This window comes from Dipodomys merriami, unplaced genomic scaffold (genome assembly GCF_024711535.1).
Source record: "Dipodomys merriami isolate MVZ:Mamm:240054 unplaced genomic scaffold, mDipMer1.0.p SCAF_8, whole genome shotgun sequence".
Taxonomy (NCBI): Eukaryota; Metazoa; Chordata; class Mammalia; order Rodentia; family Heteromyidae; genus Dipodomys; species Dipodomys merriami.
In genome coordinates this window covers 52,533,556-52,605,644 of record NW_027206401.1, presented here as the reverse complement: position 1 = coordinate 52,605,644, position 72,089 = coordinate 52,533,556, and the positions used below count along the sequence as shown (strand labels likewise).

Genomic DNA, 72,089 nt, shown 5'->3' with positions numbered 1-72,089 from the left:
CTAGCTCTCCTTCCCTGTTTCCATTTCTCAATTTAATTGCCTATGTGATGACTTCACCTGCAGTGAATGGGAGACACTGTGTACATGTTACAGCTGGTTTTTTTAGCACATTCGGTCCTCTTATTCCAGAGTTCACTCTTGCTGTGTCACCTAAATGTATAAATTAAAAGATGGCTATCTCCCTGGGACATGGTCTGCATACAGCATTTGGATATGTTATTTGCAAGTGAATGGAGATGTAAAACTTGGACTGCAGAGGGTGGTAGTGAGCTGGCCAGTTGCAGAGATGCCTTTGGCTCATTCCTGCTGGGGGCTGGGGAAAACCATGAACATCTACATGTTCTTGTAAATGTACAAAGTCTGGCCATTTACCCCAACTCATTTGGGTTCTGTTTAGTTTCTCATGTTGTCGTAAGGTCTCAGAACCACAGCAGTGCTGAGATATGGGTGTTTTTTTTTTTTTTTTTAAAGGGGGCGAGACTATTCTGAGAGTGGCCTTCCATTAAAAATCAAACTGATATGGTTTCTTTACACAGATGAAGACTGTGCTTAGCAGTCTGCAGCAAACAAACTCCCTGTTTTTCCCTCCTGTAATAGCAATTTCCCTCTATGGGAAGAAATTACTTTATCTTGTCAGTCTTGTCATCGCTAACTCGCACATGAAAATTTTTCAGGACAAATATACACAGTATTCATTATATCCACATAGTGTTAAAAAGCTTATGCTTTTTCTCACCAGTAAATCTAGGTGAGAAAGCTGTGAAATTAGCATGCCCACAAATCTCTTGCTATGTTCTATGTGGTAACATGATAAATATTGCAGAAGAAATTACAGCTGTCATTTCTTGGTTGGTCGTAAAGGACGTTAGAGCATGTGCTTTTCTATGGTCACCATTGCTTTGCATTGCCATATGCCTTCCTATATGATATGGGATAAACATGGAAGATAGTTAATGTTCATTCACTCAGCTATCCTCCTGCTGTATGTGAATCTCTAGGAACAGCCTGCAGCTCTAGTGAATCTTTGGTTGGGAAGACTTCATGCTTTTCCCCAATGTTTTGTACTTTCCTAGAGACAAAGGCTCCCATTATATTGTATCCCATTTAACACTGTGAAAGTTGAACGAAACACTAGGTTCCTATTACCCTTCCCTTTCCAACTGCCTGGATGTCTTCATCTGTATGCCTGAGGGACAAGACCTTCTGATTTGTAGTGGAAGCTGCTGCCATAAGTGTGGCATTGGTATTGTTGCCACGTGTGTGGGTTCCTCTTCATCTCTGCTGCTGCTGTGTTCACAGAGATCAGACGCTGATCTCCTTCCACCCAATGCTCTTGTTCAGTAGGTGTTATTTCTGTAGGCTGGACCACCACTGTTCTTCCCTTGAGGGTCCCACATACAATGTGATTCTCAGATCACAGTGTTCTTCTTTTCCATTGCTTCCCTTTGCTGTGATGGAATACTGAAAATAAGGACCAAGTATTCAGTGTTGTATGTAGATCAACCTTCCTGATCCATCTGTGCACTGACAAGGTACTTTCCCCTGACATGAGCTTTACTCTATACATCGTTGGCTCCTGGGCACGGCCTAGGTATGCCATCTGTATGTGTATGGAAACACCAACTCATGCTGACTGGAGCTCTGTAGCACTCTGAGGACATTTGTTCCCAATGGAAATTCCTTACTTGATGATGATCCATAGGGCTAGAACAAGAAAAGTGGTAGCAGTCACATTGCAGGTGACACATACTCGAATACATTCCTGGTTGGTGTATCATTCTGTGCTATTTTGTCATTGAACTCAAGAGGAAACTCAGGAACTATCTCAAGTGTTAACCTTGCAGTTGTTCTTGCATTAAAGGTTAGAGTGGAAAATATTTTCAAAGTGTTCTTTGAGTATAAACACGTAAGATTCTGGAGAGATGTGTCTTTGTGAAGATTGAACTCAGACTTGAAGAAGACGATTTTCACCTTGATGTCTGGAATTGAGTCTGGGTCAAATAATTATTACATTGAATTCATAAGAATGGAATGGTATCTTACAGATTTGGATATACTTTTATAAAGACGTAAATGTTGAGATGACTCCTAGACCCCCTATTGCTGCAGCTTATGATCTGCTTAACTGAGACCATCCAGGGAGCTGTGCTCTGGGTCCGACTGTGGGTATTAGAACTGCTTGTGAAAGCATAGGGAAGATCCTGTCCTGAGTCTCCTGTATGAATACAATTTGCCCATATTTGTGAGGATATCAATACTCTACATCTTATTTTCTCTCTTAATTGATGATCGTCTGCCTTGAGTAAAGGTTCAGGTTTCATGAATACTTTGCATTTTCCATGAGTACGTTTTGTGTCCTGTGGTCTCTTGTTCTGAGGGTACATAGTCATGGTTTGGCACAACTGAGAAATATTTCAAGATCAGAAATGTTGTTCAGAGTGAAAGTCACAGCAGTTGAATGTCGCTGCTTCTTGAGATTTCTTGACCCAGATACAAATATCCCCATACAGGGCTGGGATGGGACCATGTTTGTAATACACAATGCTTTGTAGCCAGGGCCATTAAAATGAGCAGATCCTATGGCCCAAACACCTGAACAAGAGATTTTCTGGTATAAAAGGGTAGCTTGTTCATACCTTCCAAACATTGGCCCCTTTCTGTTTGATCGTTGGAGACTTCCAAAGTAATCACTTAAAATAGTTTTTCTATTTCTGGTTCTGCTGCAGAAAGCTTTACTTCCGTTGGTCCAAGGCTTGGAAAGGTCTCCAGGGTGGTTAGTTTAAAAGTTTTCTCATGGCTAAAGGAAGAAACTCAGTTGGAAACCCTGATGTCAGGTGAGGTAGAGATGGCCCTGAAATCCACGCTTTTCCAGTCATGTTTGAGGGTAAGATGTTTGAAGAGATACTCACCCAGCCCAGCCTCAGTGGCCACCAGCCTATGAAGACTAGTTATGTGGTCACTCATTTTTCTTTTATTGTGAAAATACTGTACACAGGGGTTACAATTACATGGGCAAGATAATGAGTACATTTCTTTTTTTTTTTTTTTTTTTTTTTTTGGTTGGTCGTGGGGCTTGAACTCTGGGCCTGGGCTCTGTCCCTCAGCTCTTCAGCTCAAGGCGAGCTCTCTACCACTTGAGCTACAGCGCCACTTCCGGTTTTCTGGTGGTTTATTGGAGATAGGAGTCTCACGGTCTCTCCTGCCTGCCCGGGCTGGCTTTGAACCGCGATCCTCAGATCTCAGCCTCCTGAGTAGCTAGGATTACAGGCGTGAGCCACCAGCGCCTGGCATGAGTACATTTCTTATCAAGCATTGTAGCCTCCTCCTTTGTTTCCCTTCCCATCTCTTCCCATACTCCCCCCGCCCCCCACCCAGCACCCTACTCCCGGTCACTCATTTTCTTGTTGAGCTTCAACTATTCATATAGGAAGTGGTTCTTCTCCAGGAAGTCACAGAGATGGAGGTCTGTGAGCAGAACCCAAGGCATAAAGATTCAAAATGCTGTTGGTTCAGGTTCTCCTCCAGTGCCAGGGCAGCTTCCAGGAGTTCCATGGTTTTACAACACTCACCTTGAGAAGGCTTCTGCACATCTTAGAAAAGCTGTGGTTCTGCATCTTCAAGAGGCGCTGGGCGCCTTTGCGCTTTTCCTTTGCCAACTCCAGAAGAAGTGACCCATGCTGTCCAGAGCCACATCATCCTGATCAAAATAGTAGCACAGTATGTGTAGGAGGCCCGCAAATGCAATTTGACCACATGATTGACAACAGCCTCCACCTCACTGGAATAACTCTGATGAATTTGTGAGGTCATGGCTACTCATCAATACAGAGCTAACCACAAAATGGTATTGGTTGGTCCTGGAAGCAAGAGGGTGAGAAGAAAAGGGTCAGAGGTTGTGAGTGGAGAAGAGATTCGAAGGAGTTGATGATGGAAAAGAGGAGTCCCCGGGTCTGTTCTGTCCAAGCACTATTGACACTATTGAAACAAGACAGAGATCGTGGGACTGGCATGTACAAAGGCTCAGTTTTTCTATTCTTGTCATCTATATCTTGAAAGCGATTCACATCTTGAACTCTACACACATTAAACTAGTGATGATTCATTTTTCTAAAAATACACATGCGCACACACACACACACACACACACACACACACAGGCCCCATTATCTTGCACAAATCCTTGGAAATGGGGCTGTTACTATTAAATATATAAAGTGCTTCAACTGAAGTTAGAGATAGTGTAAGCAAGATGCATATATGCTCCATGGCAAGAAAAAGTTGCCAAGTTGGTTCAGTAGATACCTGTTTGACATGCTAAAAAAATTGATCTCAAATGTGTAATGGTAGTTAAGGTCGGTTGATCTTACTGTGCAATCTTTCCTTTTATTTAATGAGGCATGTAGTGATTAGATGCAAGTAAAGGACCCCCTCCCCCATTTTCAGGCTCATGACATCTCCTCAGACACAAAGGCTACCATATGAGCAGTCAGATTTAGGCAACTTGTAATCTAGTGGCCAGCGTGAGTCACACACAAGCCATGGTTAAGTAAAACCTTCAGAAATCCTGAGAAAATGCCTCTTTTCAACATACCTATTCTGTCACTTGTTCTGAGAGTAGGTGTGGGCTGCCGTGTGGGTGTTTGAGGAAATTACTTTGGGCAGAGGGAAGGTATTATCTGTCTGACTAGAGCAATCCCACTTCCATCATAAACCAGTTCTTCCAGGACTTTCCATCTAAAGAGAGGGCCAGAGAGCTGCATTTTCTAGAAAGCTGTGGGAACAGTTTCAGAAGCTTAGTCTGTGCATGAGGCAGACTGTCAGCCCTTGCAGCTCTTCTGAGCAATTCATGCTGGGCATTTGTTTCTATGAGACTCTGAGACACACTGTGTGAGAAGCAATGCACTTGTTCCCATTGTTAAGGTGCTGTTGTGCTCGGGGCATGTGGTATTTCCCGTGTATTATCTGGCTTATACTTGATGCCTGCTTGGGGAGCACCAGACCTGTGGTCAGTCTGCTCATCTGGTGAACCAATATCCCCCTATAAACCATAATGCTTACCTTATTTTAGGTAGTGTTTTTCTGCCCAGGATCCTACTTTATCTCTTCAGTACTGACTGAGACAATATTGCCTTATTGCCTTCATCCCATGAGGAATCTACTGTGTAGCATATGAACAATGTTAGAATCTCACTTGAGGCTTGATGGCTGTATGTTCTAAATACCTTCTTCAGTAAGGAATAACTTACAATGCTCCCCCTTTTCCCACTGAATTGTGTAGAGATTGTAAAGGAAGCATTTGTAAGTAGATGAGATGCATGTATTTTTAAAGTTGTGAGGTTGATGTGATGTAAGAGAAACTGATATTCCTGTAATTCATAGAAGCCAACATGTGTCCACTGGATCAGCGGAAGCCTCATCCCTCAACCAGGACACTCTAGCAAAGTGTTTCATGTAGGAATGTTGGAAAGAATGGAAGAGTCAATTTCACCCTTGCCCCTCATTCCTGATTCTGGAAACATGATGAGCCAGTTGGCAAAGGGAACAGGTTGTCAAAGAGCTAGAGTCTCTGTTCTGGGACCTCAATTCAGAAGTCTTAGAGGCTCCGTGTCATAGGAGAGAAAAGAATGTGGAAGCCGTGGTTCAGACGCACACTAGACTGCTGGCTCTGCTGTGCATCAGCCTTCTCTGAGTAAGTATGAGCCTCATTGGACAGCTCTAAGCACACAGACTCAGATGTCCTGGGGATGAGAAACTAACAGTCTTCTGTGTTCAGATAATTCTTAGGAAAAGCGTCACATCCTTTCATTATAGAAGTTTACTTCATGGAAAGTTGGAGCACTTGCAGAAATAATCAGAGTTTGGGATGATTGAGTGTATCCTGTTGGTTTCCCAAATTATTCTTCTTGATCAGAACAGGGCTGGAGTGTCTGCTTCCCTGAGGAATGCAACCACAGTATTTCATATTGTCAGAGCTATCTTGTGATAGGCTCAGGTTGGTGAAGTTGCCTTTTTTTGGGGGGGGGAGGTTCCTTAGTGATTTTACTGATCCTCAAAGTTACTATCCAAGAGAGGTGGGCTTTGAGTAGTTTATTGTTGTCATTACACTTTCAATGATTAGTGTTTACTCATTAGTGTCTTGTGAGAATATTCATTTTGAAAGATTTTTGTTGGATTTTTTTCCCTAAGCCTGGAGATCAATTTAAGTGCCCCTCACAAAGGCAATGAAGAAGGTTGGTTTTATAAATAGCTCCAGGGAACTACAGGAAGGGTACCAAGAGCACAGATTAGCTCTTGCTGATTATTTCAGCATCAGGACAGGTGCTGCCATCAATGGGGATTCTTTTTCTCCATTCCTATGCCCTGCAGAATTGGTGTTTCCTCCTTCCAGAGTAGGCTTTTCCCAGTCAGAAATCCCTATATCATGTCTGGATACCTGTGGCAAGACCTCCATTTCCGATTATCAGGAAGCTTTTAGTTTGTAAATGAAGCCTTTAGGGCTCAAGAGTGAGACCTCAGATCACTTACAAACTGTTTAAGGAGAGCATACATTTCCCTTTTGTCATTTGGTTACCTAAATAGGTTGCCTTCTGGGTGCACAATTGGGCCTTTTCAGCAGAAACCTTATTCCCCAATTGGCACAAGGTGATAGGAAGGTCATCTATGGCCTGCTGACCCTCCTCATGTGTCAGGGCTGCCAGGAACACGTTATCAACATATTGTGATACAGCAGTCCCATGGTATAACTGGCTAAAATTTAAAAGGCCTTGGCTCCAGGCCTCATCAAATAAGGTGAGGAGTTTTTAAAACCATGTGGCAACCTGGTCCAAGTCAGTTGTCCAGATAATCCCCCTTCTGGGTCTGTCCAAGGCAAATATGACTCGGCTTACTTGGCAAATGGTAGGCTGAAGAAAGCATCCTTTAAAGGCAATACACTGTAAATATGTTGTTCTGGAGGTAACACACTGTGAAGAGTATAAGGGTTAGGTACCCTAGGGTAGATGGTCTCCACCTGCTTGTTTACTTCTCTCAAATACTGCACAAGTCTATGTTCATTGGTGCCTGGTTTTTGCACAGGTAGAAGAGGTGCATTTCCAGGCAAGTGGCATGGGACAAGAATTCCACTTTTTCCCCATGTATTTAATGTGAAATGCAATCGCCTTCTTTGCCTCTGCTGTTATAGGATATTGTCTCACTCTGACTGGCTGTACCTGACTGGTTGATTGGACCATAGTGGGCGGCCCAGGTCGGTTAGTCTCTGCCCCAAACCCCACAAACCTTGTTTTGGAAGTAAGTCAGTAAAAGTTGAGGCTCTTTCTCTTTTTCTGGGGGAAACAACATGTAATCATTTCCTAGGGGACAAATTACCAGCAGACTAACTGGGCACCTTCCCCTAATGACAATTTCACATAATAAATTTTGTCTTTTAATATTTTCAATAAGTCTCATCCCAGAAGTGGATAAGTACAGTCTGGAATGATGAGAAAGGTTTGAGTAATGGTTCCTTTTCCTAGATGAGTTATTCTAGCCAGGGATGATGGATAGGATTCAGTCTTTCCAGTGGCCCCGTCAACATTTAGTCTTCGTTTAGTTATTGGTCTTTCTGGATTTTACAATACTGAATAGGCAGCTGCAGTATCCATGGGGAATTTTGTCTTTTTGCCCCCTATTTGCAATGTTACCAAGGGGTCTGGGGGTGGGGATGGTCTCTGAGGACAGAGCCCGGCCTTGTCATTCTACATCCTCTTCCAGTTTAGAGTCTGAGCCTCCTCCTTTCTCCTCTTTGGACATTCCTTTTTTCAATGTCTGTTCTGCTTGCAATAAGCACCTTGGTCTAGTCCTAATGGTTTCCTACAGCCATTTGCAAATGAGTTAAGCTGTTGCTGGGGGTTTCTTGATCTCTGTTCTCATGCTACTAAGCCAGCTTTTTAAAATTTTTCCTTCAGGGTATCTCTATTTTCAAATACCACCTGGGTGACCACTACTACATCAGATAACCTTTCCCTCGAAACCTTCTAACCTTTGAAGCTTTTTTCTAATATCTAAGTCTGACTGGGTAATGAAGGCCATATTTATGGCTCTTCAATTCTCTGGGGCCTCAGTGTCTATAGGTGTATAGGTCCTATGGGCCTCCAAGAGATGTTAAAAGCAAAGGGGGATTCACTAGGGAGCTGTACAATCTTTCTCACCTTAGATAAACTAGTTGGCTTCCTAGCTGCTACCTGTAACTCTGCTAACAGTCTGGAGATAGTTGGTAAGCACCTCCCTTTCTTGATCCAGTCAGGGCAAAGACTCATTCCAGATGGACTTGGTCATCAGTGGGGAGCCATGTGTTCCAAGGACTGCTTTCAAGGCACTGTGCCAGATGCACTCCCTTTCTTCCAAGCACCTGTAGAAGTTGCTGGCAATTGTCTGGAGTGGGCTGGTACGTGAAGAATACTGTCTCCAATAATGAGTTGAGCAACTCGGGTTTTCCAGAAAAGGAGAGATTTTGTTGTTTCCAGTAATATAAGTCAGGAGTTGTAAGGGGGAACATACATTAGAAAGGGGGTCTGCCCAGTCTTCCTCAGGGGTTAGCACTTGTCCAAGGTATAGTAAGAGGGATGTGGTCTAGTATTTGGGCAAACCCTCAAGCTAGTACAAGGAACCGCTTTGGGTATGGAGGAACATAATATCAGAGATGCTGATAGCACAGAATAAGTGGGTGAGTACACCAGTAGGTCTTCTTCTGGGGACCCTATAACACTTGGGGTGAAAATTTTTCAGTTATAGTTAGAACTTTATAGATAGAACTTGAGTTGAACTCCTTTTAGTACATTGTTTTAAACACTCCTGGAAAACAGGAATTAGGGGAGGAGTATACAGAACACAGATAAAACAAAACACATACAGAAAAGTACCCACAGACACTGAACTCACATGACTTCCCAAGGAAGTCCCAGATGACCTTCCAAGGAAGTCCTAGGAAGCCTGCACATGTCTCATCCTGGCCTCAGATTCAGGAGAGTGCTGCATCCAGCCATCTGAGTCTCCCCAAAACCAAATAACTCCGATCCACATTGATCCTTGGGAAATAGACCCTCAAGGGAGGTTCAGGGGACCTCAGGGATGAGAAATGTTTCTCAGAGGCCATCCCAGAGGGCTGAGGCAATCACCTACAAGGGAATTTCCTTGGGGCCTGATGCCATCCACATGTATTATCTCCCTGCTGGCAGTTTATTAATCTGTCAGATTGACTGTATACTGAAATGACTTTTCCTTTAATGATTTTATTCTTACTAATAGCTCTTGTTTATTGATCCTTATGTAAAAATCTGGTCACCTAGGTGCTGGGAAACACTGAGAATCAAGATGGATATGTTCTTCATCGTATATTAAGGGAGGAGGGATTCTAAATTACCTGAAAGATTTTCTCTCCATCTTTCTCAGATCAAAATGAAATTTTTTCATCCGATATCAAGAGAGGAAGGGATCTAAATTACCTGAAAGACATATTTCTTGGTCCCAAATTGATGGTGGTAGTAGGACTGGGGGTGTCTTTAGAGGGGGGTAGAAGTTTGGGAGTTTACTCCTAGACTTCACCCCTTGTGAGCCATGTCCCCAGGGGGAACTCCTGAAATGCTCTTTTATCTGTGTTTGGCTCAGAGGTCTGACCAGTGTGGTAGGAAGAATCCAGGGAAAGATGGAAGACATCTTAACCTGAGTTCTGTCCCAATCATTCCAATCAGTTGGTGTCCTCCAAGAGGCATGGGCGGGCTTCTGGGTCTAGCTGAGGGCTTGTACATGGGGACACAGAACCTGTTGTGCCCATTAGGCATGAACCCTGGCACAGTGGGATGTTGTTAGGATCCTGTGCTAGGAAGTTTAGGCAGGCTTCTGGGGCTGGATGGGCATTGAGATCTCCCTCACTACCTTCTTTACCTGGGTAAGGGTGTCCTACAAGGTAAACCAGATAGATTTTTGGAGTCAGCCAGGGGCCGACCACAGGCACTCTGGTTATGGACATTCCCATTTGGGTGACTGAGATGGCTTTTAAGGCTGTCTGGTTTGGGTGCAACCCTTGATGCTGTGGGCAGTGGCTTCTCAAACAGGTGCCCAAGCAGACTTTTGGGTCCAACTGGATGTAGACCTCCACCCCACCACACATACTGTTGGAGGTTGAGCTGTCCTACTGAGAGGTATGAGGAGAGACTTGGGTAGGTGCTGCCCCTGGTGCTGTGGTTTTCTTTTGTGGATGCACTGATGGGCAAGACTGTATATAGACCCCCCAGTGGGACCAAGCCAGTGTCACACATGGACATGCACATGTGGGCCTTTAGAGGTGCCCTCTCTGTGGTGTTTGTGTCCTCACAAGCGTGAGAGACCAGCAGTGGAGGTTGAGAATTTTAGTGATCTGCCAAGACCTTCCTGGTGGTTAGGGAATCCTCTGAGAACAGTGCCTGGGTTCAAAGCTGGCCTTTCACTAGGTGGCTGAGTTTGGGGCTGGAACTCTGCCCCCAGCTTGGTCTCTCATTCCAGGTAGCACTGATTAGAGGCTTGCTTTTCCCTTGGCGCTGAGGCCTGAGCTCAGTGTGGAGACTGGTTTGGAGCACTGCCTATCTGTTCTGCTCTGGATCTGTTCCTGAGGAGATCAGTTCTGTATTGGAGGTGGTCTTGGCTGGAAGCCTTATTCCCACCCTTTGTCCCAGGCCAGCAGGAGGGTCAATCCTCAGGTGTGGGCCTGGACTGGTGTGGTCCCTGAATAGGAGTCCCAGGCTTTGTCCTTTGTTCTGGGTTCACCCTTGCCCAATCTTGGCCAGATGCTGAATTCTCCCTTGCCTAGTATGGGCCGAGACCGATGCCTTCTCTGAGTGCTGATTGTCAAACTGTGCCCATTGTCCCCTATTCTCCCAAGGGCAAGTTCCTGACAGCCTGCCACCAACACAGTATGTACTTTACCTCCTTCTGAGATCTATGCGGTCTTTGAGATCTGAGCTCAAATTTTGTCTGTTTCGGCTTCCTCCCCAACTTTCCAAATGTTAGGTCTGCCAGGGAGAACAACCAACTTATTCAGCAGAACTCACAGGGTCTTAGGACTGAGGTGACACATGGATACACTCCTGAGTCACAGGTGCTTGAGCTGATTGATGCAGGGACACTGGGACAAATACCTCAGGTCTGCTAGCTTCAGTGGGCAATGTCTCAAAGACAGAGTCATCAAGGCCGTCAGGTTCCTGAGAATCTCGTGTCGTTTTCCAAAAAAGAAAACGTTATGCATATAAAGTTGTAGGAGAATTTTTGGTTGCAGCATTTGGGTGAAGTATGTGTAGAAGTTCTTGAACCAGAAAGTATAACTTTCCATATTGATCTTCAAGAATGAGAGGATATGAAGGTTCTTCATCTGGCCCAGATCGGGAATCATATGTTCCTTTGTTTTTTCATTCCACAAACCATCTACCACCAGGTCCTGGATGGATTGCAGATGAAGTGCAAGAAGAATGGTTTGTATTCTGTAGGTGGGGCTTTCTATAATCTTCAGCTGTGTTTCTGATTGAGCAGACAGAGCTTTGGAATCTCCCTATCTCTAGTCTGCCATCATGGATCCGCTCTCAATTCAGATCATTCTAATCAGAAGCATTCGTTGTGGGAGGAGATTTTCTTTAGCTTGTGAGAAAACCTACCTGAAGCTGTTTCCTCCAGACTATGAGCATCTGGAGGACTCCATAAGTCCTAGATGTGCTAGAAATGGCAAAATGATGTCATCTTGTTTTGTCTCCTCTTTCAATGTCATAAGGAGGATGCAAAGTGCATTTTTCCTGGCAGTTGCCTTTAGCTACCTTTCAGTTGGCTGGGTAAGCAACCAAGAGGCTGGTCAAAGCAAGACTCTCATGAGAATAAAGTTTTCTCTCACTGTACAAGTTATTTAGTACACACTTCATCAAAACCTTAATCACTCATACATTGGCAAGTTAGCACTAGTGATGAGTTTTTGTACTTGTCACGTACATTGAATGTACAGTCGTATATGGTAAACTCCTGTTCACAAAAGTGCCACAGAAAAGCAATTCTATTGGTGTTAATTTTGAGGGGATCATGTCAATTTCCCATGAATTGGCTTATACAAAGTCAGCATCCCTGCTTTGCTAATGGGGGTGTGGTAGTGTCTTAGTTATGAGAAAGAGTGAAGTGATTCTGCCCTTTACAAAGTATACCAAGAATGATGATAAAATTAATGTCCCTTAGATAAAGGAGTGGGCTGGGAGGCGTTGGTGACAGTGTTGAAAGGGTGACATTGATCAAGATGGACTGTAGTCCTAGACTACACTGGTGAATGGCAGCTCCTTTGTAAACTACTTAGAGGTAAGAAAATATTCCAAAACACTGACCACCTAGGAAAGTCTAAACACAAGACTGAGTGTTCAAGATGCTGTTATCTTTCAAGGATTATCCACTGTGGAAGAATGTCCTAGAAGAAAACTGTTGTTCAAAACTTTGACCCATGTTTGAAGGGAGAAGGTGGTCCTCAGAATGGAAAATGCCCCCCGGAAATTACCAGTGTGAGATTTTTCACTGGCTAAGTCTATGTTGGTCAGAGAACTTACTGTAAAGTGCTCATTATGTATGGTCATTAGATAACTTCCACAGAGGTGGAGGGAAGGTGGCTGCCCATCAAACTGAGAAGGGGTGAGACAGGCCATTCTTACATGTCTGAGACCATTTTTTTAGTCTTGCGGCTCTCAAGTTTTAGCTTCAATGTCTCCTTTAATTAGAAAATGGAAGTTGATGTCAAGCTCAGGGAAGAAAGTCAATAGAAGCTTGATAAAGCAAATTTTGTGGAGTAGATGCAATGTTTGGTGTCCCATAGTTGCTTATTGGGAGTTTTATTCAGTATAGCCTCTTTTAACCATAAGTGATGGAAACTGAAAAATATACTGGTATGGTTCCTGTATTCTATACACTTGGGCAGGGAGAGAGATAACTCTTGGATGTTAATCTGGGTCAGACTTGGAACTTCCATGCGTAGGAATTGGAGAGAGGACAGCAAGTCCCTGTAACATGGTATACTGTGCTGCTCGGAACCAAGTCAGAAGCTAAATAATGGAGTAAATAGTTGAAGCTGGAGCAGTGTGGCCAATGAGACATCAAATGTATCTGGCTTATTTGGAAGAACTACTCCATGTTTCTATCAGACAATAAGCCTGCTTGGGTTTAAATCTTCAGGAAGCAGTTGTAGACATAATTAACTGTTCTTATTCTCTCTAGGGCATATGATGAATTGCTTCCTTTCAGAGTCTTAGCGCTGGTCCATCTTATTAAAGTCCACCTAGGAGAAATGGCCCCTTCCCTTGGTTCTCTCCATTGGTACAACCTACAAGTCTCTGCCAAGCACCTGTAATCCAGGCACCTGGCATGCCTAGGGGCAGTGGGAGGTCTCCCAGGTTCTGAGTTCATTTCCTCATCCTCTGTGTCACTTCTGTCTCCTCTGTGTCCATCCCTTCCCCCTCCTTCTCCTGTATGATCTGTCTCCTGACAGAAGCTCTCTTTCTCTGCTCACCTCCATCTTCAGTGGCAGGTGGTTTGATCTCTCTTGAGAAACACTCTGTGCCTTAACTTTGCGGAGTTTCCTTTCTGCATCCCTTACACATCTAAATGAAGCATAAGAAAATTTCTCTTAAGTGTTTCTGCTGAGGTCTTAGGTCTTGGTTGGAGGCACTAGTACAGACCAGAGAAGGTATTTGATTTCAATTCCTTTTCCAATATTTTTTTTCTGTTAATCAAATTCCAGTATTGTGTGAGAGTCCTGACCAGAAGTACCCCTTGTCGGAAGTATGGCTACTGTCACTAAGTGATGAGATTTCTACACAAGTATCAATCATTGGATGACCATTACCTGGGCACTGTCTTAGAATTCTTCAAAGGCTTGCTCCTTTCACCTGAATAGTTGTTGCCAGTACTCCATGTGCTACACCTGTGCTGGAGACTTGTTGGCCAATGTGACCTCTCCTTTCTTGGAGAGTAAGGGAGATCTAGGAGGAAGGATTAATATATTCTTGACACAAGTGAAGGTCCTGAGAGCATCAACATTCTCAGATCTCACCAAGCTGTGCACTGAAGGTGACTTTCATGTCCTGTGGGCTGAATTTTAAGTCAAGGTTACAAGTGAGAATGATAGAGGCTGGCTAGGGTGAAGCATAGCATTGTATACTGCTCTAAGGAAGCTCAAATCACTGTACTTTAGAGGATTTCTCATTTCTTCTTCCTTGTTATCTGTATATTCACAAATCTGCCTTTCTCTGTGACCCATCAATGACCAGACACAATGAACTGGCTTTAGAAATTGTCTTTTAAATTGTCAAATCTCTGGAACTATGGATCCTTTTCTGTACTCTTAGGCAAGTCTGCACTATCACTAGGGACTGTTCTGAGTTAAGGGAGCACATAGACCTATCTTGGGCTCCTGCTTCTACTGGTTTATAGGTCCACAGTACCTTTTGAGTTTCCCTGGCACCACCATTCTTGTATTCCTGGCACTGTGAAATGGAAATAATGCCTGTTGGGTAAGAGGCACTAGCCTGAGCAAGGGAGAGGATGGATGCCATATCTTAGAAGCTGGGTGGACATAGTCCTTCATAGTTCCTTGCCCATAGTGTCCTTGTATGTTGCCTGATGTCTCTCCTGAAGCTACAGTGAAAAAGCATGCAAGGTTGAGTTACAAAATTTCAATACTTGGTAGTGCAGATGTGTGCTGGTGAGTTTGATTCCTATGAGTTTTGGGGTCCTACTTCTTGTGATTCTCCTGCCTCAACCTCCTCCTTGATTGGTGGTGTGGGGCACCAATGACAAGCTTAGCTCATAATCTCAGCATCAAGAAATTTTAGACATTGGCCAATAGTGATCCTTTGGATACTTTTTGCCCATGGAAAAAGCAAAACAGATTCTTGTTAGCATAGTCTTGCAGGTAGTATGACTACAGAGTATTAAAATCTCATTAAGGGCCTCCTCTAAAATGTGAATATCTTGTAGCTCATGTAGTCTCTAATCTTCCTGTGTCTTTAAGAGGATAAGAATGCATTCAAGCAATCTTGACCAATTGAGATGATCTTTCAGAGGAATGAGGAATACTAGTTTGTGAAACTATATTTTAATATTTCTGATAATTTGACTGTGATTGGTATTTTACTACTTTAGTAGTTGGAATCTAGTAAGAGTTAGATGGGCCCACAGACTACTTTGCAAGAGGATGCTTATTGAAAACTTACATTCCCTGTGAAAGAATTTATCTGCTCTGTATTTAAATTTTAACCCCTTCTACTTCATGACATCTAATGCCTATACTTTTAAAAGTTCGATGAACATGATCCAAGATGATTTTGCAATATCTTTAATTATAATAAGTGATATCATGACTTGTTTTCTTCTTTACCAGACTTCACAGAGATAGAAATATTATAAGGCTTCTATGTGACCAACATGAGTGACTTACAGCACCTATATAGGTAGGACCCCAAGTGTAGTGATATTCTATTGCTACTATAACAAAATAATCAAGTTAGGGGCTTAAAACAAGTTTATTTTGGGAGATAGAAGTCAGCAAGTTTATGAACCCTCCAGACACCTCTCTTCAGTCACTTATAGGTTGAGCATGTGGTCATCCACCACAATACATTCACATGTGCTAAGGAAACTAGGTGAGATATGGCATCACCTGGATGTAGCGGAGACCTAGTGAGAGGAGTTTGACTTTTCATACCCCTTCACCAGCCCCACAGTACAGCATGGAGAAATGAGCTCTTGTCATGTGGGAGGTGAATACTTCAGCAGAACCAAGTGCCAGAGGACCACCAGGTAGGTATTGTGGGACCAAACCATTGTCCCTAAGCACTCATAGGCCAATCCCCAGAACCCTATTCCTCAGGCCTGTACACCTGGACTGGTTCTCCAGGCTGGCCCTAGCAAATTCAGACTGGAGACCTACCCAATTGAAGGTCAGCCTCTTGGGGACTGAGCCTGAAAAATAAGCCCACATTAATACTAGATAAGACTCTCACCCAATCCCTAAACTCCAGCCTTGCCTAATGAATTTGGACTCTGGGGTTGCTCCAGTACCAGCCCTGGACCATCTGCAGTTGCCAGAATGATCCCAGGAGCTCAAGACTTTGGGCTCAATTTAGTGTTCTTTCAGCCTCCACAATAGAGAACTCTCATCTAAAGGGGCTCTATTAAGGTTAGCAGCATATATTACATGGGACTCAAAGCCAGCAAAGCCCTGAAGACAAAAACTGCCAGGCAAGAATGCTGTACCTGGTAATGCTATCTTTCAGAAATGATGGAGAGAAAATGACTTAGATGAGAGCTGAGGCAGCAGAAATTATAAGAACATTTCTGTCTGTTTTGATGTGGACTGCTATAATGGATGTTTGGGCTATATCTTCTACCTGTGCATTCAGGCTAGTTCTGATGATCTGTTTGTCTTTATACTGGACTACTCTTGTACTTCTCAATTAGACACCCAAAACTCTGCTCCTCCCCGAGAACCAATGCTGAGCCACACCTCAATTCAAATTCACACATCAACCCTCCTCTGCCTCTTTAGAGTACAGGCTTTGAGGGGAACTTGGGACCTTCTCTTGTCAATCACCACACAAGCCCTGCTCTTCCTCTTTCTCAGATATAATCTGTCTCCTCCATTAGCTTCTCCTCTCTGCACACCTTACATCTGGTACAGCCTGGTGGTTGGATTGCCCCCCAATAAACTCTCTTCTGCCTGAATCATGTGGTGGTTTCCTTTCAACAGAACCCAGCCCTGTCCTGTGTCAAGAATAAAGAATGCCAGCCAGGCACCAGTGGCTCACGGCTGTCATCCTAGCTACTCAGGAGGCCGAGATCTGGAAGATCACAGGTTCAAAGCCAGCTCAAGGCAGGAAAGTCTGAGACTCTGATCTCCAATGAAACCACCAGAAAATGGAAGTGGCGCTATATATGAGACTAGAACTCTGGCCTTGACCTGAAGAGCTCAGGGATGGTGGTCAGACCCAGAGTTCAAGCCCCATGACTGACAAAAAGCAAAAACCTTCCCCCCTACTGGTGGTGGCTATAGGAGGGATGGACATGGGTAAGTCTGGGGATTGAGGCTGGAGCCTCTTGAATGACATAAAAGAGGCCTCAGGAACACCAGGAGCCTTTAACATACAACTGCACAGTAGGGAGACTTCATCCGTTTACCACTAAACATCCCCCAACCCACAATTACAAGACATAGCTCAGTATCTACCCTCAAGGAGTATGTGTATTTAAATATGAAATAATTGCTATTCCAATCCCACCCTGGGTGTTCACCGAAACACCAATGGCTAAATCGAACAAATCATACACCCAATACTCAACTTACGTAGGAACTGATGGGTCCAGACAATCTTCTGGTGGTTACAGGAAAATTTAAAAATAAAATAAAATAAAAAAGAGCCTCCTTTCCTCACATTTCATGTTGAATCTACAGAAATGAAGGTATCCTTATCGTTTTGAAGGTTACCTTTTCTGTCCTAATGTTGAAACACTCAAGGACTCTGTCCTTGTTTTTCTGGGTTTTTTTCCAGTCCTGAGCTTGTACTCAGGGCCTGGGAATCCTCCCTAAGACTCTGGGTTCAAGGCTAGAGCCATGTAAACCACAGCACCACTCCTGGTTTTCGGGTGACTAATGGGAGATCACAGTCTCCTGAGGCTGAGTTCAAACTCTTTCATGCTGAGTAGCAAGGATTAGTGGCAGGAGATGGATTTTATTCTGATTTTTTTTTTGTCGGTCCTGGGGCTTGAACACTGGGCCTGAGCTCTTCAGTTCAAGGCTGGCTCTCTACCACTTTGAAGCATATATGTATGTATATGTGTATGTATACATGCACACATGCATGCACACATGCATGCAAACACATACACACATACACACATACACACTTATATACATGTGTGGACATATACATACATATATACATTTATATTCATATACATACATATATGTACATATATACATTTATATACATATACGTACATATATACATTTATATTCATATACATGTACATATATACATTTATATACAAACACGTACATATATACATTTATATTCATATACATACATATACATATTTACATTCATATACATACATATACATATTTATATTCATATACATACATAGATACATTTATATTCATATACATACATATACATACATAGATACATTTATATACATATACATACGTATACATACATAGATACATTTATATACGTATACATACATATATACTTACATATACACATATACTATTTTTATATATACCTATACGTATATATCCATATATGCATACCCACATACGCAATGCATGCGCATGCACACCCACACATATGCACATGCATGCGCATGCACACCCACACACACGCACATGCATGCGCATGCACACCCCCCCACACATGCATGCGCATGCACACGCCCACACACGCACATGCATGAGCATGCACGCCCACACACACGCACATGCATGAGCATGCACACCCACACACACGCACATGCATGCACATGCACACCCACACACACGCACATGCACGCGCATGCACACCCATTCATACACACATACACACATGCACACACATACATACACATATATATGTCGCCACTTCTGGTTTTCTAGTAGTTCAATTGGAGAAAGGAGTCTCAGATTTTTTCTGCCCAGGCTGGGTTTGAACCAGGATCCTCCAGATCTCAGCCAGGCATGAGCCACCAGTGCCTGGCTTATTCTGAATTTTTTTTTAAGAGGAAAAAAAATATAGCCTTAGTTTATAGACTTAGTTTTCCATCATTCAATCAGAGTGGCTAATTCTGGGCTAGGGGACATTGATTCGAGTCTTTACATTCAGAATCAGATGCTTGGGAATTGGTTTATTGAATCACAACTCATGATAGTGCAAATTTCAGGAGAAAGGGGAGAAGAAAAAACTGAATCAGGATGATGGCTTTGCAGAAAAGAGGGAAAATGGTTGAAAGTTGAGGATGGGTTGCCATCCTAGAGCTGATTCCATTTGAATGAGAAAAATGGATGTGCATGTGTTCCTGAAGACAGTACCACCTGGGGAGGGGGGAGCAGAGGGGAATCAAATGCACCAGAGACACTGAATAGTGTCATAGTGCAGATTGCACATGGAAAACATAAGCAGCCTTGAAGGAGACCATTGCCCAGCCAAGGAAAAAATACCTCTCAGTTGGGAGAGTGGAGGGCAACATGTGTCAGTGTCTACTTACCCAGGGATGACGGCCTTACTCAGGACAATCATCTGTGACAAAGGGCAAGGAAGAAAAGAAAAAACACAGGATCAGGGATGGATGTCAGATATCACCAAGCTTATTCACTAACACTTGAGTAACGTACAATTGTGCATCCCGATGATGCTAAGCAAGAAGCTTCTAGAGTGGTCTCATGGCATGATTTCTCTTTTTCTTTTTCTTTTTTTTTGGTGTGTCAGGGTGGGGGGGATGGAGAGGACTAGAGGGGGAGTAGGCCATAGGAAATCCAGGAACTGGGCCTCAGCACCTTCCAGGACGCGTTGGATAATGGAAGTCAGGATGTTCCTCTTCTTGGCCAACTTAGCCAGCTTCTCCTGCTATTTTGTCAGCCTCTGCCCTTTCCCTGCAGTAGTAATGGGAAGGAGGTCAGGGAAGGGTTTTCATCAAAACGCAGCTTCCATGTGATTTTTTTTTTGTTTCTTTGTATGTTCCTCCCCCACGGTATAACCCCTGTTTATACTGTATTTGAGGTCGGTGTGCTGTATCTTGTATATACGCTGCTCTAGCTTGGAGAGGGGAAGGGAAAAAACAAAATGCTTAAATAGGGATACAGGTTGATCCATTGTAACAATTAGATGTACCAGACACTATGTTGAAAATGAACTTTACAATTTAAGCGGGGATGGGGGGAGGTGGGTAGTATAGTTGTGGAAGTGGGAGGGAAGGGATAGTAGGGGAAAAACAGGAGGAGGTAACAATGCTTGATAGGAAATATACTCAATATCTTGCTCATGTAACTGTAACCCCTCTGTATAGTATTTTTACAATAAAAAACATTTAAAAAATAAACGCAGCCTCCACGGGCTGGGAAGGTGGCTTGGTGGTAGAGCGTGCTTGCCTCACATGCATGAGACCCTGGTTGTATTCCTCAGTATACCACATAAGCAGAAAAAGTCAGAAAAGGCACTGTGGCTCAAGTGGTAGAAACTAGCCTTGAGCTGAAGAGCTGAGAGACAGTACTCAGGCCCAGAGTTCAAGCCCCACGACTGAAAAAAAAATCCAGCCTAGATGATGATGCTTCCCACTAGGCTGTCTCCATTCAATGGCCTCCAATATTCCTCCCCGTCCCCAGCAATGCCAGGAAGAGCAAACTGGTCCCATACATACCCCTAGCAGTGACATTGGCCAGGTGGATGGAAGTCAATTGATTAGACAGCCCTCCACTGTCCAGGTTTTTGTGATGACGACTCTTCGAGCAAGGACCTGGACAGCTAATAATCTGCATTCTCAACACTGCCTCAGTGATCAAACGATAATGGAACAGAGTTGCTTTTCTTTGTTGGTTATGGTTTTTATTTTATTATTTACTTTTATTTTATTTTATTTTTTTACTTATGTTTTGGTTCCAGTCCTAGGGCTTGAACTAGGGGCCTGAGCTTTTGTTAATGTTGTTCAAGGCTAGTCTTCTACCACTTCAGACAGAGCTCCAGTTTTGGCTTTTTTCTTTTTGGTGGCTAATTGGAATTAGAGTCTTATGGTCATCCTGCCCTGGACTGGCTTTGAATCACGATCCTGAGATCTCAACCTCCTGAATCACTAAGGTGACAGGCGTGAGCCCCCGTATCCTATGTCCAGTTGAGATTTCCTGTATTGTCTCCATACTCTAGAGTTTCCTTTTATCCCCCTCTTCATGACCAGCCACATTTCTGTGTTCTTGTCCTGGCCCCCCAAAAGGAGAGGACCAAATGATTTGAACTTTTACTTAACCATGTTAGCCTTGTTGCATCTGAAAATATAAAATAAAAACTGGAAATCACATCTTTATAATCCATCCAGCCAGGGACTCAATTTGATGCCCTCCCTGAGTAATGGACAGTATAAAACTCAAATGCTTGCTCAAACCTCAAGATACCATGGGCATTGACAATGTATTTGAGGGGCTCCCATTGGTGTACACCTGCTGGGAAATTTACATTACGGTTCACTCTGTTGAGAACATGGTAGGCGAGCTCACTCCCTGATCCAAGAAAGGACAGAGTCAGTCAAATTAAATGAGAATTTGCCACGTGGGTCCCTAGCCAACAGCCCAATTATCCCTGCATGAGTGGCCCAGGCTACTACCCAGGGAGCTATTGGAATGGGATGAACTAAACAAGTGTGTGACAGACAGGTCTTTCTCAAGAGATGTTTCTGGTGTTCAGAAAACCATTCTGCCTCCTCCACTCAGCAGCCCAGAGCTAAGGTGATCAGCCATGGGCTGCTCTACCCCATCCCAGTCCAGCCCCCCTTTATCCTGAGGTGGGTAGATATCCACCCCACCCTCGCCCTTGTACCAACCTGCCACCAGGCATCATGCATGTGATCTGCCCTTCCTCATCCACATTCTCATTGTAGAAGATGTCTTTGCTTCACAGGCTCAAAGGTGTTCATACCAGAGTCTACGATGGAAGAGGAAGAAGCCAGGGTCAATCCACTTGAGTTCCCTCACCGCAGTTCATGTCCCCCTGGTCCCATGTGGAATACACTGTTCTCTCCTCTCCTCCTGGATTAAGCTGCAGGTCAGTAACTTTGCACCTAATCCATCCATCTCATGAACTCCCTTGAAGTTCAAATACCTTGTTTTTTTGTGGGGGAGGGAGCCTCACAGACTAATCCTGGAGTTTTCCACACTCCCCAAGACACCATCCTAGGCTGAATCTATCTGAATCTGCGCTCCCACGTGTCACAGCTCAAACTGATAAAAATTCAGTAGGCTCAGGTGTGTTCTTCTATTGGCATTCTGACTTTTACATCAGAATTTCAGTAAATTAGAGCATATTTGCTTTGATCATTGGGCTATCAGACCTCTAACAAACTTTCTTATGAAGTATATTCTAATTATCAAATGACTGTACAGAGGTGTCAACAAAGCAGTTTTATGAACACAGTGCATCTCGATAGATGTCGAACATATTGACAATAAATCACTTTTTTCCAATGAGATGTAACAATGCCTGACCAAGTAGATTAAAGCATTTGTTGGACACACACCCCCAATTTAAATTTATGGTGATATCCTTATGATGATTCATCACCCTCCCTCGCCTGCCCTGCTCTATTGCATGGGAATTGATTTACACCACCACACAAAGAGAAGAAAAACCTATTACAATGAATACATGTGCAGATAACATAGGAGTCAGGAGCTGGGGCTGATCACATCTGTATCGCCTGTTTATTCAATTCTCAGATGAATTTTTTAATGCATCATGATTAAAAAACAAATAAATCAAGATAAAAACCATGGGGTGGGGAATTGTGTCCCACCACCAAAGCTATCCATACCCTCTGCCCCCCACATACCCACAATGTGGAGACACCCATCAAGATTTGATGTATTTGTCTGCTGCTCTCATAAATGGCAACTTCCATGTGTAATCACTCACAGGTCATTTTTCAAAAGTACTGATAAAACATAATAATAAATATAAATAAAATGAATAAAAACATAAAATAATGAAAAATAAAATAAAATTTTCTAGGAAGAACCAAGCACCTTGGAAGTAGAGCTTTTTTTTTAAATTCCAGATAATCTCCTTCCCTACTCTTGGATGTTTCTAGAATTCAGAGCTATTGATGGAACACCTAAAATAGCCTCCATGAACCTCTAGGCTGCGTGTACATCCCTACTTTGAGTCCAGTCTTCTGTCTACACCATGTTGCACTCACACTCTCCTACATAGACCCATTCTCCTTCAGCTTGCCCACAATGGTATATTTTTGGCACACCGCAATTTGCCTGGAAGACAACAATAAAAACAACAGAACAACAGCCAAGTCCTTTTTTCCTATCCATAAACTCCAGGAACGTCTTCCAGACTTGTGTAGCTGAGGAGGACATCAACCTGGGGAAATGCTTTGAATAACCCATTGTCCTCGTTCTGATTCATCATGTTCTCTATCATTATTTTTGTGCAAGTCTTGGGGCTTGAACTCAGAACAAGAGTGCTCATCTTCAGGGCTTATGTTTTGCTCAAGGCTGGTGGTATAGCACTTGAATCACAGTTCCACTTTCTGCTTTTTGATAATGAACTTCCTAATGGATACTCGTGCCTGGGCTGGTTTCAGACCTCACTCTCAGATACCAACTTCCTGAGCAGCTGGGATTACAGGCATGTGCCACCACATGCTTGGCTGTTGGTTGCATGGTTTTGTGCTAGTGTCAAGGGAAGAGGATTCATCTAGAATACTCTTCCAGACAGTGTGGTCTTCAAAGAGCTCATATTACCCATTCATGGATAGAAACTAGCAATGATGACCTTTTCTAAAGATGTCCCTGTCTGTGTGAAGGATCAAATGTCCCAGACATGTGAGAAGTCAGACTGTCGATCAATCCTGGGGAGGTGTGGAGGTGGGAAGTGAGAGGGAAGGTTTTGCTTACTAGTTATAAAAGTTGACTCAGAGTTACCACCTGCGAGAGCCTCTGTCAGAGCAGGCCTCTCAAGGGTCTACCCCTCCTGGACCTTTCCTGGCTTGTCTGCCAAGATGGCCAAGGTGTGCCACTCACAAGTCACCTAGACAACCCATGTCCCATTGACACAAGGCCAGCACCCCTCCTGATTCCCAATTTCTCATCCTCACAACAGCTCCCTCTATCCCAGCACCAAAGAAGTCACTCCTGGCTGGGCAGGAGAAGAGGAGGAGGCTGGGTCTTCCAATCCATGTGGAGTCCCACACCGTGACACCAGGATCCAGAGAGACACACGTGGGAACCATCGCATGTGGAAAGTTAGGGATTCCATGTAGGAATGACATGTGACCCAGTCTAAGTTATGATGCTGTTGCCTTAGCATTGAAGAGGACACCTTTGTCACAGGACAGGGAGTTGAAAGGTGCACAGGCATTTTTCTGATTATGAAGACACATTGAATCCATGTGCTATCAAACAGAATCTCTCTCACACACACGCACATTCACACACACACACAGGCCATGCAAGATGGACATGCCCATTCAGGGGTACCTCTGATGGATCGACCTGAGATCTTTGGCCAGCATAGGTCACACCAAACAGGACAAAAAGCAGAGCCTTCCTTATGTGGATGCTGCTGATGGTCCTTGTCATGCAGAAGCTCAGAGCAAGGGCAGGTGTGGAGGAGAGGGTCTGAATGGATTCCCCCAGGGCGAGGGGAGCTTGTCTCTATGGCCTTGGTGGAACCCATAGAATCTTGTTCTGCAATCCAAGATGGCAGCCTCCCCCTCAATCCAATCATGGGATGACATCCAATCAACAAATCATCTATAAACACCAAAAAACTTAAATCAGAGGTCTACCATGCTTAGTTTGCATTTCTTGCTGAAGTTAAAAACACAGGAAAAAGGCATAAATGGCAATTCTTATTCAGGAATATGGTCCTATTGATTTGTTCTTCCCATGCTATTTGTTCATCCGTTATGGCTGTTATATAGAGAGGAAGAAACCAGTAGAAAACACTCTCAGAAAAGACAAAGTTTTCCATCACAGCTGTACAAAGGATCTGGGGTGATTTATGTATAAATTGGGTGGTCTGATTTCTCCAACTTGACTGATCACAGGGATTTTTATTCATCAAATTTCTTCATGCAATAGATGGGTGTAACAGCAAACATCTTCCTGGTGGCCCAAGGCCCATTTATCTCAGTATTTCTTACCTTCTCATGTCCCTTGATATCTAACTTAGAGAAAATAGTTGTACCACCCACTGCCAAATGTATTTTTCTTTTTTGCCAGTCCTAGGGATTGAACTCAGGGCGCAGGCACTGTCCCTGAGCTTTTGCTCAAGGCTCTACCACTTAAGTCATAGCACCACTTTTGGATTTTTCTGTGTATGTGGTATACTGAGGAAACAAACCCAGGGCTTCATGCATGGTAGGCCAGCACTCTACCACTAAGCCACGTTCCCAACCCCTCCATTTATCATTTATAGATATCTTAAATATCTATCATTCCCATTGGAGGACTGGTAGCCAGGAGATAAAGCGTATTTGATGTCCATTCGCTTCTCAGAAACAGAAGCATGGACGTTTTCTTGAAACCTTCATGAGATGATGAGTGTGTTCTGAGCTAATTCCTATGCTTGTTTTTCAGATGCTTTGGTTCTGAGCACAAAAATGAGTCTTCACCCAGTGCCAATCCAGCTGCGATATTCTCATCCAATAAGACCGTTTTGGATTTTTTTAGATGGCTGCCTAAAGTGTGCCAGACACACTAAGGATTTCTGGTGTCTTTGGGATGCCTCTGTCACCCCTGGAAAAGAGCAGTGTCCCTGGAAGTTGAGACAAGGTGAGCATCAGCTTTGAAATACTTGGTTCTTCATTCTTGCTTAATCCTATCTTCTGATTTACCCTTCCATGAAAATTTGCCACATCCTTGTTGGAACAAAGGTTTTATATCTATCTATCTATATATCCGTATATGTATACATATATGTGAGTATATATGTATATATACACATTCATATATACATAAAGCCTTTATAAAGTCCTCAAGCCTGACCAAGTCTTCTCTTTCCATGATGGAGAGCCTCAGGACCCAGAAATGCTCAGAACTAAGTCTCCTCAGTTTCTAAATTCAGTTATCCTCCATTCTTCAGTGGCTGTTGCCATTTTGTAGTTGACTCTCTTTCAGGACCATTTCACTGTCATCTCATGTGCCCTGCAGTACTGTTGGAGGTCAAAGTCTGGAGTAGCATCCATAGCAAGGAAGTTTGTTATGACCTTGACTGTGATCCTCCAAGTAGAGACCATAGATCCACCTGGCTAGTTGTAGCTGGCCTGATAATAGACCTGGCTATGGTCATACTCCCTGTTTCAAATAAACCCTACATCTGGAGTCATGCAGTGAGAACAATGGAGCCTATTACTGGCCCTACACTCAAAAATCAGACACATCCAAAAACAGAAAGATACTGAAAGTTCCTCATTTTCACCAAACTTAGAACCAGATCTGTCATACTGAGCAGGGAAAGGAGGGCTCCTAAAGATATTCTTGGTCCTGGAAACCCAGATTTATATGAGGATGAATCATGTTTTCTTTGGTAACATTGCAGCACATGAGAACGGTTTCACAAAAAAGGTTTCACAACCTGATGGACAAGCAAAGCCCTAATCCTGTGGTAGGAAAGTCAAGAGGCACACTGCAGCATTAATATAAAAATATCACATACGCCTGCAGAAATATATTCTCTTTCAAAATAGCACAGCACATATAGCAAGCATATATGACACTCGGGAGCTCATTGAGGAGGAAATGGAGGCCTACAGAATGGAGCATCAGAGGCCAGATGACCCAATGGCCTCTTTCCAGAAGTAAGCACAGGTCATTCAGGATACAGTCCAGCATGTTCCCACAGCTTCCCACTCATCATGAAAATTAAACAACAACAATAACTAAAAAAAAAAAAACAACCCTGATCTGTCCTTGCTGCCTAACTTTAATAAAGCTTTCAGAAATCTCAAAGTAATTTCATTCCTTTCCATAGAAAGAAACAAAGGATTGGAAGTAGTGCTGTGGAAAGCAGGCCTGGCACCCTATGGGATGATTCATGCTTGTAATCCCAGTACTTTCGACCTTGGAGGAGGATTCGAAGTTCAAAGCCAGCCTGGGATACATAGGGGACCCCATCTCAAAAAAAAAACCCAGAAACAATAGGGTTTGTACTTGAAAAGCCAGAAATAAAATGTGAGATGTAGCTGTTATTACTAATATTTAAAAGGCAGATCACCATTTTCTAAAACCAGGGATAAATGCAGGGTTTTTTTTTTAGCAATAATTCTACTAGAATTGTAGTTAGTTCATAATTATTTGCCTTTTGCCTTCTGAGATTTTCTTGTTCTGAAACTAGAAACATTCTTAAATCTTTGATGCATCAAAAGGAAAGTGATAGAACAGGTAAATTACTTCTATCTCCTAAATCTGAAGTCATTAATTTGGTTTTCATTTGATAGGCAAGTCTGTTTCTTACTACATGTCCTTTATCTGATATCTGGAACTAAATTAGCCTTGAATAAAAATGCAGCTGTCTTCTCACCTTTCAGTTGCATACACACATCAGGCAAAACACCACGCATGCAGGGGCATACTTAAAGCAGGCAGGACAATCTGATCCAAGCCTGGCTGAAAACTTACTAAAAGCCCTCACCTCTTCATACCTAATAGCTTTTGCCATAACCTCTGTCTTCATGCCCCATAAAAGCCTAACTCCAATCACCTCCTTGCACAACAACCTCCAATCCCAGGGGAAAGTTGCTGCCCCTTGCTGTTCCTCAATAAAGAGTCCTCACCTGCTGAGATGAGTCCTGTCTGTTCTTTCTCCTCCATTTTCCTCACACTTACTGGTTAGCACCAGGTCTTTTCCATGTTGGCCCTGAGCTTGTAGACAGAAATCAAAGATCTCTAGAATATCGTAGAGAATATCGCTTTTTGTTGGGGATATTTGGGGGGACATTAGGGCTTGAACTCAGCCTCCTGCTTATTAGGCAGAACTTTCTAAGCCCTGCCTCCAACACAACAGATGGTGTTTCCCCTCCCCTCTGTTTGAATTTTCCCTATATGCACGCAATGTATAATGATCAAACTTGGGCTCCTCATGACCCTTCCTTTTCCCCCATAGGACAATGTTTACAATACTATTGCTTTAATTAAGAATGACTTTATGTAACTACATGATTATACATTATCCAGTGCACCTCATCTTCCTAGTCAGCAGGTATCACTTTGTAAAATTTACAAAGCAAAACCTAGAGGTTCCTTGAACCTGAAGCCTCCTCTGAGAACAATGCAATATTGATACAGTGGGCAGAAAGTTGCTAAGTCCAAGGGGTCCAAACTACCAAAACCACATAAGGGGTATCCTTTCAACTCAGTAAATCAGTAGCAGGTAGAACAGCTGGGCCAATAATCTCATGTACACTAGATACATATACCTGGTGTCTAGATTGCAACTAACAGAACATGTACATTGCAATGCAAATTGTCATTCTTCAAGATAATCAAAATTGATGGCTCAACCAAAATTCGTGGCTGAACAGAAAGTCTGACACTGGTGTCTATTTTGTATCTTATCTTTTGTTAAGATGTGAATACTCACAAAAGAAAAAGAAAAATGCAGGCGACTCCCGGGGGAAGATGGCGGAGGAGAAGCTGGAATCTGAACAAGCTCTCGCATAGAAAGCAGTTTTAGAGTTCCAGTGAACAGTCCTAAGCCAGAGAATCACACCAAGTGTGCCATCACAGGACAGAGAGTTAGACAAGAGAGGGGAAGCCAAGGCAAAAAGACACATCTGAGCGCCTGCCAGCTGCCGCCGCTGTGGCAGCGGCGGCAAGGTTGAGGCGGAGAACGCAGCCAGGGCCATAACTGAGCGCTCACACAGAGAGTCCAGGACGAAGGAGCCAGACGCAGTGGGCGAGCGGATTCTACTCAACACCAGCAAGAACTGACAAGGAGCAGACATCTTCATCCTGCAGTTCGCAGACCAGAGACGACCCAGGATCCAAGACTTGAAGTGAGTAGAAGCGCAACATCCTCACTCCTTCTCAGGGAGCAGAGGAGGGAAGGCCACCCCTCCCCCCCCAGCACCGGTGATCTCCATCTTGGATACCGACAAAGCTCGGAGGAGCTGCCAGCTCCAACCCAGGCCTTGGAATAAAACGAGTCATTTAGCAGGTCACAAGAACTTAACGGCGAAGTGACCTGCCAGACTCGGCTCCATCCAGGGAAAAGTCACCCAGCTCAGGCACCAGCCATTGGAGTGGTTTGCCTCCCTGGGTAACCAGAGCCAGAGGCTGCCCCTCCCTCTAGCAGCCTCCACAATCAATTGAAAAACAGAAACCCTGAGAACGGCTCCAGGCTGGGTTCTGTGAGTTTTTTTTTTTTTTTTCTTTCACGAAATAGCCCCAGGAAAAAGCTACTGATTGTTGAAAGGCCTCAACTCTACCCAGAACCTAGCCTTACCACTGCATCCCCCTCTTTTGTGATTCTCAAAGCAGATCACCCTCCCAGTAAACTAATCTGGGAGGGGGATCTCAAAATCTTGGGTAAAGCAGAGCATTTTTCTGCCTGTTCGAACAAACTGACTTAAGAAACCAATCAAGCCACAGGACCTCAAGCTGACCAGAGACTCAAACAAGAGGCTGTTTACAGACAAAAGGGAGATACAGGATTCTTCTCACCCCTCCCAAAAAATCAAAAAAAAAAAAATCAAAGAATTTTTTTTTCTTCTCTTCCTCTTTTCTTTTTTTTCTCTTTTTTTCTTTTTTTTGGTACCTTATATATATATAATTTTTTTCCTTTTCTAAAAATTTTATTCTTTAATTTTTGCCTTTTTTGAAAATATAGTTTTCCAGTAACTTTTTTTTTCCTCTTATAATTTTTATTTTAGGAATACATGAATGTGCGTTTTCCTTTCTTTTTTTTGTCTTCTTTCTCTTTTTCTTTCTTTCTTAACTATCTTTTTTTTTTTGTCTAGCTCTACTGAACTTCTGATCTTTTTCTCTCCCTTTCTAATCCTTTTCACCTTTTCCTCTCTTTTGATCTTCTGTATGTGACTTAACTCTTGTCCCGCACATCCTCAGATAAACCCGTAGATAACTAGTAGACCCTATCCCCCATTGTGTACACACTTAATCCACAAATTTATTACTCAATTCAAAACCTCTGAGACTTAAATTCCTTAATAGCAGTACTACCTCTTTATACCTATATAATATTTTAAGCATTTTCTTAAGTTTTTCACTTCTCTTCTATGTCCCTACCCTTCTATTAATATACTCACATTCCTCTCTAAATAGATGGTCTTTTAATCTCCATAATAATATTAATTTTTACGTTTCTATTTTTTTCTGGTCTCTTTTCATTTCCCTTTCCCTTTCTTCCTTTTCTCTCTCTCTCTACTTGCATCCTACTCAACCTATATCCTGCATTGAGATTAGGACATAGTTAACTCTCCCTGTGCCTCCCCACACCAATCTATTCCTATTTTTTACCCACATCTCTCCCTAACCCTAAAAATTTCTGGTTTTCCAAATTCTTCTCTGCGGTTTGAAACCCATTAACATATAGTTGTTTGATGTTGAATAGATGTATCTGTTGAACTAGATTGTATCTGTAGACTATTGACTGTATAAATGCAAACGTTGGTTGATGGTGGCCTTAAGATAGTGTTGTAGCACAAAACTGGTGCTATTTTCATCTCAAATGGGCAGAGTAAGCTGGAAAACACAAGAAAAATGGCAAATCCGGGTATCTCAATTCCCAATCTTGATAATCAGGGGTCAGATCAGATAATGAACAACCCAGAGGAGAGTTCCCAAATAGCCCTACAAACACTGGTGGCAAACATGATAAATGAGAAGTTTGACAACTTACAAAGGACTCTGTATGAGCGTGATAGGGAGAGAGAGGAGGCATCCCAAAAGTTTTTACAGGAATATCATAAGCGTGAGGAAGCTACTCAAAAACTGATACAGGATTTGCATGAACAACTTGAGAATACTCAAAGAGAAAGGAGGAATGGCGTGAGCAGGCTGAGAACACTCAAAGAGAACTGCAGGAATCCCACAAACGGGAAGAAAGAGAACTGCAGGAATCCCACAGACCGGAGGAAGCTAATCAAAGAGTAATTCAGGAATTGAGAAACCAGGTAGAGAATACACAAAGATCACTAAAGGCATTCATAGAATCCATTAACAAAGAGCTGAAGGAAGTCAGGGAGACCACAAAGGGAATGCTGAATGGAACCCAACAGAAGGAATGGGAGTCCAAAGAAACCATAACCAATCAACTAAGTGATTTGAGAACAAACACTGAACACCAAATTAAGGAAGTAAAGAAATTCATCCAAGACCTAAAACAGAGCTTCAACAAAGAACTTGAAGCCATCAAAGCTGACCAATTAGAAGGAAAAGAGATAAAAAACAAAGTAGAGAGTCTTGACAGCAGGTTAGACCATGCAGAAGATCAAATCTCAGGGATTGAAGACAGCCTTGATATTATAGAGAAAGAACATACAACCATCCAAGACAAGTCCAAGAAATATGATAGATCTATCCAACACCTGGAAGACACCATCAGAAGGCCTAATCTAAGAATAATGGGTGTAGAGGAGCACCTAGAAACAGAAGTTAATGGTCTAGGAAATTTGTTTAACAGGATCCTAGTAGAGAACTTCCCAAACATACAAAAAGATAGGCCTATTCAGATACAAGAAGCTTTTAGAACCCCAAATAGACCAGACCAGAATAGGACATCCCACCATCACATTATAATCCACACAGGATCAACCCAGACCAAGGAAATGATCCTTAAAGCTGTCAAGGAGAAAAGATTAATCACCTATAAAGGGAAACCACTTAGAATTACCTCAGATTTCTCAGCAGAGACAATCAAAGCAAGAAGAGCCTGGAATGACGTATGCCATGCCCTAAAAACAAACAACTATCAACCAAGAATACTGTACCCAGCTAAACTCTCCTTCATAACTGAAGGCCAAATTAAAACCTTCCATAGCAAAGAAAAATTGAAACAATACATCTCCACCAAACCAGCCCTACAAAAGATTCTTAAAGATGTCCTACACATAGAAAACCAACAAGACCGCAATAAAGGCCAAGAAACTGCACCCAAACTGAGAATCCAAGAACCTTAGGAAGAACCCAGTTTTTGCAGCCCCCAAGAAGGTGGATAACATGGCAGGAACTCCCAAATACCTCTCAGTCCTATCTCTTAACGTGAACAGACTGAACTCTCTAATTAAGCGACATAGACTGTCTACTTGGATTAAAAAACAAGACGCTTCTATCTGCTGCCTGCAGGAGTCACATCTTGCCCGTAAAAACAAACACATTTTCAATGTTAAATGCTGGAACAAAATCTACCAAGCAAACGGCCCCCATAAACAGGCGGGAGTTGCAATCCTAATATCAGATAAAATAGACTTCAAATTAAAATTCGTGAGAAGAGATAAAGAAGGTCGCTACATACTAATTAAAGGATCTCTCCTTCAGGAGGATATTACAATTCTAAATATCTATTCGCCAAACAATGGAGCACCCAAATTTATCAAAGAAACACTACTTTCCCTCAAATCCCATATTGATCCAAAGACATTAATTGTTGGGGATTTTAACACCCCACTCTCCCCACTAGATAGATCAACTCGGCAAAAACTCAACAGAGAAACCGCAGATCTAAACAGCTGCATAGATCAACTAGACTTAACAGACATCTACTGAACATTTCACCTAGCAGCATCAGAATTCACGTTTTTCTCAGCAGCACATGGAACGTTTCCTAAAATAGACCACATTTTAAGCCACAAAGCAAACTTGTCTAAATTCAGAAACATTGAAGTTATACCTTGCATTCTCTCTGACCACAAGGGAATAAAATTAGAACTCAACACCAAAAGCCACCAAAGAAAGTCCGGTATCACATGGAGGCTGAACAACACACTGCTGAATCAAGAGTGGGTCATGGAAGAGATTAGAAAGGAAATTCAAATGTTCATGCTTTTCAACAAAAATGAACACACAAATTACCAGCTCCTCTGGGACACAGCAAAGGCAGTACTCAGAGGCAAGTTTATAGCTCTGAGCTCCTACATCAACAAATTGGAGAGATCTGAAACTAGCAATTTAATGACACATCTAAACCTCCTTGAAAAAGAGCAGCAAGATAAACCCCAATCCACTAGACGGAAAGAAATAATCAAAATTAAATCAGAATTAAATGAATTAGAATCCAAAAAAACTATAGAAAGAATCAACAAAACAAAGAGTTGGTTCTTCGAAAAACTTAACAAAATTGACAGACCCTTAGCAAATCTTATCAGAAAAAGGAGAGAACACACCCAAATTAATAAACTCAGAGATGAGAATGGAAACATCACCACGGAAACAACCAAGATTCAGAACATTGTAAGGGAATACTTCTCAAAACTTTATGCTAATAAGTTTGAGAACTTGACAGAAATGGACCTTTTCCTAGCAAATATTGACATGCCAAAACTAAACCAAGATGAGTTAAACCAGCTCAACAGGCCCATATCAAGCATTGAAATAGAAACAGCAATAAGAGACCTCCCAGCTAAGAAAAGTCCAGGACCAGATGGTTTTACAGCGGAATTTTACAAGGTCTTCAAAGCAGAGCTCACACCAATACTCCTCCAACTCTTCAATGAAATTGAAAGAGAAAGCTCACTACCGAACACATTCTATGAAGCCATCATAACCCTCATCCCAAAACCAGGAAGGGACTCATCAAAGAAAGAGAACTATAGACCCATTTCTTTGATGAACATTGATGCAAAACTTCTCAACAAAATTTTGGCCAATCGACTTCAACAATTCATCCAAAAAATCATACACCGTGATCAAACAGGATTCATTTCAGGGATGCAAAGCTGGTTCAATATACGCAAATCAATTAATATTATTCATCACATCAACAGGAGCAAGAATAAGAACCACATGGTTATTTCAATAGATGCAGAAAAAGCATTCGACAAGATCCAACACCCCTTTATGATGAAGGTTCAGGAAAAATTAGGAATCCATGGAACATTCCTCAATACAATAAAGGCTGTATATGACAAACCTACAGCCAGCATTATTCTCAATGGTGAAAAACTAAAGCCATTTCCTCTTAACTCAGGAACAAGACAAGGATGCCCACTCTCTCCTCTTCTCTTCAATCTAGTATTAGAATGCCTAGCTACAGCAATAAGACAAGATGCAGACATAAAGGGGATCCAAATAGGGAAAGAAGAAATAAAACTCTCCCTCTTTGCAGATGACATGATCTTGTATTTAAAGAATCCCATAGACTCCACTCCCAAATTACTCAAGCTGATTCAAAACTTTGGCAAAGTAGCAGGTTATAAAATTAACCCCCAAAAATCAATGGCTTTTCTATATGCCAACAATGAGAAAAGTGTGGCTGAAATTAGGAAAGCAACTCCATTTGTAATAGCCCCACAAAAAATAAAATACCTTGGAATTAACTAAAGAAGTGACATACCTCTATGACGAAAACTTTAAAATCTTGAAAAAGGAAATCAACACAGAACTTAAAAAATGGCAAAACCTCCCATGCTCCTGGATTGGAAAGATTAACATTGTGAAAATGGCAATTCTTCCCAAGGCTATCTACAAATTCAATGCAATACCTATCAAAATTCCAACCTCATTCTTCAAGGAAATAGAAGAGGCAATCCAAAAATTCATATGGAACAATAAAAGACCCCGAATAGCAAAAACGCTCCTCAACGGAAAGAACACTGCTGGAGAAATATCAATACCAAACTTCAAACTCTACTATAAAGCCATAGTAATCAAAACAGCTTGGTATTGGCATAAGAACAGACCTCAGGACCAATGGAATAGAATTGAAAACCCAGAAATGAACCTACAGACCTATAGCCATCTAATCTTCGATAAGGGAGCTAAAACAATAGAATGGAAGAAAGACAACCTCTTCAGTAAATGGTGCTGGCAAAATTGGTTAACTACATGTAGAAAACTTAAGCTAGATCCTTATATATCACCCTGCACCAGAATCAACTCCAAATGGATCAAAGTCCTTGAACTCAAAGCAGACACTCTAAAAACATTACAGGATTGAATAGGAGAAACCCTAGGTCTCCTTGGCTCAGGCTGAAATTTTCTGAATAGAGACCCAGAAACACAACAAATCAAAAAAGGTTGGACAAGTGGGATTGACAAAGTTGCAGAGCTTCTGCAGGGCAAATGACATAGCTAGCAAGATCAATAGAAAACCCACGGATTGGGAGAAGATCTTTACTAGCCATACAACGGGACAAGGGTCTCATATCTAAAATATACTTGGAACTCAAAAAATTAAACCACCCAACAACAAATCCTCAAAGAAACAACTGCCCAATAAATAAGTGGGCGAAAGACTTAAAGAGAAGCTTCTCTGAAGAAGAAAGAAGAATGGCCAATAGACACATGAAGAAATGTTCAACATCCCTAGCCATAAAAGAAATGCAAATCAAAACAACATTGAGATATCACCTCACTCCAGTTAGAACAGCAAAAATCAAGAACTCTAACAACAACAGATGCTGGAGGGGATGTGGACAGAAAGGAACTTTACTTCATTGTTGGTGGGAATGTAAACTTGTTCAACCACTTTGGAAAGCAGTATGGAGGTTCCTCAAAAGACTTCACATAGAACTCCCCTATGACCCAGCAATCCCACTTTTGGGCATTTACCCAAATGTTTACAAACAAGACCACACTAAAGCTACTAGCACAACTATGTTTATTGCAGCATTATTTACCATAGCTAAGATATGGAACCAACCCAGATGCCCCTCAGTAGATGAATGGTTCAAGAAAATGTGATATATATACACAATGGAATTCTATGCCTCCCTCAGAAAGAATGACATTTCCCCATTTGTTAGGAAATGGAAAGGTTTGGAAAAAATTATATTAAGTGAAGTAAGCCAGGCCCAAAGAAACATAGGTCCCATGGTTTCCCTTATTTGTAATATCTAGTATATGCATGAGTCAAGCAGAAAAGGTCAGATAATGTGATGTCAGGAAAATGAACCCTTAGATGTGTTTTAATGTTTTTTTCTTTCATGCATGTGTTTCTAATGCATCTATAAGATTATCTCTTTGTTGCTTTGTATGTCCCTCCCCCACAGTATAACCCCTGCTTTCACTATATTTGATGTCAGTATAACTTGTGGAGGAGATGGGGAATAACCAGTTGTTTAAGGATACAGGTGGACCTGTTGCAACAATGAGAAGTACAAGTTGTCATGTCCAAAACGAGCTTTACAACATCGGTGTGGGGGGGTCAGGGGGGAGGGGGGGAAGGAATAGGATTGGGATGGGGGGAGGGGGGCGGCTGGGAAGGGATGTGAAGGCTAAACAAAGGAGGAGGCTGCAATGCTTGGTAAGAAATGTACGCATTATCCTGCCCATGTAATTGTAACCCCTCTGTACAGTATGTTAACAAATAAAATTAAATTAAATTTAAAAAAAAAAAGAAACAAGAATAGAAAAAAAAAGAAAAAGAAAAATGCAGAGAAATATCTGCTTATTTTCCATGAATTGGCACATGAAGAATCTAAAGGTGCACATAAGAGGCCTAGAGGTATCTCAATTCTAATCAAAGTCAGGAGAGCACTGACACTGAAAGAGGGAGAGCTGTGAAAGAAAGCTGGGAAAGAGAAAAAGCTAGAAAAGAGAAAAGAGCATCTGGAAAAGGTAGGAAAGATAGCTAGGAAAGAGAAGGGAGCTGGGAAAGAGAAGGAAGAGCTGAGAAAGAGCTAGAAAAGAGCAGAAAGAGCATCTGGGCCTGGGCTAGGCCTTATCTACAGTCAGGGCCCTGGAGGAAATGGCTTTAAGTAAGTAGGTTCAAACATCTTATTCAGTTAAGACAATCAACTTTGAGTTCCTCTCCTTCCTCAGCCAAGGCCATGTGAAGCTGAATCCTGGCTGGCAAATCTCATTCATGTTCTCTATCTCTGATGAGTCAACAGTCACTCACACCAGAGCATCCCAACAGACCTTTCTCCAGTCTTATTCTCCAGTCTTAATTCTATCCATCCCACAATCATTTCCAGTAGCAACTCTGGCCATTTAAAATCTATCTACATCACGTTTGAAGTCCCAACACCCTTTCTCAATGCCACAAGAAGTCCCTTAAGCTTGGCTTCAGCCACAACCAGCTCTAATCCCATTGCTACATGAGCATTCCTTCAGGAAAGCACCATTTTTTCCGCTGAGCACAGTACTTTCTTCCTTCACTACATTCTTTCCTCATCATTCAATTTCTTACCTTTGGAGTCATTTCTCCCAGATTTTCCCATGGTTCAAAGGCAGTTCCAAGTACAACCTCCCTTCCCCCCACACATGAACGCTTTCGCTACAGCTGAATTTTATCAAGAATATATTACACTAGTTATTATTTGCACAGTGCACCAAATTGGTTTTACCAGGGGGAATAAACGCCTGGCACCAAGCATCACAATCTTTCACATTTGCACCTGATCTTTCAGTGGATAACAGAGCCATCCACATTTGTGGTGGCCAACAGTGTCAGCTCTGCTTGAGATTTCAGCCTTCCTGGTATCCAAGGTTTGGATGTTCTAAGAAGACTGCTCTAAATAGCACTTTGATTCCAGCACTCAGGAATTAAGAATTATTTCCTGCAACACTCACTGCCATTGAAACTCATTCAACATCTACAAGCTAGGAATAAGACTGATGTGCAAACACCATGCTGCCTTCACCTAGACAGTCTCCAAACCTTCTGGGGCAAGTGGGAGGTTCTCCCCTCACCAAACCTACAACCATCTCATTTTCTCCACTCCTAGAGGAGGCCATTCAGCTTGAGAAAATTACTAAGACTATCTGTAAAAAAAAAAAAAAAAAAAAAAAAAGGTACAATATGGTTTCACTGAGATGTTCACACATAGATGAATCCAAGAACTTTAAGAAAACAACAATTCATGAAGTTTTTTGTGTAAGTGCCGGGGCTTCAAACTCTGGTCCTGGGCCCTAAGCTTTTGTCCTCAAGGTTTGTATTCTACCAGTTGAGCCTCAGCTCTACTTTTATGTGGTTTATGTGGTTTGTTTTGTTTTTGATAATAAGTTGGAGATAAGGGTTTCAGACTTTCCTGCTCCTGCTGGCTTCAAACCTCAATCCTCAGACCCAGCTTTCTGAATAGTCAAGATTAAAGGCTTGGACCAGCCAAACCCTGCACCTGAGGGCTTCTGCAAGGGCACACCCTCTCAGAAGAGGAAGAGAAAGTAGAGGGGTGGGATCATCATGTCCTGCAGATAAAGGAGAGCAGCATGGTGCCTGGACTTCATTCACTTGGTGCAGCTGCTGGAGGAAGGGAGTGACAAGCAAGCAGGAGCAGGATGGGAAAAAGGCTCCAGAAAGGATGTGAAGACCAGACTCCCAAGGTAGACTGTGGAGCCAGTGATGAAGTGAAACTTCCCATTATAGAGGCAGAGGTGAAGGCTGAGGCTGGGTGGTTCAGCCTCTTCTCAGCAGTGACTGTAAGGAACAGAGCAGGGGTCTAGTCAATTCACCTTAGTTTCTTATTCCCTGCCAAAGACTTTTCCCTCCAACTGTAATCATGGCAATTTCATCTGAAGAAGTTTTGTTGATTGAAAAAAAGCTTCAAAAGTAGCAGATGGAGCTCCATATCTCATGGCTGCCTGCAAAGAATGGTTTACAGCCTCCCTTGCTGGCCCCGTGGGGGTCCTGGCCAGAAGCAGCACCATCTAAAGTTCACAGGGTATGCATCAGCATTTAGTTGGCCTGTGAGAATAAGGTGCAGGAGGTGGGCCTGGATGGCACTGTGTCCAGCATGCAGCCATTGTCCATGTCCCATAACCTGGCGAGCCTGGCCCTGTGCATCCTCAGCCAGGGTTCAGGCTCCAAAGAGGAGACTGAAGGGCCTGAGAGCAATCCTGTGCACAACTCACTGGGCACCAGCGCTGACCCAGACAACCAGGAAAGGTTAGTAAAGTTTCAGCCTTCCTTATGGCCTTGGGACTCAGTGAGGAACAATTTGAGGAGTGCTCTGACAGATATGCCTGTGCTCTATGATATCCTCTGTATAATTAGCGACAACAACAACAAAAAAACATGACTCTTGATCCATTCTCTTGGGATGCAATTCCTCCAAAACAGAATCCTTAGGCATTGCAGCTGATCACTAAAAAGAAATCTCTTGCTGGAGCAACACCGATCCTCTTGAAGCAGATAGAAAGACTGACTAAATCAGGAAAACCAGGAGCACCAGCTACAAAGAGATTTCAACTCTGAGCTCTGGAGATGAAGGCAACACTGGAAACTTTTAAAAGTTGGAGATAAAATACTTGGAGATCTGAGCTACAGAAGTGCAGGATATCTTTCCCCATCATGGTACATTTGAAGTAATAAGGAACACAAATCTAATCTGGAGAAGATACCTGAAGACTACTGCCCCCTGAATGTCTAAATTCCCAGTGATTTACAGTGATCTGCATGCATCAAGGTTTCTATTGAGAAGCAGGCTCCAGACATAGGTGATATTGGCACAATTCATCTCTTCTAGCAACCTCTATCCAAATCCAAAAGAAGCTCCCCACATTGGCAGACAAAATTAGAAGCAGCACCAATGTTCTCATGTGTAAAGAATGTTTTTCACAGCTCTCTTGGGAAGTTGTTCAAGTTTAACCACAAATACCTCACATCTCGGTCAAAAACCAGATTCTCTCTTCAGCCCTTCCCACGTTTGCTGTTATCTTTTTTTTTTTTTTTTTTTTTTTTGGGTCCAGTCGTGGGGCCTGAACTCTGGGCATGGGTGCTGTCCCTCAGCTCTTCAGCTCAAGGCTACGACCCTACCACTAGAGCCACAGCACACTTCCAGCTTTTTTCTTTTTGCTCATGTGGTGCTGAGGAATCGAACCCAGGGCCTCATGCATGCAAGGCAAACACTCTTACCACTGAGCTACCTTCCCTGCCCCTTTGCAGTTATCTAATTCTTTGTGCCATTCCACAAATGATAATCCCCCCAAATCAGTCATTGAGAAGCCAAGTGCAGAGGACCACCTCTATGTTCTAGAGTATAACTTGCACCTGCTGATTAGAGAGGTTCATAAGAAATACCTTTACCATCATGAAGACCCACCCAGCAAGTGTACCTTTTGGCCACAAAAGAATGAGACTTTCAGTCTGCAAGCTTTTGATAAAAATGAAATTAATTTATTACAGTCCAGTGAAAGGTTTCTGGAAAAAAATAAGCAAAGCATATTTTTTCTAAGGAACAGATTAGCTGCAACCATTGACAGCTTGCCAAGTCTCACTGAGGATCCTCACATACAGGCTCATTGGTCCAGTATCAGTGATGTTTATGAATTCAGTGTGAAGGTGTTCATCATATCCCAGGGCTATAAACCAATATGTAAGTCTATTCAGCTGCAGTTGAACATTGGAGTTTAGCAGATCCGAGTTGTATACAGAGATGGAAGGGTGATCACACTGTCTCTTCAGGAGCAGGAGCTACAGAATTTTCTTCTGTCTTAGCACCATGGGCACACAGGTCAGCAGCTGGCCAAGGTCATGGGCTGGCAGGTCCTGAGTTTCAGTAACCATGTGGGCCTGAGTCCTATAGAGAGCATTGGCAATGTGTCCACCATAACCGTGGCCTCTGCAAATGGTGACTATGCTATTTCAGTTCACAATGGGCCTGAGAGTGGCAGCAAAGTCCTGGTGCAGTTTCCATGGATCCAGAGCAAAGATGTTCCCAAGAGTGATGTGCCCCAGGACAGTAAGTGGAACCATCTCCATGGGCCCTTCAGAGAAGTTCAGTGGAAGAAAATGGAAGGTTGACACTTCCTTCATAAACTGGAGCTGCTCATGTCTGCACTCAGCCTTGTCTGCTCTGATTCTTCCATAAAGTGGACTGTAGAGGATTGAAGGACAATTATAAGCACAACAAAGAAATGCCTTCCAAAGGAGTTTCTTTTTAAAGCAATGAAACAAACACTTATCAGTTTGAAACTTTTCACTTTGTATTTTTCTTTTTTTTATTGTGAAAATACTGTACAGAGGGGTTACAATTACATGGGCAAAATAATGAGTACATTTCTATCAAGCATTGTAGCCTCCTCCTTTTTTTTCCCCTTCCCATCCTCTCGCTACCCCCTACCCAAACTCCTCCCCCCCCCAAAGTTGTAAAGTTCATTTTCAACATAAAAACTTGTACATCTCATCGTTGCAATGGGCCCACCTGTATCCCTATTTAAACGATTTGTTTTTTCCCTTCCCCTCCACAGATAATGCCAACATCAAATACAGTGAAAGTAGGGGTTATACCAAGGAAGGGGGACATACAAAGCAACAAAGACATCAACTTATAAATATGTTAGAAACTGCATGAAAGAAAAAAAAACATTTGAATACATATCTTAGGGTTCATTTCGCTTAACATCAACTTATCTGACCTTTTCTGCTTGACTCAGACATATATTGCATATAAGGGAAACCTTGGGACCTATGTTTCTTTGGGCTTGGCTTACTTCACTTAATATAATTTTTTCCAAGTCTTTCCATTTCCTAACAAATGGGGAAATGTCATTCTTTCTGATGGAGGCATAGAATTCCACTGTGTATATATAACACATTTTCTTGATCCATTCATCTACTGAGGGGCATCTGGGTTATTTCCATATCTTAGCTATGGTAAATAATGCTGCAATAAACATACTCATGCTGGTAGCTTTAGTGTGGTCTTGTTTGTGATCATTTGGGTAAATGCCCAAAAGTGGGATTGCTGGGTCATAGGGGAGCTCTATGTGGAGTCTTTTGAGGAACCTCCATACTGCTTTCCAAAGTGGTTGAACAAGTTTACACTCCAACAATGCAGTAGGGTTCTTCTTTCCACATCCCCTCCAGCATCTGTTATTAGAGTTCTTGATTTTAGCCATTCTAACTGGGGTGAGGTGTTATCTCAATGTTGTTTTGATTTTCATTTCTTTTATGACTAAGGAGGTTGAGCATTTCTTCATGTGTCTATTGGCCATCCTTTCTTCAGAAAGGTTTCTCTTAAGTCTTTAGCCCACTTATTTATTGGGCAGTTGGGAAATCTTTCATTTTGTAACTAACAAGTACTTTGAAAATGCAGCACAATTGTAGATAAGCAGTATGGGAAAATATAAAATTGTACTTTTATGCAGTTAAACTGAGAATGTTATTAAAACTTGCTTTCAAATAGCCTTTTGATGTTACCGTCAATTAAAATACGTGATTAAAAATCTCACGTAAGTCAGGCGCCTGTAATCCTAGCTTTGCAGGAAGATGAGCTCTGAAGATCCTAGTATATAGGCAGCCAGGCAGGAAAGTCCATAAGACTCTTATTTCCAATAAAGTACTCAGTAAAATGATGGAAGTGGAGCTGTGGCTCAAGTGATAGAGTACAAGCACACAGACCCGACAGCTACCCCTTTATTTATCCCTAATAAGCAGAAGAACTTGCCCCTCTGCTCAGATTGGTTGAGCTCAGGTTTACCATCTTCTCTGCTTGTGATAGTCTAGTTTCAATAGGATAAAATGTGTTTACATAAGGTGATTTTCAAATAAGATTAACAGTTCACAAATAATCTCAAAATCTGCCAATGCCCTCTGCTATTTCTTAAATAGTCAAGGGCAGGTCATAATCCTTATATTTCATATAATCATATATATATATAATATATATTTTATACATTATATTTTATATAATCATAATCCTTATATTTTACAAAGCCTTTATCCCAAGGCAGCTCCCCTTTTCCTTAAGAGCCAAGCCACCAGGCCAAATGAGGAACTTTTAAGCAGGCCACTTTGACAGAAAAGACAGTTTCTCACCCATATATATATTTGTAAAGGAGGTTGTGTATTATTTCTACAAATTTCATCTGTACAAGTTATATTTACCTTCCAAAGCAGGAAAGCAAGGTACTGCCCACTTTTGTAATTTTCCTCCATAGTATGTGTAAGTCGAAATATTGTATGTTATATACACGCATATATGTACTATACATATATATCAATTATATATTCAAGAGTGGTATGATTTTCATGTATGTCTTAGGATAGGAAAAGGTTTCTCTGAATTTGGACAAGGTTTCCCTTGTATGTATTTTTGTAATAAAATTTGTAAATATAGGCCCTCAAAAATTAGTTGCCTGTTCCCAATATTAATAGATCAAGAACCACCATCATATTGGGTATGGGGGTGGGGGGAGAGGCTGGGAAGGGATGTGAAGGGTTCACAAAGGAGGAGGCTGCAATGCTTGATAAGAAATGTACGCATTATCTTGCCCATGTAATTGTAACCCCTCTGTACAGTATGTTCACAAAAAATAAAAATTAAAAGAAAAAAAGAAAAAAAGTGTAAATGATGGTGGTTCTTTATCTGAATTCATCCATCTCTATCTTCAGATTTAGAATCCCCTTTCAAACCATTATTTTGAAAAAACAAAAAACAAAACTTTTGTCTGTGTACAGAAGCCTTTAGGCACAAGCAGCCGGAACTAGGCACCTCACCCAGAACTAGGCTCCATTCTAAGTTGCATAGACACAGAGCGGCATCCCATAGAGTTATACCACCATCCCTGGTCACACAGGACTGCACCAGTTCCACCACAAGCCCAGGGCAGAGAAAATGCTAAGTAAATGAAAATGAAACCATTTTACAGGTTGCCATTCATTTACTTTAAGGTCCTGTGTTTGAGCATTTGTAGGCATGTTGAGATGGCCACTGTGGGTGCTGAACAATTCTGTTACCCTCTGAAGTCAGGAAGTGTGATGGATTTCCATCCTGCAATGGCCCATTTAGTGAACCTTTGTCCCAATTCATACAGCATAGGCTCCCACTTGTTGATATTGAAATATGGATACTGGGTCTAACTGGCCGCATATTTACATCTTTGTGTGAAAAATCTTTGCCCCCCACTCACAGGTAATAGGCATGTCTGAATCCCTAGAGGGAGGGCCAGGGACTTAGACAATAGGTTACCAGATACCCCCAGACCTGTACCATGAACTTGAGACTGAGTTCTCAATCTCCTTGTAAAACTGTCCCATGATCATGACCATACTTAGGCCCTGACCAATTCAGCCACCATTGTTCCATGCCTTGGTTTCTCCTAACTCTCCTCTGGTCACCATGGTATCCCTTCTCAACTCTCCATTAGAGTTGATCTGGTTTGTTGAGATTGTTTGTCTGCTCTTTCTTTCCTACCCTCATAGCTCAGTTTCCTAACAGTATGAAGTGCATTGAGAATGCAAGTTCTACAAAGACTCCCAATTTGGGAGTCTCTCAAAATGTGGCTGCTCTTTCTCTTGACTGAATTCCCATATAACAATCTCAGTTTGGCCTGATGAGGGTACCTGAGGATAGGTGCCCCAAAAGAGCAAAGTTTTTATGAAAAATGATACTGCCACCATCTGTGAAAATCAACTGTTTTAGGAATCTTCCCCTCAGGGGCTCTCAGATATTGGGAGCTGGGGTTGGTTTACAGGAAAGAGGATAGCAGAAAGGCAAGCCCAGTCTGTTCTGCTAGCAAGGGGGAAAATGTGCCCCCCCATTTTTGTGTGGGGTTCAGTCAATAGTTCTAGTATTCAATGAAACTTACTAGAAATTGCAGGATAGAGTAAGGTCTTGTGAACTGAAATTCTCAAAATATGTGTTTATAGCTTCCAGGGGGTTTTCATTTCACTTGATAGGGGCATCGTGACCTTGTATAGAGAGAATGTTTTAATTCAAGCAGCCAAGATTATACTGGGCCATATTTAGTCCTTGTGACAGCTATACTGGCTTTGATTTAGTACTTCTGTGACTCTTGGGAAAGGCCGTTTTTGGTTGTTTTTATTTTTATTTATTTATTTTTTTTGGTTTTGATTTTGGCCTGTACTGGGGATTGAACTTAGGGCCTGGGCTCTGTGCCTGAGACTCAGTGCTCAAGGCTAGTGCTCTACCACATGAGCTGTGGCATCACGTCCAGCTTTTTCTGTTTATGTAGTACTGAAGAATCGAACCCAGGCCTTCATGCATGCTTGACTAGCATTCAGCCACTAAGCCATATTCCCAGCCCCTCGGAATTTTTTTAATGTATACTAAGTTTCTCAGACCTTTGGCCTCTATCAGTCTTAAAAGGCTAGACATTAAAGATGGCACGTCGACCTTGTAAATTTCCCTGCCTCCTTGAAGACATCTGAATCTTGTGAAAGACTTCACTGTCTCTTAAGTCATCTTGTTTTTTGTTGGTCATGGGGCCTGAACTCTGGGCCTAGGCACTGTCCCTTGGCTCTTCAGCTCAAGGCGAGCTCTCCACCCCTTGAGCTACAGTGCCACTTCCGGCTATTAATTCTTCTTGATTCCACATTCTCTTAAGACTATAACAAGTTTGTGAGAACTCTTCATGAAGGCCCTCTAGGGATGAGCTCACTCCACTCCATTTATCAGGAGGAAAAGAGAAAGAAGTAAAACTCTTAGCTAATTGGCCTCCCTCTCCACGGAAACAAATAGGCCCACACTGCCAATCTCTACATCGGTGTTTTGCATGGTAGCTTGGCCTCTGTCTATATTAGCAAATACATACTATAGACAAGGAAAAGGAGACGCAAAGACCTTCTGAAGCAGCCCAAGACAGTGTTCCATGGTAAGAAGTTCTGGCAGAGGTTAAGGGATTTTTTGAGGCTTCAGGATTCTCTCCCTGAAACCTCAAAATTCTCTTTACTCCTTGGGAATAAGAATTAGATCTACATCTAAAGACTTAAGCCTAAGCATATGAGTTATGGACTAGAGTTTCTTCAAGAATCAGAGCTAGGCAAAGCAGCCAAGGACTGATCAGAACATTGAACAAAGACCAGAGCTGTGTACAAGGAGACTGAAAGGTAAAGCTCCCACTAACTGGACACTGTGTCATCAGTAATGGATTCTAGCATGCCTAGACCATAACCTGATGCAATAAAGGACACAATGTGACTAAAGAGCCAAGACTGCTCACCATTTACAGATCGAAGCCAGACACCAGTGTGTCCATAACTAAGCAGATCACACTAGTCACAGCAGTAGGACAAGTGCAGAATTATCCTTGGCTTAAATTGCGGAAGGGAAGATGGTGAAGCAAAAGCATTTGATTATTTGTCCAAACACAAATTTTCTATTAGAGAGCTTCTTAGGACATCCTTGAATCTGATTAGGAAAATAAAACCCTCCATCTTCCACCACTCACAGAAAGGCAATTACCCCGTTAGGAACACATCTAAGGCTTGTAAGTTCTGATCCCTACTGTGTATTAAGGACACCAGCCTGGGCTATAAAGGTGAAGACCCAAGCTTGAATCGTGGTTGCACATAATGGCTTTTGAACAGAGCCCAGGCTCCTAATAGAAAATGAGGGATCAAGAACACACAGCCAATGCCTTACCATAAAGTACTCAAATGTTCTGAGGGCAGAAGACTCTGACTGTTTCTGGGATGAAGCCTAAATATTGGCAGACGAGTGGGAAAGTAGGACTCTGGGACCTGGCCCACTGTTATGCACAGCTTCACACTGCAGGGAAAGACAGGAAAAGCTGTAGCAATTTCCCACTCATGGGAGCTCAGTGTGTAAAAGGAAAGGGAAAAACCAAACACTCCTAGAAGTGGCTGAAGGGGTTTTAACTCAAGTAGTATAGAACACCGGCTTAGGTCTCAAAGTCTATCAAATAGGGTTTATCAGCTCCAACTAGTTACCTCTCCACTAAATCTTACACACTGTTCAGATAATACTTAGTTGCCTGTAAAGTAACAACTTAAAAGACAGAAGTAACTTCAATACAAAGGCTTTCTCAACTGTGTCACAGACTTGATTTTGCCAGCAGTGAGTAGGTAGCAGTCTGTTTGCTACAGTAAATGTACTCATACTAAAAGCAACTTGTGCACAAGGCTCCTTATCCCTCAAGGAAACAGTGCAGCACTGTTTGCAGGTGTTGGATCTCCAACACCTGTTTTCATGAGCCACTTCCCCAGTGGGCTGCTCAACTGGAAAGACTTTACAGAGAAGCCTCAGGATGGATTCAGTAACCACTTCTGTCTGGCCTAGGGGACAGTAAAGCAAAAGCAGACAAATAATTTCTTTTATGCAGAATCTAGAATGTGAAAGAGGGCATGAACAATAATGGGCTATTTGAGGGTAACCAGCCAGAGACAGGAGAAAATACAGTGTGAGGGAGAGAACATGATAAAAATTAATGCATTAAATAGAAAAAGGTCCTCCCTTTGGAGATTATACACTGATTTTTCAAAAAGTCACTTATTCATCCTCTAAAGAATTGAGAATTCAGAGGGAAATGCTTCTAGGTAGGTTTACACAGGTCAGGGATTTTTAAACAGCTCTTCAATGAGGGCATGCAGGAAGCCAAGGAGGAGAGCCCAGCTCTTCAGTTGTTTTACCCTTGGAGGAGGGCAATCACAGGCCCCAGATTCACAGGGGAGAAACTGAACCCCATTTCCCCCTCTGTTAGTAAATCCACATCCTACCCTTTGTCTCAGCTTTGACTGAATTGACCTTCCACCCAATTTGGGTTAAAGTGAGAACTGCTGAGCAGATTTTTCAACAAACCAACAAAAGCCCTTGTATGTTATGCTGGTCAGGGAGTAGACAATTCCCACCACATCCTCTAGAGTAAGAGGCAGAGGCTGTGGAGCCCACATCAGACCGTCTGGAGATGGAGATAGTCCCGAGTGTGATTTACACCTGAGCTCATTTACAAGGAATAAGGATGAACTGGGAAGGAGAGAAGGGGAGGGGTACTGAACTTCTAACAACTGTGAGAAGACATGGACACCACGTCTCCACAGAACTCAGACATTGCTTACAGAAGACCTAGTCAACAGAGCAAGCCTGGAACTCCCCCAAGGAGCAGCACCCACACCTCCCTGTTGCTCTTGCCAGCACCTGGCACAGAGCCCTACATGGTGGGGGGTGAGTGGGAGAGGGCTCAGAAGAGAAGACAGAAAAACTCATTTCTCTTTAAGCTTAAGAACATAATGTGAGGGCTGAAAGCGAGGAAGTGAGTGGATGGATTTTGAATGAAAGTTCAGACCCATCTCTTTCTCCATTCCTTTCCTCCCTGAAGCTTCCAAGACCACACATCTATCACTGAACTCTCATCTATTCTGTTGGCATGAAAAACAGGTCAGAGGACATGTTAGGTTGCTGCAGTACAATACACAATACAAGCGCTTTACCCAAAAAAAGCACTTAAAAACATTTGAATCCCATTTCCCTCTTCTATTTCCTTAATACACCTAAATCTAGTTTACTGCCTAATTCGGGTGGCCTGAAAGAGCCTCAAATCTTTGTGCCAGTTGCTTTATAACACACACACACACACACACACACACACACACACACACACACACACTTGAGAATGTAAACCAATGTAGGGAATGCATACATTGCTCATTCCCTGACAGGAATTCAAATCAGCAGCTTCAAATTGTCTAGAGCATTATGTGCTAAGAATGTTAAGTGTTGGAACACGAAGTCTTTTGCTTTGAAGTCAAGGCCTGAGAACATGATCCTGCCATCCTAGCAACAAACATGTAACATACAGTACAAGTAGTTTGAAAACTAGCTTTAGGGATGGGAAGGTGGCTCAGTGGTAGATTGCTTGCCTTGCAAACATGAAGCCCTGGGTTTGATTCCTCAGCACCAAATAGGTAGAAAAAGCCGGAAATGACACTGTGGTTCAAGTGGTAGAGAGCCCTAGCCTTGAGCTACAGAGATCAGGGACAAGAGCCCAGGCCCAGAGTTCAGGCCCCACAATGGACAGAAAGGAAAAGAAAAACAACTAGCTTTAAACTGGGGTGTCAGCCACAGGCTGGGAAGAAAAAGCACAAGAGATAGAACCAAGCAGAGGTCAAGAATTGGAGGTCATCATGGTCAGAAAGGAGCTCTAACATATCTGGAGACTTCTAGATTTGGACCACTCTGGCTACAATGAGAGCCTGGGCAGCTGCAATGACACTTGTCAGGACTCTAAAGCTCAGGAGAGTTGAAGCTGGGATCCAGGCAATGACTGAGCTCCAGCTATGCACAAAATTTAGGCTTTCAACATGACTGGATTTGGCAAAGACTTGAACATCAGGGTGCCAGGGGGAAGAAGGGAGGCTCTAGAAAGGTAAGAGCAGAACTGAAGTCTCTGGACAGTACAATTCAAAACATGAGAACACTGGGCACTGTGAAAAGGGAAATCTCAAGGAGGTCAGTGGTGGAGTAAATCATCTTGAGGTCTCTAATTAAAGGATTACCCAAGGGTAGGCTGGCTACAGCTGGCTCCACTATGTGTGTTATTGACCCCACAAATGAGACAATTCAAGACCACCCCTCAGAACAGGACCAGAGCAATAGGCTGGGAGGCCTTCAGTTACTCCCTGTAAATATTCTACCATATTTGTTGTCTTTAAATATTTATATATATATATATATATATATATATATATATATATATATATTTTGCTACTGACAATGGCCTGCCCTCCAACACATCTGAACCTTATACCAAAAAACATGTAACTTAGGAAGTTTGAGCTGAAAGTTAAAGCCGTAGAGCCTAGCATCCTGCCAGATACTTTAGAAATCTCTTTTGTAATCACAGAATCAACACCAGCAAATCTCTATGCATACACCTGAAGCTGGTGCCTTATGTTTCCTCACAACATTCCTGGTCAGAAGAGTAGCACCTGTTTAGTAACAATCTCACTGCAGAGGACAAAGTTCCCATTTCCCCCTCCATAGAGAAAAATATACCCCTTCCCCTCCTATATTTGCAGACTCATTCTGTACATTGTGTTAACCTTTTTGCTACTGGCCTCAGTTTACAATCCCTTGTGTTATTTTTTTTGGAGGGGGTCTGGTCTTAGGGCCTGAAGTCAAGGCCTGGGTGCTGTCCCTCAGCTCTTCAGCTCAAGGCTAGTGCTCTACCACTTGAGCCACAGTGCCATTTCCTGCTTTTTTCTTTTTGCGTATGTGGTGCTGAGGAATTGAACCCAGGGCCTCATGCCCGCAAGGCAAGCACTCTACCACTAAGCTACCGTCCCAGTTCCTTGTTATTTATCAAATGGGATGTGGAATCATCCATTTAAGACTCACAGTAAAAGGCAAGTAACATCTCAGAGCAAAGTGGGAATGCTGAACAGAATTGCTGCAAAGAGCCTGGGGATTTCAAATTCAAGTGTGAGGATTAAGAAAGCTGACCCACCTATCTCACTAACAAATAGGAAGGACTTAGGAAACTTGGTAGTTTGTCAGGTTGATTTTTGAGCATATCAGATCGGCAACAGAATTCATGGAGGCTCTAAGGCCAGCCATGTGTGGGCTTTAATGTTGACAAGCCAGAATGAAAAAGGAGAGGTTACCAAAGAGGGCAGGCAAGTTTGACCTAACACCTGAGGCCTACCACATAGCTCCTCAAGCATGTTTTAAGAACCTAGAGCTTATGTAGGCTTTAAGCTACAATCCCCAAAAGACCACCAGCCCCTTGGAGAAGATGAAGATAGAGGACAGGCCAGGAAGCCCACATGAGCCATGTGATCAACGACCCAGGTGAGCCACAGGAGAGGAGGAGGGAAGGCTTTTTTCTGTAGACTTTGTAGCAGCCCAGGGAGCAAGACAAGAACATTGGACACTCTTGAAAGACAGAGATTGAAAGTAGAGTCAACAGAATATTCTGGGTAGGATAGGGGGGGGGGGGGGGGATGCCAAAGGCTACCCCCTGCCCCCAGCCAGGTTTCCCTAGCTTAGGTTTCAAGTAGCTTTTCAGGTGTCTCACAGGTCTTCATTCCCCATCCCCCCACCCCCCTGCACTGAAAGATGAGGTGTTCACCCCTCTCCCCATCTCCTTTCCCCCTTCTCCTTCCCTTTTCCCCCGTCCCCGTGGTCCACTGAGTGAGAGGCCTTTCCTGAATCCTTCCAGCTTTGTTAGCTTTCCACCAACACCACCACCCCGGTTTTCTTAGCACCTACATAACCCTTTGCTTCTTGGTGACTTTTCTCCAGAGAAAGTTTTGAGAAAGACAGAAGACCTTGCACCCAAAAAACCCTGTATCTAAAAGTTTTTCTTCAAAGGAAAGGAAGCTTCCAGGGCGGGGTGGAGCAGTGTTTGCTTTTTTCCAAAACCCGGAGGCAGGGCTTCCAGGCCAAGGCCTGGATGGTCCACTCGGTGCAAAACCCCCCGGCTCCTGGAAAGCTCCTGGAGCCCCAGCTGTGGAAACCCCAGCGAGGAGGAGACCCACTGGGGCCTTCTGAGCTTCAGCGCCTTCCGCACCCCTCAGACATAAGCCGCAAAATGAAGAGGCTGGGCAAGAGCAATGCAAGAGTCTCAGCCGGACTGTGGGCTGGGCTAGGGCCTTTTCATGGTCCTTGGTAGAGCTTCACTTCCAGGGCGTGGCAGCAGCGGGGAGGGGCGGGCGGAGCTGGGTCCTTCTCACAGGGCCAAGCCCAGCGCTTGACTGTATGTGGTCAAAGCTGGGGATGAGCCATGCTGGGGCTCGGCTGCACTTCTGGGTTCAGGTGTCCACAGCTGCAGCAAGCAGGGCAAGAAGCTAGCAGGCCCTCAGACCTCCAGCTCTGTTCCCAGCACACCTGCGCAGCCTTCTGGGCTGTCCCCAGGCTCAGCCTTGCCTGGGTGGGTTCAGAGCACAGCTGGTCCTGGGCAATCAATGAACTCCTCTCACACTTGTTACCAATCCACTGGGGGCCAGCTCCGCCCGCCCCTCCCTGCAGCGGCCACGCCCCGGAAGTGACGCGCTACCAAGGACCATGAAAAGGCCCTAGCCCAGCCCAGAGTCCAACTGAGACCCTTGCATGGCTCTTGCCCAGGCTCTTAATTTTGCGGCTTATGTCTGAGGGGTGCGGAAGGCGCTGAAGCTCAGAAGGCCCTACTGAGTCTCCTCCTCGCTCGGGTTTCCACAGCTGGGGCTCCAGGAGCTTTCCAGGAGCCGGGGGGTTTCCACCGAGTGGACCACCCAGGCCTTGGCCTGGAAGCCCTGCCTCCGGGTTTTGGGAAAAAGCAAACACTGCTCCACCCCGCCCTGGAAGCTTCCTTTCCTTTGAAGAAAAACTTTTAGATACAGGGTTTTTTGGGTGCAAGGTCTTCTGTCTTTCTCAAAACTTTCTCTGGAGAAAAGTCACCAAGAAGCAAAGGGTTATGTAGGTGCTAAGAAAACCGGGGTGGTGGTGTTGGTGGAAAGCTAACAATGCTGGAAGGATTCAAGAAAGGCCTCTCCCTTAGTGAACCACGGGGACGGGGGTAAAAATGGTTGTGAACGGGGGGAAAAATGGATGGGGACGGGGGAAAAATGGATGGGGACGGGGGGAAAAATGGATGGGGACGGGGGGAAAAATGGATGGGGACGGGGGGAAAAATGGATGGGGACGGGGGGAAAGGGATGGGGACGGGGGGAAAGGGATGGGGACGGGGGGGAAAGGGATGGGGACGGGGGGGAAAGGGATGGGGACGGGGGAAAGGGATGGGGACGGGGGAAAGGGATGGGGACGGGGGAAAGGGATGGGGAGGGGGGGAAAGGGATGGGGAGGGGGGGAAAAGGGACGGGGAAGGGGTGAACGCCTCATCTTTCAGTGCAGGGGGGTTGGGGGGGGAATGAATTCCTGTGAGACACCTGAAAAGCTACTTGAAACCTAAGCTAGGAAACCTGGCTGGGGCAGGGGGTAGTAGACTTTGACATTTTTTTCCCCACTATCCTACCCAGAATATTCTGTTGACTCTACTTTCAAACTCTAATCTTTCAAGAGTGTCCAATGTTCCTAATTTGCTCCCTGGGCTGTTACAAAGCCTGCAGAAAAAGCCTTCCCTCCTCCTCTCCTGTGGCTCACCTGGGTCGTTGATCACATGGCTCATGTGGGCTCCCTGGCCTGTCCTCTATCTTCATCTTCTCCAAGGGGCTGGTGGTCTTTTGGGGATTGTAGCTTAAAGCCTACATAAGCTCTAGGTTCTTAAAACATGCTTGAGGAGCTATGTGGTAGACCTCAGGTGTTAGGTCAAACTTGCCTGCCCTCTATGGGTAACCTCTCCTGTTTCATTCTGGCTTGCCAACATGAAAGCCCTCACATGGTTGCCTTTAGAGCCTCCATGAATAGTTGCTTATCTGATATGCTCAAAAATCGACCTGACAAACTACCAAGTTTCCTAAGTCCTTCCTATTTCTCAGTGAGATAGGTTAGCTTTCCTAATCCTCACTCTTGAATAGTAAACCCCCAGGCTCTTTGCAGCATTTCTGGTCAGCATTTCCACTTTGCTCTGAGGTGTTACTTGCCTTTGACTGTGAGCCTTAAATGGATGATACCACATCCCATTCAAGAAATAACATGGGGGTTTGTAAACTGAGGCCAGTGGCATAAAGGTTAACTCAATGTACAGAATGAGTCTGCAAATGTAGAAGGGGAAGGGGTATATGTTTCACTATGGAGGGGGAAATGGGAACTTTGACCTCTTCAGTGAGATGGTTACAAAACAAGTGCTACTACTAAACCTGCTCTTCTGACCAGGACTGCTGTGAGCAAACATAAGGCACCAGCTTCAGGTGTATGCACAAAGCTTTGTTGGCATTGATTCTGTAAGTGACTACAAAAGAGATTTCTAAACTATCTGGCAGGACGCTAGGCTCTATGGCTTTAACTTTCAGCTCAACTTCCTAAGTTACATGTTTTTTGGTATAAGGTTCAGATGCGTTGGAGCACAGACCACCCTCTGTACTAAATATATGTGTATATATATATATATATATATATATATATATATATATAACATATTTAAAGACAACTAATATGATAGAATATACATGGGGAGTACTGAGGCCCTCCCAGCCTATTCCTCTGGTCCTGTCCTGAGGGGTGATCTTGTTGAATTGTCTCATTTGTGGAGTCAGTAACACACTTAGTGGAGCCAGCTGTAGCCAGTCTACCCTTAGGTAACCATTTAATTAGCAGAGACCTAAGATTTACTCCACCGATTGATTTTTGTAATCAGCTGTCTCCCAGGTGTCAAAGAACAGCTAATTGAAACAACATACTGTCTTTTTTTCCTTTCTTACTGCTGAGCTCCTTGAGATGTCCCTTTTCAGTGTCCAGTGTTCTCATGTTTTGAATTGCACTGTCCAGAGACTTCAGCTCTGCTCTTACCTTTCTAGCGCCGCCGTCCCTCTTCCCACCCAGCATCCTGATGTTCAAGTCTTTGCCAAATACAGTCATGTTGAAAGCCCAAATTTTGTGCATAGCTTGAGCTCAGTCATTGCCTGGCCTCCAGCTTCAACTCTCCTGAGCTTTAGAGTCCTGACAAGTGTCATTGCAACTGTCCAGGCCCTCGTTGTAGCCAGAGTGGTCCAAATCTAGAAGCCAGAGTGGTCCAAATCTAGAAGTCTCCAGATATGTTAGCGCTCCTTTCTGACCATGATGACCTCCAATGCTTGACCTCTGCTTCGTTGTGTCTCTTGGGCTGACACCCCAGTTTAAAGCTAGTTGTTTTTTTTTTCTTTTCTGTCTGTTGTGGGGCCTGAACTCTGGGCCTGGGCTCTGTCCCTGAGCTCTTTAGCTGAAGGCTAGGGCTTTCTACCATTTGAGCCACAGTGCCATTTCCAGGATTTTCTGCCTATGTGGTGCTGAGGAATCGAATCCAGGGCCTCATGCATACAAAGCAAGCACTCTACCACTGAGTCACTTTCTCAGTCCTAAAGCTAGTTTTTAAAGCTAGTTTTCAAACTACTTGTACTGTATGTCACATGTTTGTTGCTAGGATGGCAGGACCATGTTATCAGGCCTGGACTACAAAGCAAAAGACTTAGTGTTCCAACACTTAGCACAGAATGTTCTAGACAATTTGAAGCTACTGATTTGAATTCCTGTCAGGGAATTGGCAATGTATGCATTCCCTACATTTGTTTTACATTCTCAAGTGTGTGTGTGTGTTTTTAAAAGCAACTGGCAAAAGATTTGAGGCTCTTTCAGGCCACCTGAATTAGGCAGTAAACTTGATTCAGGTATATTAAGGAGATAGAGGGAAATGGGATTCAAATATTTTTAAGTGCTTTTTTGGGTAAAGTGTGCTTGTATTGTGTATTGCTCTGCAACAACTTAACTTGTCCTCTGACCTGTTTTTCATGCCAACAGAATAGATGAGAGTTCTGTGACAGATCTGTGGTCTTGGAAGCTTTAGGGAGGAAAGGAATGGAGAAAGAGATGGGTCTGAACTTTCATTTAAAATCCATCCCCTTACTTCCTCGCTTTCAGCCCTCACATTATGTTCTTAAGCTTAAAGGGAAATGAGTTTTTCCATCTTCTCTTCTGAGCCCCCTCCCCTTCATCCTCCCACGATGTAGGGCTCTGTGCCAGTTGCTGGCAAGAGCAACAGGGAGGTGTGGGTGCTGCTCCTTGGGGGAGTTCCAGGCTTGCTCTGTTGACTAGGTCTTCTGTAAGCAATGTCTGGGTTCTGTGGAGACGTGGTGTCCGTGTCTTCTCAGTTGTTGGAAGTTCAGTACCCCTCTCCTTCTCTCCTTCCCAGTTCATCCTTATTCCTTGTAAATGAGCTCAGGTGTAAATCACGCTTGGGACTATCTCCATCTCCAGACGGTCTGGTGTGGGCTCCACAGCATATCTCTTGTTCTAGAGGATGTGGTGGGAAGTGTCTACTCCCTGACCAGGCTAATGTACAAGGGCCTTTGTTGGTTTGTTGAAAAATCTGCTCTGCAGTTCTCACTTTAACCCAAATTGGGTGGAAGGTCAATTCAGTCAAAGCTGAGACAAAGGGTAGGATGTGGATTTACTAACAGAGGGGGAAATGAGGTTCAGTATCTCCCCTGTGAATCTGGGGCCTGTGATTGCCCTCCTCCAAGGGTAAAACAACTGAAGAGCTGGGCTCACCGTCTTGGCTTCCTGCATGTCCTCATTGAAGAGCTGGCTAAAAATCCCTGACCTGTGTAAACCTACCTAGAAGCATTTCCCTCTGAATTCTCAATTCTTTAGAGGGTGAATAGGTGACTTTTTGAAAAATCAGTGTATAATCTCCAAAGGGAGGAATTTCATTTTGGAACTTCAAAACATCCCTCTAAACTATTTTGATTCTATTTGTAATTCGTACAATTAGTTCATGACCTTTTTCTATTTAATGCATTAATTTTTATCATGTCTCTCCCTCACACTGTATTTTCTCCTGTCTCTTGCTGGTTACCCTCAAATAGTCTATTAATGTTCATGCCCTCTTTCACATTCTAGATTCTGCAGAAAAGGAATTATTTGTCTGCTTTTGCTTTACTGTCCCCTAGGCCAGACAGAAGTGGTTACTGAATCCCTCCTGAGGCTTCTCTGTACAGTCTTTCCAGTTGAGCAGCCCACTGGGGAAGTGGCTCATGAAAACAGGTGTTGGAGATCCAACACCAGCAAACAGTGCTCCGTGCTGCAATGTTTCCTTGAGTGTAGAGAGCTGCGAGAGGCCGCACCTGGAAGATGGTGCCGGTTTCCGCCCTCCGCCTTCCCGATGGCGAGTGCTCTCGTGGTAAACAACTCCTGATATGGCTAAGGCAAAGAATCTGGCTTGCTTCCGCGCACCTGAACCTAATGGTGGTTCCCACGTGGCGTATCAGGGTTGGCTACCCAGCGGGTACTTAAGGCTGTGGGGAATTCTCCCCGGGGTTGGGGTCACAAGATTAAAAAAAGGTCCTGAATAAACGGCAGAGAGAAGAGTCCGGTGTCGCGTCTCCTTGCTGGTCGAGGCAGTAGCGACACGTGGTGGCCCGTACGGGGACTCAGCCATAACCCCAAGGAGGACTCAGAACTCTCTGCGGTCAGGGTGGTGCACCAGTAAGTTCCCAGGTAAAAGGGGAATCCGCCACAAGAGCGGGGAGTAAGTCCCCAGGTAAAAGGGGAATCCACCACAAGAGCGGGGAGTAAGTCCCCAGGTAAAAGGGGAATCCTCCACAAGAGCGGGGAGTAAATTCCCAGGTAAAAGGGGAATCCGCCACAAGAGCGGGGGGGGGGGATTTTTGCTCTTCTCGGTAGATAAAGAGAGAGTGAGAACCCGGGGCTAGTCAATAGAGTAGCCAAAAGTGAAAGTAAAAGTTTGTTTACCAGCATTAAATGTTTAAAACATGGGCGCTTCTTCTTCGCGCCCAATTTTTTTGGCTCTCAATGAGCTACTGCAATCAAAAAAGTTAAAAATAAAAAAGAGTACTTTAGAGAGATTTTTGAATGAATGTGACACCGTTGCCCCATGGTTCGCTGTCTCTGGAAGCCTCACGGTGGCCTCTTGGGAGAAACTAGGGAGGTACCTAGATTTTGCCTCTGAACAAGGAACGCTTAAGAGCGGAGTGAGACCAATATGGAAACTGATAAGAGGCTGTCTCGAGGACCAGCGTTGCAGTGAGGCGGTAGAGAATGGTCAGGCCGCCTTAGAAATGCTGCAGGAAGAAAGATCAGAAAGGGCAGACAGCGAAAAGGAGGAGAGCAGGTGGGGGTCATACCCTGATTTTGCCGAACTAGAGACCTCTGAGTCTACAGACTCAGAGGAACTACAATCACTCATAGAACAAATAGAAAAAACAAAGATAAGAAAGAGGAGGAAAGGGAAGGAGAGAGAGGACCCAGATAAAGACGAATGCACGCCCTCCATGCCCCGTCCCACACCTTCAGCCCCTCCGCTCTATGCGGAGGACCCTGGAAGTGGCAGCCCCGGCTGTTCTTTCAGCCCAGGCGTGTGGAAAGCGGTCAGAACCGAGTTACATCTAGCCTGTCCAATATTTCAGGATCCACAATGACAGCGATATCATGAACCCTTAGATTTTAAGGTTATAAAATCTTTAGCTGAGTCTGTGCGGACATATGGAATCACAGCCTCCTTTACTGTAGCCCAGGTGGAGGCCCTAAACAGACACTGCATGACACCCGGTGATTGGAGTGGGCTCACACGAGCTTGTTTGAGCCCAGGTCAGTATTTAGATTGGAAGGCCTTTTTGATTGAATTTGCTAGTGAAGAGGCTGCGGCCAATCAGGCTGGGGGAAACCCAGCTTGGGACAGAGATATGCTGCTTGGACAGGGGAGATTCGCCAATCAGCAGATAGGCTACCCGGTTCAAGTTTATGAACAAATCAATAAAATTGGCATAAAGGCATGGAAGGCCTTACCAAATAAAGGCGAGGTGAGTGGCAATCTCACCAAAATCCTGCAGGGCTCTATGGAGCTGTTTTTGGACTTTGTTGCCCGTATGGTCGAGGCTGCTGGCAGAATTTTTGGTGACCCAGACGCAGCCATGCCATTAAACAGCTTGTTTACGAGCAGTGTACTAAGGAATGCAGAGCCGCCATAACCCCATATAAGAACAGGGGACTGGAAGCATGGATGAAAGTTTGCAGAGAGCTGGGCGGACCACTAACTAATGCTGGATTAGCTGCTGCTGTGGTGCAATTAACCCAGAAGAATGGGGCTGGGAGGTGGCTCAGTGGTAGAGCACTTCCTCTGCATTCATGAGGCCCTGGGTTCGATTCCCCAGTACCATATAAGCAAAAAGAGAAAAAAGCCGGAAGTGGCGCTGTAGCTCAACTGGTAGAGCGCTAGTCTTGAGCTGAGGGACAGCGCCCAGGCCCAGAGTTCAGGCGCAGGAAAAAACCTATTCAAAAAATGCTGCAAATTTGTCTAAACAGCTGTCTAGTTATCTTTTAGGTAATTGAACTGGGGAGTTCGACAGCCTGATGGAACAGCTCAGGGTTGCCATCGTCATGGTGAACTCGACCCGAGTGGATGCCGGATTGGCGGAGGGGTTATCTTCATGGATCTCCGCTGCTATGAATCATCTTAAGGAATGGGCGGGTTTAGGAGCCCTGACAGGCCTCCTGGTGTTAGCCTCCTTGGTATGTCCGTGGTGCATTTGCCAAATTAGAGGTTCTCAGCGTCGCAGTGCAGCCATGATTATCCAAGCCTTTACAGTCATTGGAGCAGGTCAGTCCCCCCAAGCGTGGCTTGCCACCCTAAAACAATGAACACAGATTGCAAAGCCAAAGTACTGCAGTCGAGAGGCATGAGTTTTGCCCTCGAGGAGAGCATGTTTGATTGCACACGGGTTCGATTCGCCTTTTCCCGTCCTTGTGAAAAACGAATCAATGGACAGGCTGAGTCATCCCTAGAGAAGGCGCCCTCTGGGAGAAGGCTTGTATGCAGTCCTTGCAATTGCACAACAGGGATCAGACCTCTGTTCTCATCTGTGTTCTTTAAACAAAAAAGGGGGAACTATAGAGAGCTGCGAGAGGCCGCACCTGGAAGATGGTGCCGGTTTCCGCCCTCCGCCTTCCCGATGGCGAGTGCTCTCGTGGTAAACAACTCCTGATATGGCTAAGGCAAAGAATCTGGCTTGCTTCCGCACACCTGAACCTAATGGTGGTTCCCACGTGGCGTATCAGGGTTGGCTACCCAGCGGGTACTTAAGGCTGTGGGGAATTCTCCCCGGGGTTGGGGTCACAAGATTAAAAAAAGGTCCTGAATAAACGGCAGAGAGAAGAGTCCGGTGTCGCGTCTCCTTGCTGGTCGAGGCAGTAGCGACACTTGAGGGATAAGGAGCCTTGGGCACAAGTTGCTGTTAGTATGAGTACATTTACTGTAGCAAACAGACTGCTACCTACTCACTGCTGGCAATATCAAGTCTGTGACACAGTTGAGGAACCACTTTGTATTGAAGTTACATCTGTCTTTTAAGTTGTTGCTTTATAGGCAACTAAGTATTATCTGAACAGTGTGTAAGATTTAGTGGAGAGGTAACTAGTTGGAGCTGATAACCCCTATTTGATAGACTTTGAGACCTAAGCCTGTGTTCTACACTACTTGAGTTAAAACCTCTTCTGCCCCTTCTAGGAGTGTTTGGTTTTTCCCTATCCTTTTGCACACTGAGTTCCCATGAGTGGGAGATTGCAACAGGTTTTCCTGTCTTTTCCTGCTGTGTGAAGCTGTGCATGACAGTGGGCCAAAGCCAGGTCCCAGAGTCCTGCTTTCCCACTCGTCTGCCAATATTTATGCTTCATCCTAGAGACAGACAGTCTTCTGCCCTCAGAACATTTGAGTACTTTATGGTTAGGCATTGGCTGTGTGTTCTTGATCCCTCAATTTCTATTAGGAGCCTGGGCTCTGTTCAAAAGCCATTATGTGCAACCAGGATTCAAGCTCGGGTCTTCACCTTCATAGTCCAGGCTGGTGTCCTTAACTCACAGTAGGGATCAGAACTTACAAGTCTTAGATGTGTTCCTAAAAGGGTAATTGCCTTCCTGTGAGTGGTGGATGATGGAGAGCTTTATTTTCCTAATCAGATGCAAGGATGTCCTAAGAAGCTCTTTAATAGAAAATTTGTTTGGACAAATAATCAAATGCTTTTGCTTCACCATCTTCCCTTCTGAATTTTAAGCCAAGGTTAATTCTACACTTGTCCTACTGCTGTGTGGCTAGTGTGATCTGCTTAGCTATGGACATACTGGTGTCTGGCTTTGATCTGTAAATGCTGCGCAACCTTGGCTCTTTAGTCACACTAAGTCTTTATTGCATCAGGCTTTGGTCTAGATATGCTAGAGTCCATTACTGTCTCCAGTACACAGTCTATTTCACAGTCTTCAGTTAGTGGAGCTTTGCCTTTCACACTCTACTCATACACAGCTCTGGTCTTTGTTTATTTTTCTGATCAGTTTTTGGCTGCTTTGCCTACTCTGATGCTTGAAGAGCTTCTACTCCATAACTTATATGCTTAGGCTTAAGTCTCTAAAAGTAGATCTAGTCCTTATTCCCAAGCAGTAAAGAGAATTTTGAGGTTTCTGAGAGGATCCTGAGGCCTCAAAAAATCCCTTAACCTCTGCTAGAACCTCTTACCATGGAACACTGGCTTGGGCTGTTTCAGAAAGTCTTTGCTTCTCCTTTGCCTTCTCTATAGTCTGCATCTGCAAATATGGACAGAGGCCAAGCTACCATGGAAAACACAGATGTAGAGATTGGCAGTGTGGGTCTCTTTGTTTCCAGGAGAGGGAGGTGAAGTACATAAAAATTTTAATTCCTTTTCTTTTCCTTCTGATAAATGGAGTGGATTGAGCTGATCCATAGAGGACCTTCATGAAGAGATCTCACAAACTTGTTACAGTCTTAAGAGAATGTGGAGTCAAGAAGAATTAATAGCTGGAAGTGGCACTGTAGCCCAAGTGGTAGAAAGCTCGATCTGAGCCAAAGAGCCAAGGGCAATGCCTAGGCCCAGAGTTCAGGCCCCATGACCAACAAAAAACAAGATGACTTAAGAAATACGGAATTTTTTACAAGATTTTGATGTCTTCAAGGAGGCAGGGAAATTACAAGGTCGACGTGCCATCTTAATGTCTAGCCTTTTAAGACTGATAGAGGCCAAAGGTGTGAGAAACTTAGTATGCATCAAAAAAAATTTCTAGGGGCTAGGAATGTGGCTTAGATGTTGAATGCTTAGCAAGCTTTCAACCTGAATCCCTAGGTTTGATTCCTCACTACCACATAAACAGAAAAGGTTGGACATGATGCCATAGCTCATGTGGTAAAGCACTAGCCTTGAGCACAGAGAGGCTCAGGGACAGAGACCAGGCTCTGAGTCCAAACCCCAATACCAACCAAAAAACACCAAAACCAAAAATTGCCTTTCCTACTAGTTACAAAAGTGCTAAACCATAGCCAGTATAGCTGTCACAAGGACTAAATGTGGCCCAGTATAATCTTGGCTGCTTGAACTAAAATATTCTCTCTACACAAGGTCATGATGCCCCTATCAAGTGAAATGAAAACCCCTGGAAGCTATAAACACATATTTTGAGAACTTCAGTTCACAAGACCTTACTCTATCCTGCAATTTCTAGTAAGTTTCATTGAAGACTAGAACTATAGACTGAACCACACAAAAATGGGGGGGCACATTTTCCCCCTTGCTAGCAGAACAGACTGGGCTTGCCTTTCTGCTATCCCCTTTCCTGTAAACCAACCCCAGCTCCCAATATCTGAGAGCCCCTGAGGGGAAGACTTTTCAAACAGTTGATTTTCACAGATGGTGGCAGTATCATTTTTCATAAAAACTTTGCTCTTTTGGGACACCTATCCTCAGGTACCCTCATCAGGCCAAACTGAGATTGTTATATGGGAATTCAGTCAAGAGATAGAGCAGCCACATTTTGAGAGGCCGAATTGGGAGTCTTTGTAGAACTTGCATTCTCAATGCACTTCATACTGTTAGGAAACTGAGCTATGAGGGTAGGAAAGAAAGAGCAGACAAACAATCTCAACAAACCAGATCAACTCTAATGGAGAGTTGAGAAGGGATACCATGGTGACCAGAGGAGAGTTAGGAGAAACCAAGGCATGGAACAATGGTGGCTGAATTGGTCAGGGCCTAAGTATGGTCATGGGACAGTTTTACAAGGAGATTGAGAACTCAGTCTCAAGTTCATGGTACAATTCTAGGGGGGGTCTGGTAACCTATTGTCTAAGTCCCTGGCCCTCCCTCTAGGGATTCAGACATGCCTATTACCTGTGGGTGGGATGCAAAGATGTTTCACACAAAGCTGTAAACATGCTGCCAGTTAGACCCAGTATCCATATTTCAATATCAACAAGTGGGAGCCTATGCTGTATGAATTGGGACAAAGGTTCACTAAATGGTATATTGCAGGAAGCACTCCATTGCACCTCCTGACTTCAGAGGGTAACAGAATTGTTCAGCACCCACAGTGGCCATCTGAACATGTCTACAATGCTCAAACACAGGACCTTAAAGTAAATGAATGGCAACCTGTAAAATGGCTTCCCTTGCATTTACTTGACATTTCCTCTTCCCTTGGCCTGGGGAGGGACTGGTGCAGTTCTGTGTGACCAGGGATGGTGGTACAACTCTATGGGATGCCACTCTGTGTCTATGCAACTTAGAATGGAGCCTAGTTCTGGGTGAGGTGCCTAGTTGCAGCTGCTTATGCCTAAAGGCTTCTGTACACAGACAAAAGTTTTGTTTTCTGCTTTGTTTTCAAAATAGTGGTTTGAAACTATATTCTAAATTTGAAGATAAAGATGAATTAATTCAGATACAAGTGTAAATGATGGTGGTTCTTGATCTAGTAATATTGGGAACAGGCAACTATTTTGTTGAGGCCCTATATTTACACATTTCATTACAAAAATACATGCAAGGGAAACCTTGTCCAAATTCAGAGAAACCTTTTCCTAACCTAAGACATATAAGAAAATCACACCACTCTTGAATATATATTTGATACTTATATATAGTATATATACGTGTGCATATAACATACAATATTTCTACTTACACATTATTCTCAGGAGGAAAATTAAGCAAGTGGCAGTATCCTTGCTTTCCTGCTTTGGAAGGTAAATATAACTTGTAGAGATGAAATTTGTAGAAATACTACACAACCTCCTTTACATATATATACATGGGTGAGAAAAACTGTCTTTTCTGTCAAAGTGGACTGCTTAAAAGTTCCTCCTTTGTCCTGGTGGCTTGGCTCTTAAGGAAAAGGGGAGCTTCTTTGGGATAAAGATTTTGTAAAATATAAGGTTTTGTTTGAAATTAGGTTTTCAAAGCCGGGCGCCGGTGGCTTCACGCCTGTAATCCTAGCTACTCAGGAGGCTGAGATCTGAGAATCGCGGTTCAAAGCCAGCCCGGGCAGGAAAGACCGTGAGACTCCTATCTCCAATAAACCACTAGAAAACTGGAAGTGGCGCTGTAGCTCAAGTGGTAGAGCGCTCGCCTTGAGCTGAAGAGCTGAGGGACAGCGCCCAAGCCCAGAGTTCAAGCCCCATGACCAACAAAAAAAAAAAAAAAAAAAATAGGTTTTCAACATGGGATTATGACCTGCCCTAGACTATTTAAAAATAGCAGTGGGGGTGGGCAGATTTTGAGATTATTTGTGAACTGTTAATCTTATTTGAAAATCACCTTATGTAAACACATTTTATCGTATTCAAACTAGCCAATCACAAACAGAAGATGGTAAACCTGAGCTCAACCAATCTGACCAGAGTGGCAAGGTTGTCTTCTTATTAGGGATAAATAATGAGAAAGACTGCCTGCTCTGTGTGCTTGTACGCTACCACTTGAGCCACAGTTCCACTTCCATCATTTTTTCTGAGTATTGGAGATAAGAGTCTTATGGACTTTCCTGCCTGGTTGGCTTTGTACCAGGATCTTCAGACCTCATCTTCCTGCAAAGCTAAGATTACAGGCATGACTTACTTACGGGTGCCTGACTTACTTGAGATTTTTAATCACGTATTTTAATTGATGTGACCATCAAAGGAAGGCTATTTGAAAGCAAAGTTTAATAACATACTCGGTTTAACTGCATACAAATTCAATTTTATATTTTCCCATACTGCTTATCTACAATTGTGCCGCATTTTAAAATACTTGACAGTTACAAAGTGCAAGGTTTCAAACTGATAAGTGTTTATTGCTTTAGAAAGAAACTCCTTTGGAAGGCATTTCTTTGTTGTGCTTACAATTGTCCTGCACACCTCTATTGTCCACTTCATGGAAGAATCGGAGCAGACAAGGGCTGAGTGCAGACATGAGCACCTCCAGTTTATGAAAGAAGTTAAAACCTTTCATTTTCTTCCACTGTACTTCTCTGAAGGGCACATGGAGATGGTTCCACTTACTGTCCTGGGGCACATCACTCTTGGGAACATCTTTGCTCTGGATCCATGGAAACTGCACCAGGACTTTGCTGCCACTCTCAGGCCCATTGTGAACTGAAGTAGCAGAGTCAACATTTGTAGAGGCCATGGTTATGGTGGATGCATTGCCAATGCTCTCTACGGGCCTCAGGCCCACATGGTTACTGAAGCTCAGGACCTGCCAGCCCATGACCTTGGCCAGCTGCTGAGCTGTGTGCCCGTGGTGCTAAGACATCTGAGACAGAACAAAATCCTGTAGCTCCTGCTCCTGATGACAGTTGATCATCCTTCTGTCTCTGTGTACAATGTTCAACTGCAGCTGAATAGACTTACATATTGGTTTATAGCCCTGGGATATGATGAACACCTTCACACTGAAGTCATAAACATCACTGACACTGGACCAATGAACCTGTATGTGAGGATCCTCAGTGAGACTTGCCAAGCTATCAGTTTTTGCAGCTACTGTTCCTCAGAAAAATATGCTTTGCTTGTTTATTTTCCAGAAGACCTTCACTGGACTGTAATAAATTAATTTCATTTTTATCAAAAGCTTGTGGACCTGAAAGTCTCATTATTTTCTGGCCAAAAGGTACACTTGCTGGGTGGATCTTCATGATGGAAAAGGTATTTCTTATGAAACTCTAATCAGCAGGTGCAAGTTACGCACTAGAACATAGAGTTGGTCCTCTGCACTTGGCTTCTCAATGGCTGATTTGGGGGAATTTCTTATCATTTGTGGAATGGCACAAAGAATTAGATAACTGCAAAGTGGCTGGGAAGGTAGCTCAGTGGTAAGAGTCCTTGCCTTGCATGCATGATGCCCTGGGTTCGATTCCTCAGCAACACATGAGCAAAAAGAAAAAAGCTGGAAGTGTGCTGTGGCTCTAGTGGTAGAGTGCTAGCCTTGAGCTGAAGAGCTGAGGGACAGCACCCAGGCCCAGAGTTGAGGCCCCACGAACGGACCCCTCCCCCCCCAAAAATAACGGCAAACCTGGGAATGGCTGAGAGATAATCTGGTTTTTGACCACGATGTGAGGTATTTGTGGTTAAACTTGAACAGCTTCCCAAGAGAGCTGTGAAAAAATTCTTTACACAAGAGAACATTGGTGCTGCTTCTAATTTTGTCTGCAAATGTGGGGAGCTTGTTTTGGATTTGGGTAGAGGTCGCTAGAAGAGATGAATTGTGCCAAGATCACCTATGTCTGGAGCCTGCTTCTCAATAGAAACCTTGATGCATGCAGATCACTGTAAATCACTGGGAATTTAGACATTCAGGGGGCAGTAGTCTTCAGGTATCTTCTCCAGATCAGTATCTGTGTTCCTTATTACTTCAAATATACCATGATGGGGAAACAGGTCCTGCACTTCTGTAGCTCATATCTCCAAGTATTTTATCTCCAACTTTTAAGTTTCCAGTGTTGCCTTAATCTCAAGAGCTCAGAGTTGAAGTCTCTTTGTAGCTGGTGCTCCTGGTTTTCAGTAACTGAGTTAGTCAGTCTTTCTATCTGCTTCAAGAGGATTGGTGTTGCTCCAGCAAGAGACTTTTTTAGAGATCAGCTGCAATGTCTAAGGATTCTGATTTGGAGGAATTGCATCCCAAGAGAATAGATCGAGTCATAAAATTTTTTGTCTCTAATTATACATAGGATATCATAGAGCACAGGCATTTCTGTCAGAGCATTCCTCAAATTTTTCCTCACCGAGTCCCAAGGCTATAAGGAAGGCTGAAACTTTACTAACATTTCCTGGTTGTCTGGGTCAGCGCTGGTGCCCAGTGAGTTGTGCATAGGATTGCTCTCAGGCCCTGCAGTCTCCTCTTTGGAGCCTGAACCCTGGCTGACGATGCACTGGGCCAGGCTCACCAGGTTATGGGACATGGACAATGGCTACCTGTAGGACACAGTGCCATCAAGGCCCACCTCCTGCACCTTATTCTCACAGGCCGACTAAATGCTGATGCATACCCTGTGAACCCTAGATGGTGCTGCTTCTGGCCAGGACCCCCACGGGGCCAGCAAGGGAGGCTGTAAACCATTCTTTGCCTTCAGGTGTGCAGGCAATTCTTTTGGCCCTGAGATATGGAGCTCCGTCCTGCTACTTTTGAAGCTTTTTTTCAATCAACAAAACTTCTTCAGATGAAATTGCCATGATTACAGTTGGAGGGAAAAGTCTTTGGCAGGGAATAAGAAACTAAGGTGAATTGACTGGAGCCCTGCTCTCTTCCTTACAGTCACTGCTGAGAAGAGGCTGAACCACCCAGCCTCAGCCTTCACCTCTGCCTCTATAATGGGAAGTTTCACTCCATCACTGGCTCCACAGTCTACCTTGGGAGTCTGGTCTTCACATCCTTTCTGGAGCCTTTTTCCCATCCTGCTCCTGCTTGCTTGTCACTCCCTTCCTCCAGCAGCTGCACCAAGTGAATGAAGTCCAGGCACCATGCTGCTCTCCTTTATCTGCAGGACATGATGATCCCACCCCTCTACTTCCTCTTCCTCTTCTGAGAGGGTGTGCCCTTGCAGAAGCCTTCAGGTGCAGGGTGTGACTGGTCCATGCCTTTAATCCTGGCTATGCAGGAAGCTGGGTCTGAGGATGGAGGTTCCAAGCCAGCAGGAGCAGGGAAGTCTGAGAGACCCTTATCTCCAATTTATTACCCAAAACAAAACAAAACACTAAAAGTAGAGCTGAGGCTCAAGTGGTAGAGTACAAAACTTGAGCACAAAAGTTTAGGGCCGAGGACCAGAGTTTGAAGCCCCAGCACTTACACAAAAACCTTCATGAATTGTATTAAAGTTCTTGAATTCTAACTGGAGTGAGGTGATATCTCAATGTTGTTTTGATTTGCATTTCTTTTATGGCTAGGGATGTTGAACATTTCTTCATGTGTCTATTGGCCATCCTTCTTTCTTCTTCAGAGAAGCTTCTCTTTAAGTCTTTCGCCCACTTATTTATTGGGCAGTTGTTTCTTTGAGGATTTGTTGTTGGGTGGTTTAATTTTTTGAGTTCCAAGTATATTTTAGATATGAAACCCTTGTCCGTTGTATGGCTAGTAAAGATCTTCTCCCAATCGGTGGATTTCTATTGATCTTGCCAGCTATGTCATTTGCCCTGCAGAAGCTCTGCAATCTTATGCAATCCCATTTGTCCAACCTTTCTTTGATTTGTTGTGCTTCCGGGTCTCTATTCAGAAAATTTCGACCTGAGCCAAGGAGACCTAGGGATTCCCTAATCCATCCTGTAATGTTTTCAGAGTGTCTGCTTTGAGTTCAAGGTCTTTGATCCATTTGGAGTTGATTCTGGTGCAGGTGATATATAAGGATCTAGCTTTAGTTTTCTACATGTAGTTAACCAATTTTGCCAGCACCATTTACTGAAGAGGCTGTCTTTCTTCCATTCTATTGTTTTAGCTTCCTTATCGAAGATTAGATGGCTATAGGTCTGTAGGTTCATTTCTGGGTTTTCAATTCTATTCCATTGGTCCTGAGGTCTGTTCTTATGCCAATACCAAGCTGTTGTGATTACTATGGCTTTATAGTAGAGTTTGAAATTTGGTATTGATATTCCTCCAGCAGTGTTCTTTCCGTTGAGGAGCGTTTTTGCTATTCGGGGTCTTTTATTGTTCCATATGAATTTTTGGATTGCCTCCTCTATTTCCTTGAAGAATGAGATATCACCTCACTCCAGTTAGAACAGCAAAAATCAAGAACTCTAACAACAACAGATGCTGGAGGGGATGTGGACAGAAAGGAACCTTACTTCATTGTTGGTGGGAATGTAAACTTGTTCAACCACTTTGGAAAGCAGTATGGAGGTTCCTCAAAAGACTTCACATAGATCTCCCCTATGATCCAGCAATCCCACTTTTGGGCATTTACCCAAATGTTTACAAACAAGACCACACTAAAGCTACTAGCACAACTATGTTTATTGCAGCATTATTTACCATAGCTAAGATATGGAACCAACCCAGATGCCCCTCAGTAGATGAATGGATCAAGAAAATGTGGTATATATACACAATGGAATTCTATGCCTCCATCAGAAAGAATGACATTGCCCCATTTGTTAGGAAATGGAAAGGTTTGGAAAAAATTATATTAAGTGAAGTAAGCCAGGCCCAAAGAAACATAGGTCCCATGGTTTCCCTTATTTGCAATATCTAGTATAGGTATGAGTCAAGCAGAAAAGGTCAGATAATGTGATGTTAGGAAAATGAACCCTTAAATATGTATTTTAATGTTTTCGTTTCTTTCATGCATGTGTTTCTAACGCATTTATAAGATTATTTCTTTGTTGCTTTGTATGTCCCTCCCCCACAGTGTAACCCCCGCTTTCACTATATTTGATGTCAGTATAACATGTGGAGGAGATGGGGACAAACAAGTCGTTTAAGGATTCAGGTGGACCTGTTGCAACAATGAGAAGTACAAAATGTCATGTCACAACCAGTTTTACAGTGTCGGTGTGGGGGGGGAGGGGGGTATAATTGGGTGGTGGGAGGGGGGTAAAATTGGGTGGGGGAGGGGAGAGGCGGGGAAGGGAAGTGAAGGGTAAACAAAGGAGGAGGCTGCAATGCTTGGTAAGAAATGTATGCATTATCCTGCCCATATAATTGTAGCCCCCCTGTACAGTATGTTCTCAAATAAAATAAAATACAATTAAAAAAAAAGAAAAAAAAAGTTCTTGAATTCATCTATGTAGGAACATCTCAGTGAAACCTTATTGTACCTTTGTTTTACAGATAGTCTAAGTAATTTTCTCAAGCTGAATGGCCTCCTCTAGGAGTGGAGAAAATGAGATGGTTGTAGGTTTGGTGAGGGAGAGCCTCCCACTTTCGCCAGAAGGTTTGCTGACTGCCTAGGTGAAGGCAGCATGGTGTTTGCACATTAGTCTTATTCCTAGCATGTAGATGTTGAATGAGTTTCAATGGCAGTGAGTGTTGCAGGAAATAATTCTTAATTCCTGAATGCTGGAATCAAAGTGCCATTTAGAGCAGTCTTCTTAGAACATCCAAACCTTGGATACCAAGAATGCTGAAATCTCAAGCAGAGCTGACACTGTTGGCCACCACAAATGTGGATGGCTCTGTTATCCAATGAAAGATCAGGTGCAAATGTGAAAGATTGTGATGCTTGGTGCCAGGCGTTTATTCCCCCTGGTAAAACCAATTTGGTGCACTGTGCAAATTATAACTAGTGTAATATATTCTTGATAAAATTCAGCCGGAGCGAAAGCATTCAGGTGTGGGGGGAAGGGAGGTGGTACTTGGAACTGCCTTTGAACCATGGGAAAAGTCTGGGAGAAATGACTCCAAAGGTAAGATTTGAATGATGAGGAAAGAATGTAGTGAAGGAAGAAAGTAATGTGCTCAGCGTAAAAAATGGTGTTCTCGTGAATGAATGCTCATGTAGAAATGGGATTAGAGCTGGTTGTGGCTGAAGCCAAGCTTAAGGGGCTTCTTGTGGCATTGAGAAAGGGCCTTGGGACTTCAAAGGTGATGTAGATAGATTTTAAATGGCCAGAGTTGCTACTGGAAATGATTGTGGGATGGATAGAATTAAGACTGGAGATAGGACTGCTGGTATGTTGGGACGCTCTGGTGTGAGTGACTGTTGACTCACCAGAGATAGAGAACATGAATGAGATTTGCTGGCCAGGATTCAGCTTCACATGGCCTTGACTGAGGAAGGAGAGGAACTCAAAGTTGATTGTCTTAACTGAATAAGATGTTTGAACCTACTTACTTAAAGCCATTTCCTCCAGGGCCCTGACTGTAGATAAGGCCTAGCCCAGGCCCAGATGCTCTTTCTGCTCTTTTCTTGCTCTTTCTCAGCTCTTCCTTCTCTTTCCCAGCTCCCTTCTCTTTCCTAGCTATCTTTCCTACCTTTTCCAGATGCTCTTTTCTCTTTTCTAGCTATTTTCTCTTTCCCAGCTTCCTTTCCCAGCTCTCCCTCTTTCAGTGTAAGTGCTCTCCTGACTTTGATTAGAATTGAGATACCTCTAGGCCTCTTATGTGCACCTTTAGGTTCTTCATGTGCCAATTCATGGAAAATAAGCAGATATTTCTCTGCATTTTCCTTTTTCTTTTTTTTCTTTTTTTTTCTATTCTTGTTTGTTTATTATTTTTTTTACTTTAATTTAATTTTATTTGTGAACATACTGTACAGAGGGGTTACAATTACATGGGCAGGATAATGCGTACATTTCTTACCAAGCATTGCAGCCTCCTCCTTTGTTTAGCCTTCACATCCCTTCCCAGCCTCCCCCTCCCGCCCATCCCAATCCTATTCCTTCCCCCCCTCCCCCCTGACCCCCCCACACCGACGTTGTAAAGCTCGTTTTGGACATGACAACTTGTACTTCTCATTGTTGCAACAGGTCCACCTGTATCCTTAAACTACTGGTTTTTCCCCATCTCCTCCACAAGTTATATTAACATCAAATATAGTGAAAGCAGGGGTTATACTGTGGGGGAGAGACATACAAAGCAACAAAGAGATAATCTTATAGATGCATTAGAAACACATGCATGAAAGAAAAAAACATTAAAATACACATCTAAGGGTTCATTTTCCTGACATCACATTATCTGACCTTTTCTGCTTGACTCATGCATATACTAGATATTACAAATAAGGGAAACCATGGGACCTATGTTTCTTTGGGCCTGGCTTACTTCACTTAATATAATTTTTTCCAAACCTTTCCATTTCCTAACAAATGGGGCAATGTCATTCTTTCTGATGGAGGCATAGAATTCCATTGTGTATATATATCACATTTTCTTCATCCATTCCTCTACTGAGGGGCATCTAGGTTGGTTCCATATCTTAGCTATGGTAAATAATGCTGCAATAAACATAGTTGTGCTAGTAGCTTTAGTGTGGTCTTGTTTGTAAACATTTGGGTAAATGCACAATAGTGGGATTGCTGGGTCATAGGGGAGTTCTATGTGAAGTCTTTTGAGGAACCTCCATACTGCTTTCCAAAGTGGTTGAACAAGTTTACATTCCCACCAACAATAAAGTAAAGTTCCTTTCTGTCCACATCCCCTCCAGCATCTGTTGTTGTTAGAGTTCTTGATTTTTGCCGTTCTAACTGGTGTGAGGTGATATCTCAATGTTGTTTTGATTTGCATTTCTTTTATGGCTAGGGATGTTGAACATTTCTTCATTTGTCTATTGGCCATCCTTCTTCTTCAGAGAAGTTTCTCTTTAAGTCTTTCGCCCACTTATTTATTGGGCAGTTGTTTCTTTGAGGATTTGTTGTTGGGGGGTTAAATTTTTTGAGTTCCAAGTATATTTTAGATATGAGACCCTTGTCCGTTGTATGGCTAGTAAAGATCTTCTCCCAATCCGTGGATTTGCTATTGATCTTGCTAGCTATGTCATTTGCCCTGCAGAAGCTCTGCAATCTTATGCAATCCCATTTGTCCAACCTTTCTTTGATTTGTTGTGTTTCCGGGTCTCTATTCAGGAAATTTCGACCTGAGCCAAGGAGACCTCGGGTTTCTCCTATTCCATCCTGTAATGTTTTCAGAGTGTCTGCTTTGAGTTCAAGGTCTTTGATCCATTTGGAGTTGATT

At 43.4% G+C, this 72,089-nt stretch overlaps 2 pseudogenes; one reads left to right on the top strand and one right to left on the bottom strand.

Annotated features, from left to right (window-relative positions):
• Window positions 1-38,445: 38,445 nt before the first annotated feature.
• LOC138819000 (mediator of RNA polymerase II transcription subunit 17-like) lies at window positions 38,446-40,718 on the top strand (annotated as a pseudogene).
• Window positions 40,719-45,692: 4,974 nt separating this feature from the next.
• Window positions 45,693-66,876, bottom strand: LOC138818998 (mediator of RNA polymerase II transcription subunit 17-like; annotated as a pseudogene).
• Between the last annotated feature and the right edge of the window lie 5,213 nt (window positions 66,877-72,089).